We start from the raw sequence: 72,089 nt of genomic DNA, 5'->3' as shown, positions 1-72,089 counted from the left end.
CTAGGTAGGCAGGGCAGGTAGCACAATCAGCTCAGTGACCAGCGCTTAGTAGATATCGCCTAGGCCATCAACAGGTTGCCAGGCTACAGCGCCTGAGCAGTTTCTTTTAGAAGCGCTACACTAGTAACTCAGTTAGATGGAGGCCATTTCCAGTTTAAACAGGACAGACCACATGTCAGTGGTAGGTTGCCAAAGGGGTCCCAGGTGGCGTCAGGAAGTGCAGGGAGCGACACAACGCCAATACCTGGGTAGTTCCTCAAAAGTCCTGTGGTGGCTTAGTTTCTTCTTGGCGTGATGTTTCTTGCGCCCTTAGTTTTGTTGCTTGGTTTCTTGTTCCTTGAAGGGGGGATAGATTGGTGGCTGGTGTTCCAAGTTCCTCTCAGCCAATCCCTTCAAGTGGTCCCTGGGGGGTTCCCTTCCGCGGGGTTAGGTCAGTGGGGGGTATAGGATACCTCAATACTTGTAAGGCAGCACTCAAAGCCCTGTCTCTTCCAGTATCATAAGACCCTGCCCTGACCCTCACTGCCTATCCTCCTGCGTAGGTCCTTCCCCAGGTCTCCCCTCAGTCCCTCTGACAGGAAAGTTTCCCTCCCTTTCCTTATATACTGCCAGTTGACAGTTGGTAGTGGCAGTTGGTGTCACCTCACCTCTTCCAGAAGGTTCCAGAGGCTTCCAGGAGGTTCCACCATTCTACCTGTGGACAGGCTGGCAGGCTAAGTTGATACATTGTATGAAGGGTTCCAGCCAGGCCCTGGCCACTAGAATGCGCCCAGTAAATCACGCTGTAGCAGCAGTGGTCAGTGGCAGCCATGTTAGGGGTATTAGACACCTGCATTTAACACTAGTTTTAAACTACACAGGGCATTCACCACCACACAAGGCCTATACATTGTTGTTACCATGAGGGCATTATGATTCAAAAAGGAAATAAAAGGCGAAACATTTTGGGGAAAGGGCCAAGTCTCACACCAAGGTTTATCGCAAATGCGATAAAAATCGGCCATAATGCATGAATATCGCTGAAAAGTCCGCGATATTCATGCATTACCGAGCTAATGCTCTTAGCCATGTTATCCACCTCCCATTGGATAACATAGCTAAGAACTGCTCAGGGCAGGTGTTAGCTTTTGGAGATATTCGCGCTCAGTGTGAATATCTCCAAAAGTTGGTAATAGGAGATAACGATGTTAGCGACTGTTTCCAGTCGCTAACATCTTGGCACGCCCACTTTGCATGTCATTAGTGATAAATATCACTGACATGCAAAGCGGGGCCCAAGATGGTCACTATCTCCTACTAGCTGTCGCTAACTGGTGTTAGCGACAGCTAGGTAATAGGGAGACAATTTTATCTCCGCTTTCTTGGCTTTTAAAGCCAAAAAAGCGGAGATAAACCCCCTTGATAATATGCCCCTGTATGCCTTGTCTACAACACCCAACACCCCCAGAAATCTCTCATGAATTACCCATACCTAGTGTAGTTCCTATATTCCAATAGGCTCTGCGCATTGGAATAACATATACTATAGTTATATATTAGGACTGAGGTTCACTAGGTCTCTATCGTATATATTAAACTTAATTGTGAGTGCCAGCTAGCTCAGAGGTCACTAGAAACTTTCTCGAATTCACAAGAAGGGATTAGTTTCTGACAACCGCATAAACATGACAACTTTGTTTCCCAAGAATAAGAAATCAATCTCTAGAGTCGCGGAAACAATAGATAATTATTTTACTCAGTCAATCGTGCATGCTTCGTTTCACCAGAGGTGCTGAGAAAATAGAGAGATGGGAGTTTTTAATAAAAAGTATTTATTAAAAAGTCTTCTTTCTCAAGCATAAGAAATGTACTACTACAATCGTAATACTGGTTATAAAGTACAAGGTATATAATACGAAAAGTATAATAAAGTAGTACTGTAAAAGCATGATATGGTTTCTAAGCCATAAATTGCCTAAAACGTATAAAATACATACAGTAAAAAAATAATGACTAAAATTACTCAACTGGTGCTTCTAAAATACGCCTACCCCGGTGTACCTAACGTAGATCTAGTACAAGGGAAGAAGTAAGTGAGGAGTAGCCTAAGTTTCGTATTTCTCTGCCAAGGATCTATCCAAGAATTCTCTACGGGTCTCATCAGCTCCGTACCTTGGTTTTAGAATGAAGGAGGTCTTGTATCTCTCTCTCAGGCCTCGATTTCCCAGCAACCCGCAAGGGTAGCCTGGAAACACTGGAGCTGGATTTCTCGGCTGGAGAAAAGACAGCGTCTCTCAGTGCGTCAGCTGGAGGGTCGGCTTCCTTCGGCGCTTGCTGCTGCAGGGCGTCGGGCAAGTAGTTAGTAGATCTGCTCCAAACCACCGTGTGTTTGTCTGGGCAAATGTAGGCATATTTATACTTTGAAGGTGCCGATTTTGACGTATGATTGGACTTAATAACGTCACTCAAAGACCCAGTTCTGTGAAAACTCCATGATTTTCTAGATAAATTAGTATTCAGGCGGGGGAAGTCCCTAGCTGCTGAAGGCGGGTTTTTCTTCGAAATTGTTGTTGATTCTCGGAACTTAGTGGAAGTAGCCATGCCGTATTTGGGCTGCATAGGCTCAGTCTAAATATGGTAATGATTTCTATGCCTATATAAGGGTCGGGTAATTTATACCTATATAAGGGCATGAATCGGGAACATTACACTATGGTCCTAGATTCATTTACAACAGAGTCACAAAACGTGTGATTCCAAAAAGTTCTCTCTTTACCCCGCAGTTCAAGAGGTGTGCCTTGCACAGAACCTCCCTTTTCAGGCAAATTTCCAAAAGTGCTGACTTAACCTTACAGACATCAAGGCCTCGCGCCCCTGCCCTTGGGTGCTTTTAGCCTATTAGCTCCCGTGACCAGAACTTATTGTTTCTGTTACTCACTGCAACACAAGTGCGCTCCTACCTGTTTGCACAGCATGAAAATGAAAATGTTGTCTTTCTCATTATTTTCTCAACAGTACGCAACCATTTTCTAAGTGTTTTTTTTTATTGAGCTAGTTTGCACAGAACAACATGCCCGCAGAATAAAGACAGTAAGAAGATTATGTGCTGGAAAACAAAGATTTCATGGTTGAAGAAGTGCGTGGGCAAAAGATGTTAATTTGCAGGTTTTGCAGAGTGACTGTCCCAATAGTAACTGGGAAGACTACAAGCCGAATTGCGGAACATCTGGTCACCAAGACCCACTTGAAATTGAAAGAGCCACCTAATAGCAACAGCCTATGCCAGATGTCTTTTACTGAGACAATGACACGCTTCAAAAAATGTGAGGAAGAAAAAGATGTAGCACATTAATCTGTACGTGCCCTATTGCAATCTGGAACCAGTTTACACCAAGCCGATGGACAGATTGGGAATCTGTTCCGCAAGCGTGCACCAGCATGCAAAACATTACCAAAAGCAACACAAATCTATGAGAAATACCTACCAGAGGTGTTCCTTGCAGATATTGAACATATTTCAGAGTTACTCCAAGATGATGTAAAGATCTCTGTTACAATTGATGAAACTCCAGAGATGCGTGGTGACCCAGCAGTGGCAGTGCTAATCACATTTTGTGATGCAAAAAATGGATGGTTCAGACGTACCATCATGGCAGGTCTAGATGTACCGGAAACATGCAATGCAGTGTCACTTGGAATGCTGCTGCAGAGAGTTCTTACCAAGTTTAACAAAGATTGGAGTGATATTGTTTGTATTTGCAGCGATTCAGCTACGTATATGAAAAGTTATGTGATGACCTGTCAAAAGCAATACCTGAGCTGAAGTGTTTCTCTGTAAGAGATGGTTGCCACTTGCTAGATGGTATGCTGAAAGTATCTTTCAAACCTTCTGAGCTAATGAAGAATGCTATTGATTTTGTAGTCCATTCAGGTGCACTGTTTCGTTAGGCGCGTAAACTAAAACGCACATATTTCTCATTTTGTGTTTTGTGTGGCAGCAAAGAATGTCATACCAACTGTGTCATTTAGTCGGTGGTTCTCAGTCCTAGAGGCAGTGAATGCAATATTATCTACGTTGCGACTGTTTACTGAATTTTAGCTTAGTGATGATGCAAAAGGCAAGAAATGTGAGGATCTTCGGGTGCATATTGATAGTGATGTCAAACAAAATACTCTGTACTGCATTCTTAGATTTTTACAGGAAAACATGACTGCTGTAGTGGACATAATCAGAAAACTAGAGTCAGAAAACACCCTTGTCTACCAAGTGTTCAGCATAATTAGTGTAGATTTCAAACATCTCCTCGAGAGTAGGCTAGGCAACACTTTTAGTGACTTTGGCACTGCAACGTGTTCCCTGCTAGAATGCTTGCCACTTGGTGAGCAGAGGAGTGTTGAGGACCAATTCAGGAAATTTTATTTTACAATGCATGAGAAATGGCTAGCTATGATGCATAGAAATGTCCCTTCACCAGCCATGGCGTTGGAAGTCAATGAAGCCTCTCTTTGGTACTCTGCACAAGTGTTAGATACCTTCCGTAAAGGGGAATTTTCTCCAGACTTTGAAAAGCACAGCTTCATTTTTTACCTCTTTAATACCTCTGAGGGCATATGCACCCAGTTAAACGCATATGTTGCAAAACCTGTCACAGAGAATGTCAACCTTGAGGTGCACCAGTATTGGCATGGAAAGCTATGTCAGTGGCCAGAGTTGGCAAATTGTGTACTGGATGTTTTGGCGGTGCCTGTCTCAAGTGCCAATGTCGAGAGGGCCCTTTCACAAATAGAAGTGTACATGGGAAGGAAAGAGATAGCACGAATGACCAAAGAATCACTGAAGAAATATTGTATGGTGTACTACAATAAGTAAAAATGTATTTGGACCACATGTACACTGTACATACACTGTCTATATACCATGCATCAATGAAGAACGCAAGCAATAATAAAAGAAAAGCATTCCATAAACACCGGTAAAACATGGTTCAGTTGTTTTTTATAGCGCGAAAATGAGTAACCACTGAAAAGCACAGGGGTATAATTACAAGGACAGCGTTAAAATTATTGCTGCTTTAGCAGCAGGAAACTGCCGCTAAAACGTTGATATTGGGCTTGATAACAGGCTCTTGAGAATTCCAATAGAAGCCGAGGTTTACACTAGAACATGGGCTTCTAATGGAATTCTCTGGAATTCTCAAGAGCCTCTTTTCAAGCCCATTGTCGCTGATTTAGCGGCAGTTTCCTGTCGCTAAAGCAGCAACAATTTTAACGCCATCCTTGTAAATATGCGCCACAGTTTTTTGAGGTATTGAAATCACTGGAAAACACTGAAAAAACACCACCCGAAAAGTTACCAAAAATAGAAACTGAAAACAGGAAAGCCTATACATGTGATACACCACACACTTTACATTGCAATCACTTGGTATGGCTGCACGATACTGAGCATCATGACATGAAGTTGAGGTACATACATTACTTGTCCATGGTGTGACCAGGGCTTAATTTGTGCCGGTGCTTTCTGGTGCTTAGCACCAGCACTTATCTATCAGGGCCGGATCTATACCAGATTGCCCCTGCCAACTCTCATCAACAGCATGCGTCAAAAAATGAACAAAATCGAATGTTCAGTGTTCATAAGATCCGCACTCTCATTCTGTCTCCCCGTGAAGAGCTAAGCCACTTATAAATCCATGCCTTCATTTTGTGCTGCTGTGGGTGGGGGCCCTCTGATTGGGATGGATTTGGTCATGTGTGGCTGCGACAGGCGGGGCGGCAGCGTGCGTAACCTTTTTTAAATTCCACCGCCACGCCACCAGCTCGCCTTATCATCAGGAAGCACACACGCAATGGCAACGGCAGTCTGGCACTATAATTTGAAGCAGGAGAGTGTCGTAAAGTGTGCAGCACCAGATTTTGGGTAGGTATTTCTGCAATAAATGACCAGTTTTACTGACAGACAAAACTTTTCTAAATAAAAAAGCAGGCATATTTCGTGTACTATAGATGCTATCTCCTCAGCAACGTTTACTTACGGCAATTCACTTAAAGGTTTAGTGCCATATTATCAAGACCGGCGCTAACATTATCGCTGCTGTAGGTGTGAACCTGGGCTTCTATGAGAATTCACAAGGGCAAATTATCAAGCCCCTTATCGCCGCTTTAGCGGCAGTTTCCTGTGTTATATCCTAATGTTATCGCCGGTCTTGATAATATGGCCCTTAGAGTGGCGTGGCACCGACTTTCATGGCTAGATTGTTGAGCTCTACCCGGAATCCCATCAGGCCCCACAGGCTGCAGACCTCGCTCTACAACTCCTCCACATTGCCTGTTGTGCCCCGGAAACTTGCTTGGTTCAGGACTTCTGTCTCTGTGCGTGCGTACTTAGCCACTTATCCCTCACATATATTGTCTCTGCTGCTGTCTCTCCCTTAATGCTAGAGGCCGCTTGACCAGATAAGATGTTTGGAGCTGTAAGGCATCCAGCGAGCAGCTTACAGATTTTCAGCCATTGCGATGGATTGCTGGCCAAGCCCTTTTTAATTTTGCATTGTACGTGTTTTATTCCTATAGCCCTTAGACATATTTAAATGTATTCTGTGTGCATGCTCCCTCTTCTCTCTCCTGCTTCTAAAATCAGGTACGGCTCAGTATGTAGCCTCCTGAATGGGAGCCATCAATCACGGTCTTGTCAGAATGAGAAGTTCTGCTCTGGCTCTGTTTCTAAAATCTTACTAAAATATTTCAGTTTGAAGTATTTTGCATACTGGAGCAGTTCACACCTGTTAAAGAAGCTAATGTGTGTTTTTTAATTACTATCCTTACTTTCCAATTAGAAATGTTCTCTTCCTTAGTTTACCAACGCTTGATTCAGGAAGTGTTTCTTTAAATTTGTGGGCTCAGAGCTCTAAGCATTAACCATAGTGTAGAGTATAGAACTGAGGCCCGCCTGGGGCGTTGGGGGTGGGGGGGGCTGGGGTTTTACAACCCTCCTGCGCTAGTCCCTGCAGAGGTAGCCGTTATGCCCCCAGTCCAACTCCTGCTCCTCACACAGGGTTATTATCCTTTTACACATTATTCCGCCCTCACGCGCCCCTTCTATGTTTAACACAGAGTGCTCCCTCCATGTCTCTCTGCCCGCCTCCCTGCATTGACGTGGTTATTAGCATCGAGGGCACAAATTATAGGGTGCCTGAGCATGGCACTAGCAAAGCAGATGTGAAGCGACGACAGCACAGTCAACACAACAATAAGTAGCCAGCATAGCAGGGAGCAACCATTACAGGGGCCAGAGCTGGGAGCTTTGCTGAGTAACAGCAGTACACAGAGACATTGTGTGACATGTAAAAAGAAACCATGTGCCCTGTACAGATTGTGTGATTACAAGGACATGTTGTCATCTAACGACTTGCGGCACATCAACTTTATGTGATGCTTCTTTTTGGTTTGCTCTGCATGGAATCACTTTCAGCTAAGTAAGAACTAGCCATTGTAAAGCCATTGTAATGTTATACATACCTTTTTCATATCATGTACTTTACTTTGTTTGTCTGATTGACCATGCATGTTTTGTGTTCATATCGGCCTTCATGCTCTGACACCATGGCACTTACACATTGCATTCAGTGCTGTGCATGATTGGGCCCTGAATTTCTTCCACATGTGACTTGGTGAGTCAAAGTTTAATTTCTGTGACAGTTACGTACACTTAGCTTTCTGCACAATGGATGTGGCTTTTGGTTCTCTTCCCAGTTTGATAACATGTGAGGGTTGTTGTGGTCATATAGCTCCATGCATTTTTTTTTATTAACTGTACAATTAATTAAAATCATTACAGTAATTACAGCTAGAACAATAATTAAAAACTATTATTTGTAACAGGGGTTTAAAATACGTTTTGATTTTAAAAAAAATATAGCTCCATGCATTTTGAGAAGGATGGCTGGGTGCATGCACTGTCTACCTACCTGTTCGGTGACACAGTGGAGAGAAATAGCTGCCACATGATGATGAGTGGGAGGAGTGTACCATCCCGGTCAGCTGAGTGACGAGGGGGCCTGGTGGACGGTGTAGTGCTGGATTCCTACCCACAAACACCCCTCCCTGTTAAGATGGCTACCTACCAGTGAGTTTGAGGTGAGCAATGCAATGGCTACCACATGGTTGTGGGTGGGGAAAGTGCTCCATCCTGCTCAGTTGTGGGACAAGTAGGCCTGGTGGGAGTTGTAGTGCTGGCTTCCCACCCACAAACACCCCTCCCTGTTAAGATGGCTACCTACCAGTGAGTTTGAGGTGAGTAATGCAATGGCTGCCACATGGTTGTGGGTGGGGAAAGTGCTCCATCCAGCTCAGCTGTGGGAGAAGGGGGCCTGCTGGGAGTTGTAGTGATGGATGTCTGTCCACATGCCTCCATGGAAATATTGCTAGCTACCTTTGAGGTGAATCAGAGGAAGGAAATGTTAGATCTGTGAGACGTGTTGGGAAGAGTGTGTTGTACATAAGTGCATTTGGGTCTAGAAAGAGTAGCTTTCTAGTTGTGCAAGACAGTACATGGCAGTCTAATGGGAGACATTTGTTGGTACTTACCAGCCTCCACTCCACCAGGTATTCCTGTGCGACTCTCTGGATGCAGTGTGGCAAGCACCTTCTCCTCCCATTCAGTGAATGTTAGTGGTAGAATGGGAGGGCCACCACCAGTCCTCTAACACCATTCCTCTAAACCAGCTCATGGTTCTGAAGAAATAGAAATCTTCTAAGGGGTTCACTGATCCTTAAACCAACAAAGAAGAGATTGGCATGGAAGCTGTAATATGAAAGGAACATTCTTAATAACCTCACATGAGGGAGACTGCGTCATACAGTACCCTCAGGCCGCTGTAAGAGGCAGTCTAAGGAGTACAGAGAACATGGGCCTTTTATGGCCAGTTTATTGCTGAGTTAGCATGAAGACTCAAAAGGAGGCAGTACAAGTGTGCACACAGATACATATATGGATGCATAAGAACTGCTTAGTCAACAGAGTAGGAGGAGGGACTAAACTGCTTATCTCAGTAGGAGTAGCCTGGCAGTTCTACACTAGGAACAGGTGCATTCTACCAGCTAGGCCTTTCTGAGCATGTTCAAGGCTCTGGAAGAGGGAGAAAGCACATGGCGAGCACATGGCTAACTATAATGGCTGCCACAAAACAAATGGCTTCAGCTGAGGCTAACAGCCATTGCAGCTAGGTTCCAAAGACGGCCGTTTTAGCCTTAGCTGAAGACATCCGCTATGATCTAGAAGGAACATAGAAAAAATTCTGCACATTTATTCTCATAAATTCATCAATACCCTATCCATTGCTAGGTGGACATTTACATTCTAAACATTGTTAAGCGGCCATATATAAGGTATAGACAGAAGTACAAAGGGAACAGAGCATTGGGTCATACAGATAGCAGGAGAGAGTAATCACTATTATTACAAACAGAACTATCAATATTTTTCAACCCCAAGCAGAAAGCAAATCCTAGAACCATCCAGTCCAATTCTATGTTTTGGGGCTCTGATGTATTTCAGTGAATATCTATTTCAGTTTCAGAATAGTCAACAGCTCATATCTAATAAAAACATTTTCAATGGACTTTTCCAGTGTTCCTTTTATGAGTGCTAGAGTATCAATCAATATACTCAAGGAAAGGGCAAAGTAACATTTGTCAACTGCTCAGAAGAACGTTTATCTTGCGGAATAAACATTATTCCAAATGCAAATATTAAAGCAGTCAGACATATTATTACAAAAACAATCTTGGCTGCAGGGGACCAGGAGGACCACACAGGGCCATGAGAATTAGGATGAGGAGGCGCAAAGGGCGGCTCCTCCTCAAAAATGGGACGACTAAAAGGGTACATTACTAACAAAAAGAAGTCCTTGGTAAATTGAAGCCGCTTTACAAACAGCCAGAGGGGAGTCTTCTCCCTGTGTCCATTTAAGACTCACAGGCAGGCTCTTGTTGTTCCCACGGTGGAGCTGCACAACTCGCAACTCAGGAAAATAAAATCACGTCCCAGTTTGATAAGAAAAAGTATTTCTTTCAGGATAGGGCAATCACCCCCCAGGTCTAATGCCCTCAACTATCCTGTCCAGTGTCTCAGTGTCTCAGGCAGTGCACCAGTGTTCTTCACTTTAATCTAACATGCACCTGAGACACAGCACCTGTACCCTGAACTCAAGTCCTTCCCTTACTCCTGTATTGCTCCGCTGGCAAACTGCTCTTTTGTTGGGGCCACAGATTGTACCCAGTATGCCCAGGCGCCTCTTGATCAACAAACAAAGGTGCAAACTTTCATTCACTTTGGGACCAGGATTCAGGGGCCTGATGCTTGAATCTCTGAAGCAACCCTAATTTCAAAAGGTGTCACCTCAAGCAAAGCTTCCTTGCCGTCCTTTTCGGTCTTTGACTCTCTCAGCTGGGCCTCAAAAACTGGATCCACAACTTCTCCTTTCTGATTTGTCACCCTGTCTTTCGCCCAAGACAGTGGCAGGGGTACACACTTCACGTCCCAATGCTTCTGGCCTTCTACCTTCACTGAGGCCCTAGTTGCCAGCAACGCCTGTGCTGGTTCCCTTCACCTTGGCTTCAAGTCAGACTGGTGCTGACTCCCCATGCTGGATCTGATGTCCGGGCCCCTCTGGCAATGGTTGTAAGGCAGCAAATATCTATTGGTAGACAGAACAAAAGGTCTTTAGACAAGGCACAGAAATCATTTATCAACATGATAGTCTCAGAATACTTCCTTAGTCTTGGGGTGCCCCATATATTAGCAAGGCACCCAAGAACCACTTCCATCTATCTGAGAGTAAAAAAAAAAAAACAACAGTCTGGACCTATTGGCAAGTGTAAAAGGAATTCTTCGGTGAACTGACAAGAGTAATACGTCAACTAATCTCAAACAGTCAAGGAAGTCTGTGTTCATTTACTAAATTCTGAGGAAAAAAGAAAAACAATACAGACATACTCCAAATCCTTACATTTGTGTATTCCTATATTATTCATCTGAAGAACCCCAAGAAAAAAAAGAAATGTTCTAGACTTTTACTCATAAACCTTCCATTACTTGTACAGGACTGCAGACACTTTTAAAATTATTTCTCTTAATAAAAGGACCTACATTTTACACTTAGGGTCATGCTCTCATGGTATAGGCACAGCAGGAAAATCTAAAACTGCTAATTTAACAGGGATTCTTATTACATAAAGAACTAACAGCCTGATTCATCATGGTCCCGTTTTGCGAGTCTGTAATAGCGATTCATAAGGAATCGCTAATAAGGACTTGCAAAACGGGATTCATGTAGGAATTGCAAATAATATTGCGATTCCTACATGTTCCTTATTTGCGATTAGCAAATTGCTAATCGCAAATAAGGATGCGATTTCAAGGGGGCAGGGGTGTCCAAAGGACACCCTGTAGCACCCCTGAAATGTGAATTTGCACTGATGTTGTGCACACACATGTCCAAAGGACATGTGTGTGTGTAACATGCAACTTAGAAAAATGCATTTAAATGCATTTTTCTAAGTTTTCGCTATTTACCACGAGGTTTGACTTTGTGGTAAATAGCGGTCCTAAATTGCGAATTCGCAATTTTTAAATGTTTCATGAATAGCATTTAAGGAATCTCTAATAGAGATTCCTTAAATGCTAATCCTCGCAAATTTGCGAATTCTTTATTAGCGATTTTTGCATTTGGGATGATGAATCCCAAATGCAAAAATTGCACTCGCAAAGGGCCAGGGGGCATATTACCAACCAATAGAGATAATTTTTGTCTCTAACTTGTTTAGAGACAAAAATTATCGCCGCAAATCGGCGATTTTTATCGCAGATAAACCTTGCTATTAGCAAGGTTTATCGCAAATGCGATAAAAAACGGCCGCAATGCATGAATATCGCTGAAAAGTCAGCGATATTCATGCATTATCGAGCAAATGCTCTTAGCCATGTTATCCACCTCCCATTGGATAACATGGCTAAGAACTGCTCCTGGGCAAGTGTTAGCTTTTGGAGATATTCGCGCTTAGCGCGAATATCTCCAAAAGTTGGTAATAGGAGATAGCGATGTTAGCGACTGTTTTCAGTCGCTAACATCTTGGCACGCCCACTTTGCATGTCATTAGTGATAAATATCACTGACATGCAAAGCGGGGCCCAAGATGGTCACTATCTCCTATTAGCTGTCACTAACTGGTGTTAGCGACAGCTTGGTAATAGGGAGATACTTTTATCTCCGCTTTCTTGGTTTTAAAGCCAAAAAAGTGGAGATAAAGCCCCTTGATAATATGCCCCCAGATTCTCAGAATCTGGCCCTTTTGCGAGCGCATTTGCCTTGATGAATCAGGCTGTAAAAAACGTCAACATAGTGGGTACATAAATTTTTCCAGCAGAACATGTTGGAACAAACAAACTCCTATAGAACAATGGGGCATATTATCAAGGGGGTTTATCTCCGCTTTTTTGGCTTTAAAAGCCAAGAAAGCAGAGATAAAATTATCTCCCTATTACCTAGCTGTCGCTAACACCAGTTAGCGACAGCTAGTAGGAGATAGCGACCATCTTGGGCCCCACTTTGCATGTCAGTGATATTTATCACTAATGACATGCAAAGTGGGCGTGCCAAGATGTTAGCGACTGGAAACAGTCGCTAACATCGCTATCTCCTATTACCAACTTATGGAGATATTGGCGCTAAGCGCGAATATCTCCAAAAGCTAACACCTGCCCTGAGCAGTTCTTAGCCATGTTATCCAATGGGAGGTGGATAACATGGCTAAGAGCATTAGCTCGATAATGCATGAATATCGCTGACTTTTCAGCGATATTCATGCTTTGCGGCAATTTTTATCGCATTTGCGATAAACCTTGGTAATACCAAGGTTTATTTGCGATAAAAATCGCCGCAGCTTTACGGTAAATTTCTATCTCTAACCAAGCAATAGCGATAATTATCGCTATTGCTTGGTAATATGCCCCAATATTTTTCTTCAAAAATGTTTGCTGAGGATCACATGGGCGTCTTTCCTGACATTATGAACCTTTTGCATTCTACTTTTCATGATCTAGACTATGCAACATCATTAAAAAAACTATTCACCTGCTCTAATAAGGGTTGTCAGCTTATTTACGCAGACTAGCTAATAATAGACCTGCAATGCACTTGCAAAACTTTATGTAGCATGAGAAAAACATATAGGGGCATATTACCAAGCAAAAGCGATAATTATCGCTATTGCTTAGTTAGAGACAAAAATGTATCGCCGACCTGCGGCGATTTTTATCGCAGATAAACCTTGGTATTACCAAGGTTTATCCCAAATGCGATAAAAATCGGCCGCAATGCATGAATATCGCTGAAAAGTCCGCGATATTCAGGCATTACCGAGCTAATGCTCTTAGCCATGTTATCCACCTCCCATTGGATAACATGGCTAAGAACTGCTCAGGGAAGGTGTTAGCTTTTGGAGATATTTGCGCTTAGCGCGAATATCTCCAAAAGTTGGTAATAGGAGTTAGCGATGTTAGCGACTGCTTTCAGTCGCTAACATCTTGGCACGCCCACTTTGCCTGTCATTAGTGATAAATTTCTCTGACATGCAAAGTGGGGCCCAAGATGGTCGCTATCTCCTACTAGCTGTCGCTAACTGGTGTTAGCGACAGATAGGTAATAGGGAGATAATTTTATCTCCGCTTTCTTGGCTTTCAACATGCAGTAAAGACAAAATTAGCCGGGACATTAAAACTGCAATGACACAGAAACGGCTTTCTGCAGCTCACACTGCGTTGTTCATAAGGGATCACGTATTTTTAAAAAATATGGAACATTTTTAAGAGGGTTGTATATTTGTATGTATTGCATTTAAGTAACTATGCAAATAAAGTTTTACTTACTTACTTACTATCTTTCCAATGCTGCGTCAATCCTTACGCCGGCTTCAAGCAGGCGCAGGGTTTTGACGCCGCATGGGCTCAAAAGTGACTTAGTGAAATCTTGTAGATTTCACTCAGCCACTTTTAGGAGGCATCCTGCGCCAGAATGCCCCCGTGCATGAACGCCTACTTCGGGCTCAGGGCTTTACAACGTGACGCATCTACCAGATGCGTCACGTTGTCACTAATCACACAACTCTAAACACCTGTAGATCACCTGACTAGGAGCAGCCCCACTAGTGTTTCATAAATGTTCCCACGCAAAACCTATGTATTCTGCTACATTTCCAGATTTACAAAAATCTGTAAACCTGGAAATTCGTCAGAATACTACTCCACCGACGTAGCGAGGCGCAATAAGAAGAAATGGTAACATTTTTACTTTTTTTCCTTATTCTGCAGCACAGAGGTAGAGGAAATCGCCTCTTTTAATTTTTTTATTGTTTTCGTGCAGGAAAAGTACTCCTTCAAGCACATAAACAATATCCCTGCGACACAGTCATGCTTGCACCATGGGGCAAGGGTGACTGTGTGGCCAATGGCAGCCAATTGTGCCCCAGCATAGGAGAGGCATGCGTCATATTTTTGCAAATGTGACGCAGTCCTGAGCTTTGAAAGTGCTGCAGCGTGGCACAGCCAAAGGGCTTGCGGTGCTGCGCTGCAGCACTTTCTTGTAAATAAGGCCCTTTATACTAAAAAGTTGCTCAAAACTAACTCAAGTCAGTGCAATGCCAATTAATTTTGAAGTAGAGCCCTTTCAACCAGCATTTGTAGATAAGGCTTTGAGTCAAAAATAAAACCTTTTTGCAGCAGGTTTTAACTTGGAGAAATGTTTTTATTTTCCCAAAATTCACAAATGTTTCATGTGTGCTGCACAGTACAGCACACATGTAATGTTGACAAGTTCAAAAGTATGTCATAGCATAGTTTTTTGGACTGAAGGGATACACTTCCGGGGAAAAAACCTATGCTAGACATCATGCACACGCACTATGCGTGGCTCTAGGCGACCTGTTTGACAACCAGCGCAAGGAGAGCAGCAGCAGCCCTATTTCTTTGTAGACAGGGCTCTGTGCTGTTTCCCCATGGAATAAAGTTGCTGCACTTCATTGCGCAGCTTGTTAATAAATCTGTCCATATCTGTCTGATGAAGACACCACACTGCTTTTCAGTACGCTGTCTTGATACATTGAATTTATATAGTCCTTACTACCTATTATGAAGCTTTGACAAATACAGAACACTGCAATTACATTTATATAGTGCTTACTACCCCAGGTGAGGCATTGATGCGCTTTACGGCGAGTAGCACGCTACTCCAGAACCCAAAAAGGATACGTGGGGAATTAGTATAGGGAAATATCAAGGGGCAGATTTACAATAACTGGCGCATCCCTGCATATCAGCAGGGATGCGCCAGTTATTGTGCGCCACAGCTCCGCCACCCTGGATGCGCCACATTTACAATGCGGTGCACCATTTGGCAAAAACGGACAAATGCGTGACGCATCTGTGCCGTAAAAGCGGCGCATTGATGGAGTTGCATCGGAAGCGCGACGCAGCTCCAGCAGTGCTCTGGGGGGCCCTATCTCCACAATGCTGCATCAATCCTTACGCCTGATTCATGCAGGCGCAGGGTTTTGACGCAGCATGGGCCCAAAAGTGACTGACTGAAATCTTGTAGATTTCACTCAGCCACTTTTGGGAGGCGTTCCTGCGCCGGAAGGCCCCCCCTGCGCAGGAACACCTCCTTCTGGCGTATGGCTTTACAACGTGACGCATCTGGGAGATGCGTCATGTTGTAAATACCCCGCACCATGGCGCATCTGTTGAGGTGCGGGGGCTTGTAAATATGCCCCTAAATTTATTTGAACTGAGAACATGCGAGTGTTTTTTGGATTGAAAAAGGATAATTGAGAGATAGAAGAGGGAAGTGTTTGCAATTTTATAGCGCTTGTTACGGCTGATGAGGCATCAGATCATCTTTCGGTGAGTAGCACTATACTCCGGACCCAAAAACACAAGCATACAGAACTTGATACTACAGGATGGCGTTCCCTATGTTAAGCAGCTTATAACATTTTACTACAAAAATGGGAAGAGGGAAGGGACCGTTTCCTCAAGTCTCCGGGGCAAATTTACAAGCCCCTTGCGACACTTTTACGCCGCCGGTGCATCACTTTTGTGATGCAGCGGCGGCATTCTAATCTAAGCAGGAAGTACTGAAACTGGTGGTATGTCAACAGATTGTTTTGCCAGGTTTACCAGATCCTTCAGTTTTACATCAAACTGTGGACTGATTACACCACACTTGTTTAGTCTGCTGTGTAGTCGGTGTACAGTCATAATATCGAGTCTTTTATTTCGACTGGACAGAATATCGAGTAAAAAATATAGAATGGACATAATATCGACTAGACATAATATAGACAACAAAAATATCGACTAGAGAAAATTAATATCGAATAGAATGGACATAATATCGAATCAAAAATATAGAATGGACATAATATCGACTAGACATAATATAGACAACAAAAATATCAAATTTAAGGTAAGTTAATAATAATTTTTATTTTTTGTGTAATATAAGTCTGTAGCGGGTTGTGGGTTTATAGGGGAATAGGGTGGGAAGTAATTTAATTATAATTAATTAAATATGTTAATTTATTTATTGATATTTATTTAGAATTAATTGTTAATTAATTATTAATTGGTAATTAATTAAAATATAATTGGTAATTAATTATAATTGATTAATTGATAAATATTTTAATTTTAGTAATTTATTTTCTGTAGCGGGTTGTGGGTTTATAGGGGAATAGGGTGGGAAGTAATTTAATTATAATTAATTAAATATGTTAATTTATTTATTGATATTTATTTAGAATTAATTGTTAATTAATTATTAATTGTTAATTAATTAAAATATAATTGGTAATTAATTATAATTGATTAATTGATAAATATTTTATTTTTAGTAATTTATTTTCTGTAGCGGGTTGTGGGTTTATAGGGGAATAGGGTGGGAAGTAATTTAATTATAATTAATTAAATATGTTAATTTATTTATTGATATTTATTTAGAATTAATTGTTAATTAATTATTAATTGGTAATTAATTAACATATAATTGGTAATTAATTATAATTGATTAATTGATAAATATTTTAATTTTAGGGTTCAGGGTCAGTTTTCAGTTTTTGGGTAAACGGGTATTTTTAGGGTTCAGGGTCAGTTTTCAGTTTTTGGGTAAAGGGGTATTTTTAGGGTTCAGGGTCAGTTTTCAGTTTTTGGGGTAAAGGGGTATTTTTAGGGTTCAGGGTCAGTTTTCAGTTTTTGGGGTAAAGGGGTATTTTTAGGGATCAGGGTCAGTTTTCAGTTTTTAGGTAAAGGGGTATTTTTAGGGTTCAGGGTCAGTTTTCAGTTTTTGGGTAAAGGGGTATTTTTAGGGTTCAGAGTCAGTTTTCAGTTTTTGGGTAAAGGGGTATTTTTAGGGTTCAGGGTCAGTTTTCAGTTTTTGGGTAAAGGGGTATTTTTAGGGTTCAGGGTCAGTTTTCAATTTTTGGGGTAAAGGGGTATTTTTAGGGTTCAGGGTCAGTTTTCAGTTTTTGGGGTAAAGGGGTATTTTTAGGGTTCAGGGTCAGTTTTCAGTTTTTGGGGTAAAGGGGTATTTTTAGGGTTCAGGGTCAGTTTTCAGTTTTTGGGTAAAGGGGTATTTTTAGGGTTCAGGGTCAGTTTTCAGTTTTTGGGGTAAAGGGGTATTTTTAGGGTTCAGGGTCAGTTTTCGGGTAAAGGGGTATTTTTAGGGTTCAGGGTCAGTTTTCAGTTTATGGGTAAAGGGGTATTTTTAGGGTTCAGGGTCAGTTTTGGGTTTTTGGGGTACAGGGGTACTTTGTAAAAATAAAGTAAAATTACATTTAAATTAAATGTATTTAATAAAATTAAATTATATTAAATTATATTATAATATTTTTTATTAATTTATATTCAAAAAATTATTATATACTTACCAATACTTACGTTGTAATGGTATGCGTTGTAAAGGTATATGCGTTGTAAAATCTTGCGTTGTAAATGTATGCGTTGTAAAAGTTTTTGCGTTGTAAAAGTTTTGTTGTAATGGTAGGCGTTGTAAAAGTATGCGTTGTAACGTCATACATCCCTGGAGTGGGAATAGTAATTTTAACCTCTACGCTATCCAGCGCTTTCCCTACTGTTGCACCCACTGGAGTGGGAGTAGTAAATTTTACCTCTACGCTATCCAACACTTTTGCTAATGTTGAACTCACTATAGTTGTAACAATAAATTTTAAACATTTTCTATCTATATATATGTGTAATTTTTGGTGATATAATTTTTTTAATTATATAAATTATTTATTAAAATTACATTTTTTTATTAATTATTTCGAAGTTTATATTAAATATATTTATTACTATATTAGTTTTAACTTAATTTTAAGACATTTAAAAAAATCGATATTTTGACAGTCTATATTTTTGTAAGTCGATATTTTGGAGTCGATATTTTGGTACTTACCTGTTTGAAGATAGGGAGTCGATATTTTGTCAATCGATATTTTTGACTCGATATTTGTGTATCTCGATATTTGTGTCGTCGATATTATGTCAGTGATCCGAGTAGTCAGCATTAGACTAGCAAGTGGACAACGTGTAATATTTTGATATTTCACACTCAATGTGGTCATTAAATAGAGATCATTTACAGGATAAACATAAACTGAATGCCCAATGGCGGTTCGGTGCTTGCAATGCATTATGTGTAAGCTGGATTTACCAGTGCTTGTTGTCAAAGTCCCTACTCGAGATCAAAGGAAACTAAAGACTGTAATGTCACTGACGGCCAACAGAGGTCCTCAGAGGATTTATATGGTCAAGTTAGCGCTGCGGCTCCGCCTGCTCCAGTGAGAATAAGACTTTGGTGAACAATTACATATATTTTGCATACTGAATCTTCAGATCTCCGTTATTTAAATGAAGGGGCATATTTACTTCTTCTGGCGCATCTCTGCAAATCAGCAGGGATGCGCCAGAACAGATGCGTCACGTAATACCCCATTGCGCCACCACAGATGCGTTGCATTTACAATGCGGCGCACCATGGTGCAAGGAGGGGCAGATGCGTGACGCATAATTGAGGCGCACGGGCGGTGCATTGCTGGAGTTGCGTCACAAGCGCAACGCAACTCCTGCAATGCACAGGGGCCGCCCATGCTCAACATGGTGCCTCACTCCTTACGCCTGCTCAAGCAGGCGTAAGGATTTGACACAGCAGCGTCGTAAAACTGACTAAGTGAAATCCTGTAGATTTCACTGCGTCGGTTTTACGTGGCTTTCCTGCGAGGGAACGCCCACCCTGCGACAGAACGCCCACATGAAACCTGACGTAGGATTCATGTGGCGCAGGGCTTTACAACGTGACGCATCTGCCTAGATGCGTCACGTTATAAATAAGTCGCAACGTGGTGCATGGTTTACGCCGCCACTGCGTCACAAAAGTGACGCAGCGGCGGCGTAAAAGTGTCACAAGGGGCTTGTAAATCTGCCCCTTAGTCTTTTAAAAAATTTGCTGATTACCTACATCAACTCCACTCACAGTGCAACTGACACACGGTAAGCGAATTAATATTTCAAAGCATTTACACAGATCATATATATTTGTTTACATGACATAGGGCGGGATCACTCTAAGTCCTTTAGTATAAGCAAAAGAACCAGCTCCTATGTTACAAAACAGTTTCAAAATCAATGTCCAATATTATCGATAATGGTCCTTCGCTGCTGTGACAGTTCTATGCTTACACAGATGCATTATGGGTATGCCGGGTTTACCATCTCTTCTATACCAATCTGCCCCTTAGTCCTTCTGTTAGTACCAGAAGCGACTGCGAGTAGAGCCCGGGAAATCATGGGAAATGTAAGCATATTTAGTGACGCCAGAGAAACACGGGGGCAGATTCACAATAACTGGCGCATCCCTGCATAACAGCAGGGATGCGCCACTTGGATGCGCTGCATTTACAATGCGGCACACCATGGGACACAAAAAGGCATCTGTGCCGTAAAACCAGCGCATTGCTGGAGTTGCGTCGCAAGCGTGATACAGCTCCAGCAATGCTCTGGGGGCCCTATCTCCACAATGCTGCGTCAATCCTTACTCTTGCTTCAAGCAGGCGCAGGGTTTTGACGCAGCATGGGCCCAATAGTGACTGATCTCAGCCACTTTTGGGAGGTGTTCCTGCGCTGGAACACCTTCCCCTGCGATGGAACACCTCCTTCTGGCGCAGGGCTTTACAACGTGAAGCATCTGGGAGATGCGTCACGTTGTAAATAACCTGCACCCTGGGAGATGAGTTACGTTCTATGGGGCAGATTTATGTTAACTGGCGCATCCCCAGGGATACGCCAGTTAACATGCGCCACAGTGCGCCACTGCTCCGCCACCCATGGTGCGCCGCATTTATGATGCGGCGCACCATGGTGCAAGGCAGTGAGGATGCGTGACGCATCTCTCGGCGTACGGGCGGCGCATTGCAGGAGTCATGTCGCAAGTGCGACATGACTCCTGCAATGCACAGGAGCCACCTATCCAATGCCTGCTGCGTCACCCTTATGCCTGCTTCAAGCAGGCGTAAGGAATTGACATAGAAAGTGACTGAGTGAAATCTCATAGATTTCACTCAGCCACTTTTAGGAGGAGTTCCTGCGCAGGAACGCCCCCCCCTGCGCAGGAACGCCTCCTTATGGCGCAGGGGTTTCCAACGTGACGCATCTCCTAGATGCGTCACGTTGTAAATAGGGCGCATTGTTTGCGCCGCCGTTGCGTCACGCGGCGCAAGGAGGCGCAGAAGGCTCATAAGTCTGCCCCTAAATCCCCCCACCAAGGCGCATCTTTAGCGCCACCGCTGCGTCACAAAAGTAATGCAATGGTGGCGTAAAAGAGGTGCACGGGACTTGTAAATCTGCCCCATAATGTTCAGAATCACAGGAAACCTAAAAACGAACAAGCATAACTTATCATTTTGGAGCCTGTGAAACTGATAACGTCACTTCTTAAATACATGGACAATTAATTTTCTTTTTACTACATCATTAGATCTCAATTCAGAGATCTTTCAAAAATTCTCTAGTCCAAATCCGCTATCAGCGCCACACGCAGTGCAACTGAACCTGGAGTTGCTTAGCCATAAATGCGACACATATGTGTTTCTTACACTTATAATATATATTCTTTAGATCATACAATTAGGGCAGCTCCACCCTAGGCCCTTCAGTATAACCAAAAAAACCTGCTCCTATGTTAACAGTTTCAAAGTTAATTTCCAATAATTACCGATAATGGTCCTTCGCTGCGGCGCCAGTTCTATGCTTACACAAATGCATTATGGGTATGCCGGATTTACCATCTCTTCTATGCCATGGCCTCAGTGGAGCTTTCTATCGGACTAAAGACTGCAATTCTACTGACTGCCGACAGAGGGCCACGCTCGGGTTTACATTGTCAACCCTGCTCCAAGGCTGTCTTCGAACTTTAGAATAAAAATGAAGGAGGACCCCTCACAGAATTTTTTAGGGACTGGGGGGAAAGACAGTGGTTTAGGAACAAAAGGTGTCCCGAGTTGATGGACAGTATCGTCCTATTTATGTGTCAATATTGAGAGACAGCATACCATACTCTCGGTGGGAAAGGCAAAAATATGTATTCTAATTCTCAAAAACAGTCACATCCAGGGACAGTTGCATATTATTAACACATTCTAAGTAATTCCACAGGCGAAAGAAATTAATAAAACTTGTCAAAACATGTATTGGTAAACAATTTGAGTTAGATTTATTACACAATTCAGTTACAATTCATATAAAAAAATAGTTTAAAAACATTTCACATTGGTTAAAAAAATTTACTTCAAGCACATAGTAAAACAAGAAGAATCAACAAGGTCGACGCGGCGTTTCGGCTTTCTTTTAGTACGCCTTCATCAGGACTGATTCTAAACAAGTAAAACATTAAAAACACAAAGTTACCAGCCATTTTTTAGATTTGAACAAGTTCTGCCTCTCTTTTTATAAAACAAGAAAACTGTTACTTTTCCCCATGGTTGTACTATTTTTACAAAGCATTGTAGAGCTGTTTTTTTGGGCTTTCTGTTCATCTCAAAATACATATTCAAATGTTCAAGTACTATTTTTCTTTAAGTCAACTTGATATCACAATATATATTATAGGAAACGATGTTATTTGCCTCTCCCTTGGACCTAGATCCAATGCTATACCCTTACAATATTGACACTGTCGTAGTGCATTCTTGTTTTGCACTAACAAACCTTATTCCAGGTTGTGCCTAGCTGGAAACCGTTAGGTGGATCGGAAAGTCTTATGGACTCTTGAGTTATTCTCAGGTCACAGGATGCTTTTCTCAATTCGCAATGCCTGCTGTTTCTAAATAAGAAATTAAGGCATTATCAATACCATCTTAATTTCTCGCTGCTAGGGCTGTAAGATTTTCTAGGGCTGGCAGTGTGCTCTTTACATACCTCTTCAGAGATGAGTGCCTACCAGCTTTCTTTAATATCGTCTATATCTGAAGGTACGGATTTTCTTATTTCTGCAAATATAAGAGTGGGATTTACCACACTTGCTTGGTTTATTGGGGAACCACCACACCAGATATTGGGCAATGTAATATGATAAACCTATTACCTGTTTGCAGGATATATTCTGTTTATATATCTGCCAGGAGGAGCCACCGTTTTTACATGGGTTGTATGGACTCTTCTTCCTACAAGGTTGAAATTGATGTTCAAAAAATAGGTACTCGCATTTTGCCCTCAAGTTATAATGGTAGGATTATATTCCCATCTTTAACTCACCATGGGAGCTGTATGATCAATCGTTGCAGTCTGGGGCCTCTTTTCACTTGGGACAGCCTTGCGCCGAGGATCGATCGTAAATTCGGGGTTGACCTCACGAATTTTTCTCTGTGGAGGTATTCGATAAAAGTGGTTTGTTTTATTTATTATTCTACAGAATACCCTATAAACTCAATTTTATTTTTAGTATTAATACTTAATTCCCTGACTCGTTATTTTTATCAAGCTCCATTCACTGGGGTCTCTGTCTCCCCGATGTCGTTATTAGAAATAATCTTAGCCTGTAGGGGCCTTGCCGTGCTCTGTAGCCCAAATCTCTGATTTAGCCCTTTATTACCGCTGCCATCAGCATGTATCCTTAATGTCAAAACCTATCAGGTGGCATGCAATCTTTCACCTCTTGCATTATAATGTTGCATTCATAATGTCTAACCCTTAATAATGAAGTGACATCGGTAATCTAAATCATATTGCGTTAATCGGATACTCTCTGGCAATCTCTATTACAAACCCGTTTCTCTGTCTATATTGCTGTTTATAAGGGCCCATACCGTCTATCTAGGGTTTTGTTTTTATGGCTTACCTTGAGTGGTAGATCCGGCCTCCCTGCTCCTATATCCTGGCAGAACTTCCGCGTGTTGTTCCCTCAATCTTCCACGTTAGGAAATAGTCACACTCGGTTTGTTCCGGGTTTATATACAAACCATTGATCTGATTGGGCGCCTTTATCCTATTCGCTGATTGGTCCGAATACGTCCAATCAGGATGAGGCCGCTAAGGTTAACGCCGCCTTTATTCGCACTTTCCCATTGGGTCATTCTGTTCAGAAGGGATACTCTCATTGGCTGCTATTTGTAATGCGTTACTAAGGGGATGTCAACCCGCATCGTGATTCCCTTCCAATTATTCAAAGAAGTCACCTACTTCTTTCACCCTCGTGTTTTTCCCTCGTTTGTGTAGAGGGGAAATATATAGAAACATTACCGTTGGTTACTGAATGTTAAGTATTACCCTTTTTAACACATTATTTACTATCGGGCTTAGTTCAGTTTCTTTTCTTTTCTTTTCAGCGTGCTTTCAGGGATATTCTAATTGGCTGCTATTTGTAAAGCGTTACCATGGGGATATCAACCCGCATCGCGGGCGATTCCCTTCCAATTTATACAAGGAAAACCCTTGCCTCTTATTCGCTCGATTTACTCCCTCATTTGCGGCAAGGGGGAAATACATAGAGCCATTATCATTCATTATTAAATATTAAGTATTGTCTTTTTGACCCCTTCCTCAATAGCAGGCTTCGCTCAGTATCTTTTTCTTTTCTTTTCAGCGTGATTCTGCTGCCGTCTTTATACATATCTATTCTTGAGATGTTTCCATTACTTAATAATTTTTTCCCAGTCCTCTCTTGAGTTTAGACCAACTCTTACACTGTTAAAGGTGGACATGTAGAATTGCTCCCTTCTTTTCCTCTTATTTTCTAAATTGCCACCACTCTTGCTGCCTGTAATTTTCTCAAGTCCGCAACACTTCAATTCCTCTATTCAATGGCCAGCAGTCCGCCAGTGGTCGGTTAATGGAGCTCCTACTTTGTTAGTTCTTATTGCTGATCGGTGCTCATTGAGCCTTAACCTAATCTCCCTAGATGTCTCACCTACATATGATTTGTGACAGGGACATTGGATCAAGTAGATTAAGTTCTTAGTCCTACAATTAATAAAGCTTTTGATGAATTAGAATACATATTTTTGCCTTTCCCACCGAGAGTATGGTATGCTGTCTCTCAATATTGACACATAAATAGGACGATACTGTCCATCAACTCGGGACACCTTTTGTTCCTAAACCACTGTCTTCGAACTTTGCCTCATTAGACAGCTGTGACGTCTCCTCTAGAGCCCCGCACACTCTAGGGGAGGCTGAACCTCCAGCCCAGGGAGCCAGCTGCTAAGATCCCCTCCCCCATCCATGCACAGGGTGCCAGGAAAGGAGGCTGGCTGCATTAATGGTCAAAATGGGCGTTGCCCTCCCACCTTTTTGTGAGTAAAAAGAAGAGGATGAAAAATAATACTCATAGCTGCCAAGGTTTCAGATTGCCATGTGTGCCATTTTTATAATTTCAGTGAAATTATGAGTGACATCTCAACGACTATGAGTGACACTTTCTCGTGAGCAAAAATCATGCAATGAAGACAAGGAAAACTTCTAAATCTCAGAAATTACAGCCTTCCCCTATCTTCTCATGGCTGTTCAACATTATTTCCACAGTCAGATACCCTCAAGTCATGACCGACTGGAGAGTTTTGAGATGGCAGCAAAGACGTTTACAAAGCTCTTAGCTAGCCAATCATATGTTTTAAAAAAATCACAATCTGACCGTAATCATGAGTGATAAATCTCAAATTAAAATGACAGCAATATACAAAAGTGTTAACTGTTCTAAGCCTGCTTTTTTATACTAATATCTCAAACAACTGACCTGAATTACACCAAACCAACACATAAACACCTAGGGGCGTTATAATTACCGCCGCTTTAGCGGCAGAAAACTGCAGCTAAAGCGGCGATAATGGGCTTGATAATATGCGCTAAAGAATTCCAATAGAAGCCCAGGTTAGATGTGCAGGACATCTAACCTGGGCTTCTATTGGAATTCTATAACGCATATTAGCAAGCCCATTAACGCTGTTTTAGCAGCAGTTTCCTGCCGCTAAAACAGCGATAATTTTAGCGAGGTTCTTGCTAATATGCCCCTAAGTCCCTTTATAGATCAAATGTGTACAGTTATTCTTTCTATGCCCTTGTTTTTTTCAGATCAAAAGGGAAAAGCCAAAGGCATAAAAACGTTCAGGAACTGATTCCGAGTAAAAGAAAACAGACCTAACATTTACAATCCATCATGAATATAACGGGAGAGGGAAAGATTCGGGTCCAGGGCGATTCCAGAATAGATCTAGAAGGAGCAAAACAAGCAGAAAATCAGGGACCAAAATCAATTGCATCATATGTGATGAACACGCAGAATAAAGTTAACCGATGTGTTTGCAATTTATGGCATAGGAAGCTCCTTAAATGGGAAGTTAAGGACGAGGAAGAGACAAGGTGTAAACAGTGTCCATGATGGTTTTGGATAAAATGATTACAAAGAATGGATAGCCAGCCCACTAATAGGATAACCATCAATTCCTGGCCCTAGACCAGAGGAAAAATGGCTGGACGAGTAAGAAAGCATGAAAGCCCTGGACTTCTATAGACAAAACAAAAAGGTTACCAGCAAAGCTCAAGTAGATGTGAGAAACCATTTAATATTAGTGGAAAATTGTGACAATGCTCACAAACCTGTTCAGAAAATGCAGCACTGTCAATGTTCAGAAGGCACCTTCCACTCGACTCCCGACATGCCGCCAAACCGTTACTTGCCTTCCAAATATTACCAATAGAATCGATTGTATTCCAAGAGTGGGTAAGGAAAGAGGAAAGCGGCACCTGCAAGTTCTCTGAGGACACCACCTTGAAGACCCGTGCTATAAAAGAGAGACGGGATTTCTGGTACAGGGTACCAGCAGCACCTGCCTGGCGAAACTAGTACTTACTTGAACTTACTTCTGTCATACAGTCTGAGCCAGGAAGACTGACTTTCTCACATGGTCGGGTCCGGCGGCCGCGGCAGTGTGAGCCGTGGGGTCACAGCATGATTCAGTGTCTGCAGGGCCGGACTGACTACCGGGCAGGTTAGAATGCTGCCGAGCTGCGGGCTGATTTCACTGAGGTGGGGGCTGATTTTGTTCATGGAGACCTGCGTGTGCTTCGAAATAATTACAACAAAACAAATTTTGTTTAGTACATGCAGGTCCCCATCAACGAAATAAGCCCCCCGCTCAACAGCCTTCCAAACTGCCCGGTAGCCAGTCCGGCCCTGAGTGTCTGGCAGACTCCCCGCAGCGCCACCCGTGATGATGCCTCTCATGATGCGCGGCCTGGGCCATCATGCTCCAGAGTCAGAGTGAGTCTGCAGTCCATTCTGCCATCCGGACCGGTCCGAACACCGTTTGGTCTATTTTATGCGCAGGCTGAGAGGCAGCAGCGCACTTGAAACTCGGACAGACTCACTCGCGACGAGTCCCGGGCCACGCCGCTTCTAGTTCTGGCAACCTCACTTCCTGTGAGGTCACGTCCGGATTACCAGTAGTAGCAGAACTGTACTGCCAAGGGCAGGCCCCACCCGGGTTTCTGGTGTTACAGACAGCTGCACGGCGCCGTCGGCGCCAGTAAAAATTTAATCCAGATATGTTGAGGCCTCAGTCAGATTGTAACATTTGTAGCATGCACTCAGCCAGACTTGAGGAGTAAACTAAGAATCAACATCCTTAACTGTTTGTTAACTGAGCTAGCTGCTGGTGGCAAGTCTGCAAGGGATCTGCAGAGCCGGCGCGCACACACTACGTAGTCAGTTTCAGTGGTATTAAAAATGCGTGACAATGCATTTCAGTGCGGTGATGCGGAACACCACACTGAAATGCGTTAGAGTCACACATGATGCGTGATACTTGGCAGGCCTGAACACTGGACAGCAGAAATTAAAATGTACCCTTGAAAACGGTTTGATTTTTGGGGGCATATTCTCAAGGACTATCACCGAGTTATCAGCACTTTATCGCCGCCAAAATGGCGATAAATATATCGCACCATTCACAAGCTGGTGCTACCAACCAATATCACCAGTTCTCCTGCGATAGCAGGAAGCAAAAATATTGCCACAGAGGACAGCAACGAATAACTCTAATGATATGCAGAGCAGGAGTCCCCGCATAAAAAGCCGCGACAACACCACTTTGCAACATTCACATTGACCAGCCAGATCGGCGATAAGATCCCAAAACAGGCAATAAGGCGCGTTTCCAGCAGGGATTTTACACCTGCTCTGACCTGGTGTTAAGTCGGACGACAGCCTGCACCAACAATGGGAGCCTAGCCCACAGACACACCAGAAGAACAGCAGATGCCATGGAGCCACTGATCATGCAGCTTGCAGCTCGGACACCCAAGAGGTCCACAACACCCCCCTCCCCCCCCGGCCAGCCACCCTCCCCCTCCCGTGCCCTACCCCGGTCACCACCCCTGACAAAGACAATTCACATCAACCTTATGGAATCCTGTACCAAACAATTGGCATGATATCGCACATTGACCAAAAAGAACATTCCAGCGTGGACAGACAATGGAGAAGCATACATTCAAATTGTAATTAAAAACAAATCGTTTTATTCTAAATAAACTCAAAAGCAATATTTGGCACAGTCATGGCGGGTCTTCAATGGACAATCTGTAAGTCACAGCCTGCAAGATAAAAACTAAGATAAGAAAGTGTGTCATGCGCACATCAAAGGACACAGAGAGAGAGAGAAAACGAGAGAAAGAAAGAAAGCGAGAGAGAGAGGGAGAGAGAGAGAAAGAGGGAGAGAGAGAGAAAGCTGGAGAGAGAAAGAGGGCGAGAGAAAGAGGGAGAGAGGAAGAGGGAGAGAGAAAGAGGGAGAGAGGAGGAGGGAGCGAGAAAGAGGGAGAGCGGGAGAGAGAGTGCCGACACTGCGGAACTAGGCCTCACTGTTCACCCTCTGCCACAGGTGTGTCTCCAACCACGTGCCGGCATACACTGCAGTCCACCGTGTCTCTCATCTGAAACAGAGTCCAGAGTCAATGATGGCAGAGCTCACATCATTTCACACGTCAACATCGCTTGCCTGCCCCTGCGCACACAGGCTGCTGCACCCCAGCCCCTCCTGTCGCCTAGTGGTGCCTGCCTGCCCATGCGAACCCAGGCCCCACTGTTCACCTTCCTCCACCTGAGTGTCTACAAGAAGGCCCTTCACGTTCTTGGGAAAGCTATAAGCCCGGGGCCCACGACCTTGGCAGCCTCCACAGCCTGCAGCCCTGCACTGCGGGCCACAAGGTCACACACGTGAGTCTGGGTCTTGATTTAGCAAGGGCAGAGAACATATCAGTGCACACGGCATCATCGCAGGCTGCACACCCGCTCATCCCTTTAGTTGCTACCAACTCTGTGAACCGCGAGGCCACGCCCCGTGGCACTCGGCGCAAGTAACCCACTGGCTCAGGCCTACCCTGCGGTCAAGCAGGGCACACACAGATCCTCACCAGTCCGGACCGCCAGGACGGCGCATCATCGCAGGCTGCACACCCGCTCACCATTCAAGGTGCCACTATCTCAGTGCCCCGAATGTCACCCTCTCGTGGGGGTAGGCCCAATCCGGCATAAGAGCCTTCGATGCCACCAACTAGGTGCACCTCAACTCATGGTCCCTTTCTGATTGAGTTCTATGGTACAGATGCCATGATGTCACCTCCGGCAGTGGGGAATGTGATGTGGTAGTGCCCTAGGCCCACATGCCTAATTAACACCAACACGCATACACCCCTAAAGAGAGTGGAAATGGAATCCAGCACATGCGTCCGGCCCTTTTTATTGGCAGGGTCACATGTGCTGTGACGCGTGTGCTGGATGGGTGTGGCATGGGTGTAAACCAGCCGTGAGGAAGTGGCTGTGCCATGCTGACAACTAGATCTGTGATCACCAGATCACGACTGGGAGGACCTGGGACATTTAGCGTTGCGTCCCCCCCGTGAGCGGAGTGGGCTGGCCTGGCATATGCCAGTCCATCATAGAACATTGACCCGGGGCACTGGGCATGGTTCTGTCCTGGTCTGGACGAGGAAGTAACTCTGCATGTGACTCTGTTGTGGCGTTGGAGCCACCAGGACCGCATTCGGCAATGTAGCACCCTGTGACTCAAGTCCCACAACATGAGCAACATGGACGTAAGGGGACCCACTGACCCTACATCCATCCGTACTTCAACACTTGAATGATCATGGACATGACACATCTGTGTGTAAATAAATGTTTAATGCACATTCAGTGGAGTGTTGTAGCTGGAGCAGTACAGGGCAACGCATACCCCACTTCACAATGTTTGCACGTGGAGGGCCAGCCATAGTCCTACAGGGAATGACAAGTTCATCGGAAGAGGAAGAGTCCAGTCTGCAGCCTGACTGCTGTGTCATTGGTAACGGAACCGAATATGGCAGTCCATGTCGAGGTCCAAGATGAGTGTCTCTGAGTGTATGGGGGGACACTGGAAGGTGATGATGCAAAGGGCAGAACCAAGCAGGAATAGGCCATATGGCGGAGATGAATGCTAACACTTCCTTCTTACCAGCAAGGCAGATTCATCCGCATCTTCGTCCTCTGCTGTTTCACGTGCCACATTTGGGTGGGGGTGTCCTGTCCCCAGCACTGTGTGGCAGTGATGCCTCAGGGGGCTGAGGGGGAATGTCTGCTGCACTGTGTGGCACTGACACATCAGGGTGGGGGGGGTGATGTGGATGGAGTGGTAGCAGCAGCAGTTATCAGTGCCAGGCCTTGTGGCAGCAATGCCATGAGGATGGGCTTCAGTGCATTGAGGAATCCAGCTACCTCCCGCTGGTGTGCAGCCGTGGCAGCCGCACTTTCCACCTGCGTTCGTTCCATGTTCTCCATGAGCCTCCACTCGCACTGGACAGTTGTTCTTGTCTCTGAGTCAGAACTCCAGCAATGTCAAGCATGGATCATGGCATGGCGTGGACTGTGGGTGACCATTAGGGACTGTGAGTGGTCGCTGATGGGACTTAGATACCCAAGTATGGCATCTAGTTCGGCTGCCATGAGGTCGAACCCCACCGCATCTGTTCAGCCATCTTCTCCTGGCACCCCAACACACAGCGTTGGAAGCCCATGTGTTGTTTGTGGGGGTCCTGGGAGACAGCTGTGGTGGTGGGTGCTGGCTGCTGTATGGTGAGTGCAGGGGGTGGGGTCTCATTGATGCAGCTGGGCTGCCCTGCTCCTGGAGGTGACTTGAAGTAGCTGACGATGAACTCTTGGAGGGGTCGGTGTCGAATGCGTGGTGTTCCTCTTCGTCATCAGAGAATAGGGTTTTGGTCTACTCAGCAGGAGGTGTTGGTATCACCACTGCAATGTGAAGGAGAGATGCAGTTTGACATTGGGTTCACATGTATGTTGACGCATTGTACTGCTTACATAAAGACTGAGGGCCCGATTCACAGAATTAATTTAAGACTACATCCTAAACTTACTACTATTTGGTATTCACAGTAGGCACTTACTACTTTCGGGACTCACAGAGTGAACTTACTACTATCGGTATTCACAGAATAGATTTAAGACTACTAACTTTACGTCCGGACTCGGGCCGTAAATTCCGGAGCTTCCGGCTTGGGGGTGGAGCTTGCGGCTCAGAGGCGGACCTTGTGGCCCGGAGGCGGAGCTTCCGGCCCAGAGGTAGAGATTTCAGCCACGGCTAAATCCCCACCTCTGAGCCGGAAGCTCCGCCTCCAGGCCTGTCAGTGTTTTTTGTTGATTTGGGCCATCGCTGCTTTTTTGGCATTGGTGTTTTGCATTTTTCGGCCTCGCGTTAATTATAACATGGTAATTTTTCGCGTTATTGTGAGACTATCGCATGGTGCCGCCGTTTTGAGAATCCCATGTTAACATGGTGTTATTTTCCTGCAATGGACTGAAGGCAGGGGGCCTGAGCAGAAGTGGCCTCACCTGTTTTCAGGTGTGTTTCATCAGTGTGAACGAATCCGTTCATTTTTTAGGTCGAGCTGGTAATGCATCCGAAGGATGCATGTGTCCAGCTGGAGACATAATGTTGCCTGTCTCGGGGGAAGGAGGACAAGAGGGTGTTACGAGCTTTTTTCCGGGATTTGGGTGCGCGAACGCGCACGTTCGTCCCGCGCCGTGCACATGCGCACACATATACAAAGACAGACACTCACTCACACCCCCCCCCCACAGTCACACACACATGCACTCCAAGACACATACACACACACGCACGCACGCTCACACACATACACAGCCCCCCGCCGCCGCACGCGCGCGCACACAAATGCCCCCCCCTTCCGCCCTCGCAGCTCAGCAACAAGGCGATGCCCCACTCACCGGCTTCCTTGGTGCGGCGGCTGGCTCTCCTCATCGGCAGCTGCAGGGTCCGGCAGCAGGACTCTTCCTCCCTCCTTCGGCACCGGGGCGCAGGGTAGGCTCCTGCCTGCTCCGGTGCTCCAAACAATTGCGGCTCTTCCGTGGGAGGCGGGGTAGGCTCCCGCCCTCCTACTTCCTGTTTCCGGTTGTCGCGCCGGCCTGCCTGACTTCCTGGTCGTAGGCCGGCGGTGCGAGCTCTGGACGGACTGCAGCACGCGCTCTCGCGAAGATTTCCCTGCCCTCGCAGTTGTTGCTTTGTGTTGCTGCATTTAGTTACATTTTTAAATCAAATATACACGAACTGGGGTTTGCCCTGACACCTTTATCGTAATGCGCAGATGAGCAAAAATCTTAGTAGATCGTGCTACTAGAATTCAGCACCTGGCATCGGCTGGGGCTAATTTTTAAACAGATGTGACGTAGTATAACGTATTGTTTTCGCAGTTACCTGTTCTTCTATAGTTTGAAGTGTAATTTGCACATATCAGAACGTTTGAGAATGTCCCTATTTTTATCACATCATTAAGCGTTACGTACTGATCGTCCAGATATGTTCTCTTTGTGTACATAATACTCCCATGTGCACCTGCGTGAGAGCCAGCCAGTGCCAAGTTTGGAGCTAGCAGCGATTAGCTACGTCCTCCCCTTTGAAAGTAAACCTCCTGTCGGCGCCACGCCTTGTGTGCGTACAGCTGCGAGAAATATTTCTGAAATGGTCTTAACATGCTCGCTCAGCCAAATTTAGACGGCTCCCGAGTGTGGTTCACATCTCCGAGGACGGGGCGGGCGAGTGGTGTGGGTGTTTGTTTTAGGGAAGTGCAGAGGGGGTGTCAAAGGAGGTTTTGTTTATCCCTTATCAAGCTGTGCTTTTATCTGTTGAGGAGAAGCTGGCTTTCCTTTGCCAGGATGTGCGGGCGCTGCTGCTTTTGGTTCAGATACCTGCCACTGAATGACTTTAGTGCTTTCTGGCCCTTGGCACTTCAGTATCTATGTGAAGCTTTCGCATTAGTGCATTGTTTCGAGGCATCTAATTTAATAGAGTTTGTCCTCACTCCCTTGCCTCTCACTCGGTGAGGGGGGGGGGGGTGATGGGTGATGGGGGAGAGGTGTAGGGCAGTGTAGGTGAGATGGAGCGAGCACCCCTGCAACGTAACATGTCAAAGGGTCACTGGACCCTCCTCTTCCCAGCATGTCTGCCCTCTGCCTTTCTCATGAGGTCTCTCCCGATGCTGCTTTCCAGTTTGATTAACCCTTTCTGCGTGTGTTTAGGTTGGGTTTGACTGTCCTTGGTAATTCTTTCCTTCACCCCCATTCTTGGAAGGCTCTGCCTCTGTGAGACAGTGGTCGTGCTCGAAGCCAGCGCCCCTGCACCTATTGGTAAAAAACACCCACACAATAATATTTTCTATGGCGTAGTTTGCTGTACAGCAATACGACAAAAGCTAGAACAGAACCAACGCTAATTTATTTTTTCCACCCGGCATATGTAAAACGAACTCCAAGCATAGCTAGTTTATCAGCACTTCCAGTCTAATTGATTTGATGGCTCTTGAGGACTTGTGCTTAAAATCTCAGTGAACCACATCCAAATTAAGAGTGTTTGCTCATCATTGTTTCCTAACAAATGTGCTTCATTAATACATTCTGCCCTCTTAGTGTCTCTGTCAAGATACTCTGACAGTTTTGGGTAACATTTGCTACAACAAATGCAAACATATTTTTAGTTTGTATTTCTACGCAGGTTGTTGTTCATGTTTTATCCTGCTTACCCAGCAAATTCAATGCGTAAGGTTATCATGCAATTTGGAGGAAGTCCAAGATACGGTATTAGTTCAGTGGCAAAAGCAGAGATCTCGATTGGCTCTTAGAGCAGAGTATGTGCCGAGCCATATGCAAATACGGCAGTAAATGTTTTGAAAACAAGTGATAAAGACTTTACAATGGAAACCTTTATTTTTCAACATATTTCGGTGTTTTGATTAAGTATGTACGAATGTATCCCCGAATTCAGTATCATTTATTGAAAAATATATATTTTAATCCACCAACACATCCCCCACCACCACATCCACCACCACATCCACTACATCCACCACCACCACATCCACCACCACCACATCCACATCCACCACCACCACATCCACCACCACATCATCCACCACCGCCACCACATCCACCACATCCACCTCCACATCCACCACCACATCCAACACCACATCCACCACCACCACATCATCCACCACCGCCACCACATCCACCACATCCACCTCCACATCCACCACCACATCCACCACCACATCCACATCCACCACTACCAGATCCACCACCACCACCGCACCCAGCACCACCACATCCACACCCACCTCATCCACACCCACCACATCCACAACCACCACATCCACAACCACCACATCCACCACCACATCCATCACCACATCCACCACCACCACATCCACCACCACCACCACATCCACCACCACCACATCCACCACTACCTCATCCACCACCTCATCCACCACCACATCCACCACAACCACATTCACCACCACCACATCCACCACCACGTCATCCACCACCACCACATCCACCACCACCACATCCACCACCACATCTGTGTGTTTGTGACTGTGTGTGTGGCTGTGTGTGTGTCTGTGTGTATGTAGCTCTGTGTGTGTGTGTGATTCTGTGTGTGTGGCTCTGTGTGTGTGTGGCTCTCTGTCAGTGTGGGTGCAAATGCAATAGGTCTCGCATTTGCGGGAGATTAAGCTATTGGCATTGTAAACGACAATGCCATTTATTTATCTGTTTTCAAAACCAACACATAAATACAAAATTTGTCATTTACAATGCCAATAGCTCTAACTTTTGCAAAGGCAAGACCATTGCATCACTCAGTGCCACCACAGAATCAATCTGTGCAACCATTCAACAACAACTGGTTCAAATATACGCTATCAATGTTTCAAGCTTTATTGCAAATGTCACAAAAAGATGTTAATATTTTACTTCTGTTCTTGGATTTTCGTCACAATAAAATACACTGAACATAATTTCACAAAAGTTCTTTAGAAAAGTTTAAGCTATTGCCATTATAAATTACAATAACTTTTATTTAAGTATTAGTTATTTAAAACAATTAAACGGCATTATTATTTGTAATAGCAATACATCTAAGTCATGTAAATACAAAACATATTGCATTACAAATGCTATAGGTATCACATTTGCGAAAGTTATAACTATTGGCACTATAAATGACAAAGCTATTAATTTCGCTATTTTCAAAAACAACACATAAATAAAAACTTTGCCATTTACAATACCAATAGCTCAAACTTTCCTAATGCGAGACCTATTGCATTGCAAATGCTTGTTAAATCTAAGTAAAGTAAAGAAAACATTGCTCTGTCAGAGACCGCCCCCCCTTACTTTTATAAAACTGCACTGAAGCAGTGTTTTGTGAAAAGGCAATATGCAAATGAGGGCCACTTTTTTTAGTGTGCCCGGCCGATTTTTAAGCCCAATCCAACCAGTAGCGGCTCCTGGAGGGAGTGCTGCTTGGCAGTGACGCGTTGCAGGGGAGGGGCAGGGTGGGGGGCAGTACGCTTTGGAATGCGGCCGAACGGAGGTAAGTAAACAAATAAATTAATAAAACAAATTTTGTTGTGTGTGTTGGATCGCATTTGGCGATGCAGCGCCCGCAACGTGGCACAGCGTGTCCTGGGTCACGCAGGGGCCTAGCGCTGTGCTCAATAAGGGACATCACACACTGTTACTGGATCTGTGGTGGAAGACTTAGAGCGGTGTTCCGTCCTTTATTTTACACTTCAGGCTGCACCTACCCTGAGGGGTCCATGCACTGCTACAATGTTGGGGAGAGCCCGGGTGGCTCTCTACAGGTGTGTCAGGAGCAGTGCCAATACAGACAAGCATTTGCAATGCAATAGGTCTTGCATTAAGGAAAGTTTGACCTATTGGCCAGAGAAGAGGAATTTTAAAAAGCATGCCAACTAACCAACCGAAACTGGTGGGCATGTCCAAAGTCGCTGAAAGCCCATATACCTATATACTGAATACAGCATGCCTCGCAGAGTAGCGCATGCGCTGCCCAGGCTCGACCTAAAAATGGCTAGGCGTGGGGTAGGTGTATGGAGATAATGAAAGACTGGGCATGTCAATGATCTCTGCATCTGCTGTTGGTTATTGTGATTTGACGGCTGGGGCCTACTGAAGGAGCAACCATGTCGCAGCAGTGTGTAGTGTGGTTTAACTTGTGTGCTTGGAATCGAAGAAAAGAACCCAGCATCAGGATGTTACTGATGGCCCAGAACAGCAAGCAAGTCGCCTCCCCTTTAATCAAGCATTTTGCACTGCTGTCTGGGCCTACCATGCTCTCTGTCCTGCCAGTCCCCAACTGAAGAGCCGGCCTGAGCCACACTACCATTGCAGCTACCACAGATTACAGTGTAATGGGCCCTTTGAGTTCAAACAAGACAAGCTACTGAGGCTAAAATGCACATCTGGCCGACCCCTCCTGCTCATCCTGCAAATAAAAGTTACTTTTATTATGCTACATAATTTGTTTGAAAGGAAGGAGTGTGCGGAGCTTGACTAAATGAGGTTTTGAATGTGCATGTTACTTGTAGAACTGTCCGAGCTCGACTAGAACAGTCACAGGGCCCGATTCACAGAACTAACTTAAGACAAAATCCTAAACTTACTACTTTTGGTATTCACAGAAGTTAGGATTTTGTCTTAAGTTTGTCTTAAGTTTGTCTTAAGACAGACTTAAGACAGACTTAAGACAGAATCCTAACTTAAGTCTGTCTTAAGTCTGTCTTAAGACAAAATCCTAACTTCTGTGAATACCAAAAGTAGTAAGTTTAGGATTTTGTCTTAAGTTAGTTCTGTGAATCGGGCCCACAGTTCTGAAAATAACATGCACATAGCTTTATGCTCAGGTCTATCTATTCTCAAAATGGCATTTCCCCCCGGTAATGTCTCCAGAATGTCCGACGCAGACTGGTAATGCAACCAGGTTTCAACTAAAAACAGCCCTACAGGCTTCTGATCCGCTAACAGCTCCCAAATTTCCTGACTATGTGCCACATGTAGGTAATCTCATTTTACCGAATCGTTAATAGGGGGAACCCTTTCAAGGGTGGCAGGGTGTCACATTGACATCCTGTTGCACCCCTGAATAGTGCATGGTAATTTACCGAATCCTGAAATGTGGTCTCCTACAGCTGGCCCTTTGTTTGCTTAAAAACCTACAGTTTAAAAGCAGGCAAAATAAGGAATCATTTGCGGGCTCTAGGACCCTCGCACACTTCCCTCACTTTGCTTCAGTATTAAAAGAGAAATTGCGCGGGCGGGCGCAGACGGGCTTGCCTTTTGCGTGCCAGCGGTGCCACCTTGCAGCTGCCATGTTTTGAAGCCCGCCTCTAGGGCCGTGGCTAAACTCTGGTTAAAAATGTAAAGTAATTGATTTGTTAATACCATAGTTGTGAATAAAGAATCTTATTACAGGATTATTATTGGGTTTCCAGATAGATTCCCTTCGGTTCCAACTAATCCTGCCTCTCCAGAAAGTCCAAAACATCAAGAAAGAATTGAGGTCAACGCTGAACAAACAATCTGTATCCTTGAGGTCGATAGCCCACATTGTGGGCCTGTTAGCCTAATTGATCCAGGCCATATTCCCCAGTCCTCTTCATTATCTGGCTCTTCAGAGATAAACACAATTAAACATCTCTGAAAGGGCCTCAGTTACTCAGAGCAGATTCCTCTTACAGAGGAGGCGAGGATGGAAATGTCTTGGTTAGATCACATGGAGCACTGGAATGGCATTGTGATATCTGGGTAAACCTCAGACATAATAATAGAGTCCGATGCCAACCATTGGGGTTGGGGAGCCTGTCTTGGTCCAATATCAATGTGGAGGCCGTTGGTGCAAAGCAGACACTGGACATCCACATACATTTTTGGGAACTCCTACTTAGTTGATTTTTCATTTGAGGTCTCTCCCCTGCGAAGTCCAATTGTGCATGCTTGTTCGTATAATACAACATCTTGGCGCCCGGTACCTTATATGAACAAGTTGGGTGGGACAAAATACTGTCTTTTGGGGAGATAGCCAAGGACTTTTGGGAATTTTATCTCCTGCATCGGATATCTGTGGTGGCAGGATATCTCCCAGGACCAAGTAATTTTGTTGCTGACTGGCAGTCTTGTCATCTTTGGGACTTCAGCGTTTGGAGACTTCATCCCAAAGTATTCCTTGCACTTCAAAGTCAGTGGGGCCCTCATTTGGTAGACCTTTTTGCATCTTGCCTCAACCAGCAGCACCCAAACTTTTTCAGTTAGTGTCTGGATCCGGAAGCCCAGGACACAAATGCATTTCTTCAGGATTGGTCACCCTTCCTGGGTTACATCTTTCCCCATCCATGATGATTCTCAGGTTGTTGACGTAGTTGAAATGACAGAGGACAGAGTTGATCTTGGTAAATCTGCTTTGGGGAGCGCAATCGTGGTTTCTGGTAATTTTGGGACTGACTTGTGCCTGTCCGATTCTGATTCCATTCGGTTGGAACCTCCTTCTGGAACAAGTGGTCCTTCCACATCCATTGATCCAAATCATCTCACTCTCGTGGCTTGGAGGGCTTCTAGAAAACAAAGTTTTCTCTTGGAAGCAACTCTCAGCCATATTGACCATGCTTTTGTGCCTGATCTCATGTAATCGTGTGTCTGACGTACTTTTAGATCTGGTGGGGAAAGTTTTCTCTCCTTAGGGTGTTACTTTTTCAATTTCACGACAGACCAAATGTATTTGAAGATCAGTATCTTATCTAGCTTTCTGGAATTATTCTAAACTTTGCCTGGTGCATTGTTTGAAAGTGTTGAGGTGAGTACCACTACATTTTGTTCAGATATGGGGGGTCAATTGTTGATGGCTTTGGTGTCTTCTTTTTTTCTTCTTTTTTTCTTTTTCCTCATATGACCTCCGTAGCTACTGCCACCTCTCGACCTGTCCCGCCACTGGTGCAAATAGCTTTTGGTGGATACTTAGGGCCGGCCCATTAGGATGGCAGGCGGATTGCCCCGCCAGGCTGGCGATAGCCACCGCCGGCCTGGCGGGGGCAATGCGCCCGCCATCCTCACCTAAATGACCCCCCGCCATATTAGGATGGCGGGGGGTGGGGCTGCGGCTGACGGAAAGACCGTCTGCCGCTTTTCCGCCCCGGTCGCATTGCGACCGGGGCGGAAGAGGTCCAATATGGTGGCGGTGTCTAATAGACACCGCCAGCCATATTAACATGGGCTTTGTCAGATGCCTTCCGTGGCAAAGTCATACGGTCTTCACTTTGGGGGCCCCCTGTGGGCCCCCAGAGTGAAGGAGAGGTGGGGGGTGCACATGGGGGGTACCTGTGGTATCCCCCCTGCATTTGCATAAACAAAGTGGCAGGCACCGCGCGGTGTCTGACGCTTTGTTTATGCAAATGCATACGTGCATTTTTAGCATTGTGGCGGGCGGTGCTGAGCGCACCGCCTGCCGCAATGCTAAATATGCAGGATGCGCCTGCCACAGTGGCGGGCGCATCCTAATATCCCCCCCCCAGGATCCCCGCCCTTATGGCGGGCAGTTCCAATCACCGATAGGATGGCGGGCGGACTAAGTCCGCCCGCCATCTTAATGACCCCCTTAGTCTCAGCTGAATTATTTTAAATGGGGATTACCCGTTTATACTCAACTTGAGCTGACCCAGAGGTGTTAATCCTTGGAAGTGTGTTAAGTCTAGGTCTTATCAATTTAAGCCATGATCCATGATCTAGTCTCCACTCAGGGGGTCGTCCAGCCAATTCCAGAATAACCCAGACTCAGGCCTACCCCTTGAGATAGTGCCCTCTGGTCTATAGCTCGATAATATTCAACAGACTTCCACCAATCATTCCAACTTCCTTGCTAACAATATCAAATAGAACACCAATTTACATTGAGACCCAGACTGAATTCGTGTCCCAGGCATCATGTCTACCACACCGAAAAAAATAAGAATTGGGCGTATCTCTATTTCTAGACCCATAACCCTGGAGATGGTCTTACCGACATCCAACCAAAATGTATGTATTCTGGGGCAGGAAGTGAATATATGGACGTCATCCGCGCTCTGAAAACCACACCTCCAGCAACTTGCTGCACCACCACCCTTCAGTTTAGAGATCTTTAGCGGGGTCCAGTATATCCTATGTATTGTGAAAAAATGATTTCTTCTGAGAGCAGCAGATTTAATCACGGAATAAAGCATGTCAATAGATACTTGCCATAACTCCTTCCAGTCTTTGCCTGGCAAGTAACTCTCCCAGACCCGGTACGGCTTATCCATTCTTTTTTCTGCGGCAGCCAGAAAATAGGAGTACCAAAGACCAACTTCTTTCTTCCTTGACAGTCGATTTTGCAGCTCATTTTCCATATCATCTTCCAGACTACCGGGCCATCTTTGAGACTTACACCATGACAAGAGCTGGTAATGCTTTAATCCTGAGAGAGTTCCAGCAGTGGTTTGGTTCCAGAATTCCCAAGAAAGACATTTACTGTCCTGTACCAGGGCCCCCTAAAACAGGACTCCTGCAGCTTTTAATGAATAAGATAGGGCATATAAAAGGCAATCCGGCATTCCAGGAGAGCCCCACACAGGGGCCCACTTACTATAATAGGAAAGGCCCAGACAGAGACGACAGTCTGACCACAGTTTCGCCGCCATTCCCAGTGTTTTCAGCCACACCTTTTTGTAGAATTTGGGGGACCCACATTAATAGATAAAACCAGATTCCCCCACCCCCTCCAACATGGCTTTAAACATGCTACCAATCAGGGACTCATCCGGGGAGTGCAATAACATCCGAGCGTTTTTTAGTTGATAGGCCCAGCAATAAAATTGAAAGTCAGGTAAACCCAAACCACCCTGTGAAAGTTTGTGTCTAAGTTTTTTCCACGATAGTCTAATCCCCCTTCCTGCCCAAATAAAGGAAGAAATCCTACCCTGGATTTTCAGAATCTCGGTTTTTGGAAACTCCAAAGGTATGTTATTAAAAAGATAGGTGTATTTTGGGAGAACACACATCTTAATTAAAATAACACAACCATAATGTGATAATGGTATGTTCTGCCATCTCTTTAAAAGAATCTCCACTTCCCTTGAGATTCTTGCTAAATTCACCGTTGGTATTTTCCTAATATCTTGGGTTATTGTGACCCCAAGGTATCTTAATTCTGTCTCATAGACTTCCCCCTGATTAGCTATATTCCAAGCCATTACCTTCGTTTTTATCTTTATTGATCTCATAACCTGAGAACTTCCCGAAGGTATCAGATTCATTTATAAGCTCATGCAGGGTAATATCCACACACGAGGAAAACAGAACTAGATCATCTGCATAAATTGCGAGTTTCATAACAAGCCCACCCACTTTAAATGGGGTAATCTTTTAATTTAACCGTAAACTCTGAGCAAAAGGTTCCAAGTAGATATCAAATAGGATGGGGGACAGTGGGCAACCCTGCCTCGTTCCGCGTTCTATGTTCACAATCGTGGATAGACTACCGTCAACTAAAATGCGTGCATGGGGTGAGCTATAGATTTTTTTGATTACCTCTCTAAAGGCTACAGTAAAAACCCATAACATTCGAGGTTCTGTCTCGAAAATGCCAGTTGACGCGGTCAAAAGCTTTGGCCGCATCAACCGTAATATTTGACAAAGGGCAACCTGAAGCTAAGGCCAGGTCCACAGAACCAATCAGGGTATACACCAGCTCTGACATTTGCCTACCCGGAAGAAAACACTTCTGATCTTCATGGATTATCAGGGGTGTCATTTTGCAGAGTTGTTTGTTCAAAATCCCTGCAATACTTTATAGTCCACATTTAATAAAGATATCGTCCGATACGATTGACACTCCAGAGGGTCATTATCCGACTTCAGGAGCAGGGTGATAACTGCATCAGACCATGACTTAGGTAAAGGAGAGGTGCCCTTTAATATTTCATTAACAAGATCCAGCCAGACCGGAATGATTTCATCTTGAAGCACATTATAAACCTCGATCGGAATTGAGCCTGGGCCCGCAGCTTTCCCCTTTTTGGCCAGGTTTAACACATCCAGTATCTCATTCCCTGATATGTCTCGAGAGAGAGAGAAATTCTTGACTTGCCTCTGTTAACCGCGGAAGTTGTTCCGCCTTAAGCCAGGCGTCTGTAAACTCATCAACCCCTTGGAGATCTTCATGATGTAGATCTTGAAAGAACCCTGTGAAAACATGGGCTATTTCGTCTTTTTCCTCTATTATTTGGGTGCCCCTCTTGATCTTACTTATATACGTGTTAGCTCTATGAAACCTAGACTTCAAAGCAAGAAGCTTGCCGCAGTTTTCCCCTTGACCAAACCCCCTCATTTTGCTTAACTTCCATTTGTGGCGCAAAATTTCTTCAGTTTTTACTTTAAATTTTAATTGACAGTCCTCCACCTTCTTTACCCATTGCTCATTCCCCGGATCTTCGCGAGGTTTCGCCCTAAGCTCGGCTTCGGCCCTTGCTATCTGCAGTTCTAAATCGGCCCATTCTTCCCTCTCTGACCTGGCCCAGCCTGAAACCGCCCCTTTTAGTGTCCCTCTAAGCCACGCCTTAAAGGTATCCCAAACGATATAAAGTGGGCCAGATCCAAGATTATTCCGAAAGAACATATCGGTTTCTAGTTACAAGAAGCCAGGCGTGGTGGTTAATAAGAGAAACCGCCTATTCAGTGTCCACCTCCTGATTGAGAAATCTGGAGGAAAGTCTAGATTAAGGGCCAATGCACTATGATCCAATAGATGAATGGGCATGTGTTTAATTAAGAGGACCCTATGGATATCAGCCTGCTCCATAAATACATAGTCTAGTCTAGAATAATGGGAGTTCTTCTTACTATAAAAGGATTACTCCTTAACCTCACCATGTTTTTTCCTCCATACATCACATAAGTTAAAAGTTTTCAAGATGTTCAGAAGATGCGCTTTTACCCGGGGAACAGCTATCTGAATACGAGGGGAGGACCTATCTAACCTAATATTTAGCAGAAAGTTAAAATCTCCAGCCAAGATGAGCGGAGCCTCGAAGTCTGCGAGGGCCAAACAGAGAGTATTCAGAGGGGAGGTATCATCTTCGTTAGGCCCGTAAAAGCTCACAAAGGCCTGTTTTACCCCCCCTAAACTTAATCTCTGCGATGACCCAACGTCCTCTACAATCTACCTGGGACTTAGTTACCTCCAGACCAGAATTCCTTTTTAGTATTATCGCAGTCCCCTTTGAACAACATTGCTGATCCGATGCAACAATTGTGTCCACCAATTTATATTTGCCAAATAAAGCCTTACACTCTGCTTGCATGAGATGAGTCTCCTGAAGCAAAAGGATTTTTGCTGGACTATTCCTTAGATACTGAAAAATAAGACGTTGTCTTCTTGATACCCTCAAACCATTGACGTTCCAGCTGAGACATTCAAGTTGTTGAGTCCCTACCTGGCTAATCCTATCCCCCAACATTAAACTGGATCCACCTTCTATCGTAGCTACTAGAGGTTGTAATGTCACATGACTTTGTTAAATATTTTTTTTATTTTTTTCCCAATGCTCCCCACCAACCAACGTGAAAACTCCCCAACCCCCCGACTACCTCCCCCCATCCTTTGGGAACCCTCCCATACTACCTACTGGCAATAAATATTGCTTATTTGAGCCTAGAGCCTATCGCCTCGGTATATATACATAACATTAAAGAAAGCAAATAATAGATGCCCGATCCCTGACTCCCTCCTTTTCATAGGACATAGTCCTGCGATTTTCAGATTCTTTTCCAGAAAACAAATTTCTCTCTTGGAAGCAACTCTCATCCATATTGACCATGCTATAGTGCCTGATCTCATGTAAGCGTGTGTCTGACGTACGTTTAGATCTGGTGGGGAAAGTTTTCTCTCCTTAGGGTGTTACTATTTCACGACAGACCAAATATATTTGAAGATCAGTATCTTATCTAGCTTTCTGGAATGATTCTAAACTTTGCCTGGTGCATTGTTTGAAAGTGTATGAGGTGAGTACCACTAACATTTGTTCGGATATGGGGGGTCAATTGTTTATGGCTTTGCAAAAGTCTTTTCATCTGGTGGTGTCTTCTGATTTAAGTTGTTAGCTATAAATCTGTGTTTGACGTCCACTCATCTAGAGGGGCAATGGCTTCAAAATCATTTGCTTTGCTTCTCGTTTAAAGGATATTCTCAAGTGGCTGATTGGACATCAGAATCTATATTTAAATCAGTTTATTATAAGCCTATTGTGGATGTTGCTTCTGTTATGGTGTCTCAGCTTTAAACAAGCATAATCCTCGCCTCCGTGTCCTTAATAAAATTGAAAATTCTTGTCCGGGATGCTGGAAAACTTGTTACTACCCAGCTGACGACTTTCAAAATGGACCTGAAAGCCTTTCTCTTCCAAAAGTATTTTAACTGAAACTCAGTAAAAAAAACTCTTGCCACAGACCTCTATCCCATCTCAGCCTTTTTTTGGCTGTACACTACCTCAAGCTTTTTTAGAATCAAACATTTTTATTGAGCAGCAACACATCATTTGACACAGCTGGGCTGCCTACATCCACCGGCCGGCAGAGCATAATCAGACAACGTATTAACATATTAACACATTAACACAGCCAAAGGGTCTACATCCCTGAGGGCGACCCGGCGAGGATAAACTAGCGGCCATATGGGGCGGCCAAATCTCTTGTTGAAACTGCATTTTATAGAAGAGAAAACAAACAGTGACATGGAAACAAAAGCCTACCCACCCCCTCCAACCCCTCCCTCCACAACTCCCCCCCCCCGCCTCCCCACTTCACGCCAGCCTTAACTGCGTCTCTGCCTCTGCCCACTTCCGCTTCCCAGCCCGCACAAAACCCTCCCATTCTTCCTAGGTGCCCGCCCTCACCGGGTCCAGTGGAATGAGCGGCAGGATTTGCAGAAACTTGGGGCATGTTACCTCTCGCAAATCTCGCGAGAGCAAGTGTATGAATGGTTCCCACAGTTCCGCACAGGTCTCTCCCTTACCATCCACACAGAGTGAAAGCCTCTCCATACTCAACAGTAGCCACAGCCGTCTAATCCAATCTCTCGGGTCAGGGGCATCAGGGGCACGCCACTGCGCAAGGATGATTAGGCGTGCGGCCAATAAAGCTAGGGCGATCTGCCTACCCCGCAAGGAGCGCAAGGGGAACGCTTTAGGGTGTGGTAAGCCTAGTAGCACATGCTCCGGGGCCCTGGGGAATGTTATGCCAAATGCGTTGTCCACGTCAGCTAGGACCGTCTGCCAATACCGTACCAGTTTGAGGCAGTGCCAGAGCAAATGCGTAAGGGTGCCCATCGCACCGCAGCCCCGCCAACAGAGACTCGAGCATTTTGGATCCCATGCGTGGATCCTGGCCGGGGTATGATACCAGTAAGATACCATTTTATAGGCAGATTCGGCCCCCAACACATTAGTAGCAGTGTGGTGAGCGCGATAATGCACCTTATCCCATTCTTGGTGAGTCAGCAGGCGGCCCAACTCCGTCTCCCACCGAATCTGCGCCTTAGTGCGCTGTGTATGTGGGCGCGCAAGAATCAGAGCGTAAAGTTCAGAAATGAGTCTGCGGTCGTCCTTCTTACAGACCACCCAGCGCTCAAGCTTCGTCATGAGGCGGGACATGTTAGCCACGTTAGAGGGTAGCGTGACCCAATGAGCAACTTGCGAGTAAGGGAAGGCATCCGATTAGAGCAGATCAAAGTATTCTCGACGGAGAGAGGAGAACGGAATCAGTCCCTCCAGATTGAAGAGGTAGCCCACCCTCTTACAGCCCTGTTCTCTCCAGCGTTGAAATACTGGCGAGGCGCATCCCGGGGGGAACTCCGGGTTTTCCACAATAGGCGTCAAGGGAGACGGGAATGTAGTCCAGCCTCGCCTGCGCGCCAGCCGATCCCAGGCGTCCAGCGCAGGGAGGTGACCGGCGATGAATATAGGCCCCAAGCCCTGTGTTTACGCGGGAGCCACAGTTCGCGCCAAATATTGCAGCCAGCTACCGTCTGGTCCATAAATAGCCAATGTTTGCTGGATAGCGGTCTGTTCCACTCAAGGATGTAACGCAGACATGACGCTTGATAGTAAGCCTCTGTGCAAGGTAAGCCCAGGCCTCCCTCGGCTCGGGGAGCCGTAACCTGCGCGAATGCCACCCGTGGGCGCTTGTGATTCCACAAAAATGTGATAAGCAGCCTTTGTAATTTCTTCAGTGTCCCTGGCGGGGGGCGCAGGGGCAACATCTGAAAGAGGTAGAGGATGCGCGGGAGGATTGTCATTTTTATCGCTGCAAGTCGACCGAACCAAGCCAACTGCAAACGGGACCAGTCCGAGACAGATTTGGACGTCTGTTCGATCAGGAGCCTGTAGTTTAGGGCAACAGTCTGTGTAATTGTGGGCGCTAAACGAATCCCGAGATACGGGATGTCCGTATGGACCCACTGGAAGTCAAAGTCCCCCTGAAGATCCCGGACATCCTCTGCCGGCACTGAGACGTTGAGGATTTGAGATTTAAGGAAGTTGACCTTGAAGCCAGCCACCGACCCGAACTCCCGAAGCTCGTGGGAGAGGTGCCGCAGTGAAGAGTGGGGTTGGGTAAGCGAAAGGATCACATCGTCGGCGTAAAGACTCACTTTGTGATCCTCTGCGCCAAAGCGGATCCCGTGTATGGCCGCATTATGTCGGAGGCGTTGAGCGAATGGCTCCATGTAGAACGCGAAGAGCAAGGGCGACAGGGGGCAACCCTGTCGCGTCCCGCGTGTGATGGGAAAATGCTCAGAACGACATCCGTTGACTCTCACCGCCGCTCTTGGGGAGGCATAGAGGCAGCGCACCCAGTTGACATAGGTGTCACCCAGCCCAAAGGTCTTCAGGACCGCGAACAGGTAAGACCAGTCAACCCGGTCGAACGCCTTCTCGGCATAAATAGAGAGGAATAGGAAAGATGCACCGAATCCAACAGGTGGAGGAGCCTCTTAGTGTTCTCGCCCCCTTGCCGCATAGGTACGAACCCCACCTGGTCAGGTTCAATAACTCCGTCCATGTACGGGCTGAGTCGCGCCGCCAAAATTCCTGAGAAGAGTTTCATGTCAACATTGAGGAGCGAGATGGTGCCTTGGGGATCACCGTTATGACTGCCTCGGCCATGGACGGAGTCACCCCCCGTCTCCCTGAAGGAGTTCAAGAGGCGCGTTAGGAAGGGGGCCAACTCCCTACAGAACTTCTTGTAAAAGGTGGCCGAGAAGCCATCCGGCCCCGGGGACTTGGCAGTCTTCAGGCGCGCAATTGCGGAGATTACCTCTTCAATGCGTATCTCCGTGTCGAGAGCAGCCGCCGAACTAGAGGAGAGGGGCATAATCCCGCAGGTCACCAGATAGGCCCGGACCCGATCGGGCTCGGGTGGCTCACCAGTGTACAGCGTGTGATAGAAGCGCTGAAAGGCCGCAGCAATGCGGTCGTCTGCCGTCTGCTCCACGGTGGTCGCGTCACAAATGGACTGAATCGCCGCCTGGTGCGTGCGTGCCCGCAAGCAGTGAGCAAGCATCCTGCCCCCTTTATCGCCACTAAGATAGAACTTGTGCCGTAAGCGCGAAAGGGCATACTGGGCGCGGTCAAGGTCTAGGTGCTTAAGCATGCGCCTCTTCGTCTCCAGTTCTCTCCAAACCCGCTGCGCCCCGGTTCGTTTATGGATCGCCTCTAGCCCCCGCACATCACTCTCGAGCTCCTCCCGTTTCTCCCTAAGCAACTTAGCCAGCGACGTCGAGACCGCTATGCAGTCGCCTCTAACCACCAATTTAAGCGCTTCCCACACCGAGCTCAGCGGCATGTCGTCCACGTCATTGGCCGCAACGTAGTGCTTGATCGAATCTCGCAGGCGCTCCACCACTGAAGCCGAATTGAGGAGAGAGTCGCGCAGGCGCCAGCCCCCGGACGATCGCGTTCACCCGCCCCCGGCTACCTGCACTGAGATGAGGACATGGTCGGATAGGGAGCGCGGGGCAATCTCCGCCGAGGAGAGCTGGGGAATGAGGGAGGTAGAAGCAAGGAAGTGGTCTAGGCGTGCGTAAGTTTTGTGAGCCGCTGAGTAATAGGTGTAATCGCGCTCTAGTGGGTGTAGTGTACGCCAAACATCGTGAAGTCCCCCTTCTTGTAGCCACAATAGCCCCCCTTTGGATAAGGCCCCAGTGTGGTGCAAGCACGCTTCTGACCTATCAAGGGACGGATCCATAACCACATTCAGATCACCCCCCACCAGTGCCCAGGGGTCAGGAGACGCCAGAGCGTCCGCAAGCGCGGAGGTCAGGAAGGGTTCCTGCTGAGCATTAGGAGCGTAGAGAGAGCCTACCGTGAGGCGGGTGTCACCCCATTGGATCCTGACAGCTAGAAAACGGCCTTTGATGTCAACCACTTGAGACAGTATTTTGCAATGCGCCTTAGCACTGATCAGGATCACTACCCCTTGCTTCTTCGTTGCGCAAGAGGACCACATTTGTATTGGGAAGCGCCTATCTCTTAGTCTCCTAGTGTCCTTGGAGAGGAGGTGTGTTTCTTGCAGCAAGCAGATATCGCCCCCCGCCCCCTCTAGCAAAGACAAAATCGCTGCGCGCTTTACCGGGCTGTTAAGGCCCGTACATTCAGACTAACAACTTTCAAATATTTCCCCATCCTAAAGGCAAAACACTGACAGCGCTACAAAGGCAAGGCACACCACCCATCGGCAGTGGGCCTTTCAGCATTGAAATGGGAACTCTAAGCGGCTGATGCGAAGTCCCCCCTTCCACCCCGACCCCCCTCACCCAATTCCCCTCCATCCCCCCCAAAGGAACCTCCCAAAAAACAAAACCCCCAACAACCTGACAGAACCCCCCCGCAAAATATGTAAAAGGGGGGAACGATAGTCCGTCACAAAAGTCCAAAGGGCTGGAGGCATGGACTTGACCCCACCAACCACCGAAGCCCTGATGCAGGACATCACCCCTGGCGGGCACGGCCGTACATTCCTCATCGTAGTCCAGATGACAGGCCCCTCCGACACCAGCTACCATCCTGCAGAGGTCAAGCGTACGAAGGCGGGAATCAAGATCCCTCCAGAGTCTCCGTCACCCTCGCCACAGACGCCACAGCCGCTCCCCTCTCTCTCAGGCTAATGGATAAGTCCGGCCCGCAGGTTTCGCTGGTTTGCCCACTGTGTGCCACTCCGTGGAGCGACGACGTCGTCTCGAGGGGGAGGACGGGGCGTCCGACGGGGCGTCCGGGCCATCCAGCCCCAGCAGGTCACGCGCCGCCTCCAAAGACCGCACCTGGATTAACTTGCCTTTCCACCTGAAGACCAGTCTAAAGGGATGCCCCCAGGAATATGGGACCTCTTGCTCACGCAGGAAAGTTGTGATCGGCCGAAAGTCTCTCCATTTGGCCAGAGTGGAGGCCGCCAAATCCTGGTACAGCACCGGGCGATGATCACGAAACATGAGGGAATTGAGCTCGCGCGCCTTCCTCAGAATCCGTTCCTTAAGCTAAAAATCGTGGACGCATACCAGGATATCAGGAGGGGGTGCATTGGCTCCCCGCGGGAGGCCGACCCTATGAACTCTGTCCAACTGAATCTCTCGGAGGTCTTCCTCTTGCAGGACGTGGCTAAAGAGGCCGTCGACGTATTCCCGTAGGTCTGCCCCCTCTCCTTTCCATGGGACCGCTCTGATCCGAAAATTGTTGCGCCGGGATCTATTCTCCAGATCTTCCGAATTAGCCTGCAGGTCGAGGTTCTGTTCCGTGAGACGTAGGACATCTTGCTGAAGCTAATGTATGTCCTCGGCTGTCCCCAAGTCATGCTCCTCCAGGGTTGCCACCCTGTCTCCGATGGCGTCGACATCCCTTCTCACCTCCCTCAAATCCGTGGCTAGCTGAGTCCGCAGCTCCTGGATGTCCTCCTTTATGGCTGTGAAGTGCTCTCTCATGAATGCTTTGGTGGCAGGGGCATCACTGTCGTCCAAACTGGGGGGCTTGTCGACCACCGGCGGGGGGCGCATCGGTGAGCTTTTCGGAACCCCGTCCTTCGGGGGCTTGTCCTTCTTTGGCCTGTTCGACGCCATGCTGCTTCCTCCCCCCCGGGGGACCAAGGCAATGGCCGACACTCCGGTGTCTCCTCCTCCTCGTCGCACCGGGGCCGCAGTTGACGCCTGTTCCTCACGAGGGCAGTCCTGTCTGCCGGGGCACCACTCTCACCAGCAAGCTCACGGGGGTGGGGGGGCAGGGCAGCCACCCGGCCCCAGTGCTTCACTGCTCACCACGATCCAGGAGTGACGTCAGTCGCCCTCCGCACCTCAAAAGCCCCCAGATGCTGCTGGCCCAGCCCCCAGCTGTGGCAGCCCGCAATCCACAGGCACAATTTTCGCGTCGGTGGCTCCTTATCTTAAGAGGCCCTCAATGTCCAGGGGCACCACCACCGCGTCGCTGGAAGAGCGCACCGCTTACTAATGTCCCGGTGTGTTGACAGCCTCACACCCTCCCCCGTGGGCCCCCAGATGCCGCAGGTACGGTCCCTAGCTGCTGCAGGCCCTCGATCCACGGGCTTGATTTTCGCGCCGGCGGCCTCTCAACCCAGTAGTCCCACGAGGCTCAGGGGCACCAACGCCACCGCGCCGGAGGAAAGCACTCGCCGCTGTTGTCCAGGTGGGCTGGCGGCCCTGCTTCACCCCTCGCAGGCCCCCAGATGCCACAGGCTCGGTCCCCAGCTGCTGTAGGCCCGGGGAAAGCACCGCCTCACTGGTCTCACAGGCCGCTCCTCTCCGATCACCAGCGGGGAAGCGAGGGTCATCCCAGGAGGGCCGTCCGGGCCGCCAACGGTCAGCGATGTGGGCCGGAGATCCCCGGGCTGGATTTTCACGCCTCCGGCTGCTGCACGTCTCCTCTGTCTCCTGCCGCCCAGCGCGTGCTCACCTCCAGCAGTGGCTCCGCGGCTCAGTCATCGGGAGGTGGTGGAGAGTTGACGGCTCCCGGTGTTTGTGCCAAACTGGCACGGGGCAGGAAGCAGGGCACAGGCTCCGTCAGACCTCGCACCGGGCGGCCCAGCCTCTATCATCGGGCGCGGGCCGCGTCAGCTCCGGGCTCGCTTCCCGCCCGACTCTCACTACTGTCGGCTCTCCGGGAGGTCTCGTTTGCAGCACCGGCCCCCGGGGGGGACAGGGCGACAGACGGTCTCGGGTCAGGACCGTGCAGGAGGGTACTAAACAAGGCTTAGATGAATCGGCGCCGGAGGGACCTAGAAGCACGTCCTACTCCGCCGCCATCTTGGCCACGCCCCTCTACCTCAAGCTTTTTATGGTCATATGTACTTTTTTTACACTCTGTATATTGTCTAAAATTTTACGGCTTTTGCAAATTTTGTTTTAAGTAATGATGTATCTTACGGTACTTTTAACCTTTATAATTATGTCTAACTGTATTGTCTATATTAATCCAGCTGTAACTTGCATTTAACAAAATATTTTTTGTGTAAAGCAAGCTACACCTTTGGGTAATGTCTGTGCTATATAAATAGGCATAAATAAATGGGAAAAGGGCCAGCCTATAAGCAGGGAGGGTGGGGGGAGGTCCACTGAGGAAGACCCCTAACACTTCAGTGTTAGCAAGTTGAGGCCGGGCAGACCAAGTTAAGGAACAACAGTGCCAGCCAGGAGGGCGTGTTACCCTCAGGCACAGGACAGTTTCTCACCTACTCCCCACAATGTCTAGCCACTTCAAAGGCTGTTTGCCGCACCCCTGGCAGGATGGAGGGGAAGGGAGTGGGCATGTATACCTTTCTTGCCTTGCTGGAACTCAATACTAGGGGCCATATTTACAATAACTGGCGCATCCCTGCAAATCAGCAGGGATGCGCCAGTTATTGTGCTCCACAGCTCCGCCATCATGGATGTGCCGCATTTACAATGCGGCGCACCATGGTGCAAAAACGGCACCGATGCTCTGGGGGCCCTATCTAGTTAATGCTGCATCAATCCTTACGCCTGCTTCAAGCAGGCGCAGGGTTTTGACGCAGCATGGGCCTAAAAGTGACTGAGTGAAATCTTGTAGATTTCACTCAGCCACTTTTAGGAGGCGTTCCTGCCCCGGAACGCTCCCCCTGCAGAGGAACGCCTACATGTGGCACAGGGCATTACAACGTGACGCATCTCCCAGATGCGTCACGTTGTAAGTACCCCCGCACCATGGAGCAGGATTTGCGCCACCGCTGCGTCACAAAAGTGACGCAACGGCGGCGTAAATGAGGTGCGTGGTGTTCCGGAAAGGCAGCGCAAATGAAAGAGGATAACAGGGCTCACTGTATGAGAAAGACAGAGAGCCCCTCTCAACTACCAAGGAGAAGGCTGGAGGAGTGTCTATGTTGGGACAAAGTGTCTGGCAAGCTCTCCAAGTGGCACTAGGGAGGTGTTGTGTCCTGCTAGACAAAGTCTAGTGTTTCTGCCAACCACTCCCCCAAGGGCTGGCCCACACGCACACCCCCTGACCCATCCAACACAAGTGTCACCAGTCAGGTGACCCAGCAAACAAAATATCCAGAGTGCACGTGCTCGAGGCGAGTTCAAAGTACCATATTCACTGTGTCCGTGTTGTCATTTCTACATCATGCAGGCCTAGGGCCCAGAACAGAACAGGAGGCACCCTGCACTGACATGTTATACTCCAGGGGCGTGAGATGGAAGAGGTCTCCCTCACTGGCACAGTTCCATGCCATATAGGGAAGGAAGCTGATTGGGGTTGAAGTGTTAGTGGTTTTAGGTTTCGAGCGGGCGCTCCGTCTTGCCGCACTTGTAAGGTGGTGGGGCCTCTCTGGAACTGCATTCAGGAGCAGGGGACAGGTCGGGTCGATCATTCAGGCAGCTCAGTTCTCTCTCCTAGGAGAACTCCAGCGTCACTGTGGCTCATTCAGGACAGAGACCTGTTTGGAGAGCAGTGCATTGTTATTGAAAGGAAGAGGCAGCTCTAATCCCCCAGGCACTGAAATAGACCTGAGTTGACTTTAAGCATTTAGGCTATTTTCTTCCGGTGACTGGTTGCTGAGGTGTGTTTGGGGGATGTGCCTCTCGGCGTGCAATTGGCAACGAGGCCTGGATCCACCAGTTTCGGACCACCAACCCCGGGGGGGGTGAAAACCACCCACAAACAGAGCGTGGCAGACGGAGCCCAGAGGACTCCACGAACAAAGCAGGCCAGAAGGCGGGGAAAAGAGGTTACAGTCACCACAGTGCTGGCAGCACAGGAAGAAAACAAGGGAAGAGTGCAGCATCCACGCAGAGGACGCAAGGCACAAGACGACAGTACGAGGCACAGCAGGTCCGCACAGTGGAGTTCCCGAGGTTAGAACACTCAAACAGAGGGGGCTTACAGGTAGTGGACCTACACCCAGTGCCACCAGTTACAAGCAACAGGGAGGTGGCACGCAGCCAGACCCACGACCCCAAGGAGGCGGCACAGCCCGACGTGAAGGAACCGACGCAATCCTGGACCTTTCCAGTGCTTCGGGCAGTGACAATGATAGCCAGAGTTCCAAGCGAGAACAGGAGGGAAGGCAAGCACTGGGAAGCCCACCCAGCAGTAACGAACCGTCCAACCCGAACCAACGCGACGCAAGGAAGATGTGAGCTCAATCCTCCTCCCTCACCAACCTTGTCCCTTTCCTACCGAAAAGAGGCGAACCAACAATGCCGTGGAAGGACTGGAAAAGGTATTTTCTGATCTACTTATCAGCTTCGGAAGAGGAAAGTGAGGCGGAATATTCGAGCTCCAGGAGGAAGAAAATACTTCTACATAATCTGGGACCAGAAGGCATTAGGGTATGTAAATGTAAATGTAAATGTATTTCGATTTATATAGCGCACATTTCACCCAGGGGTCTCAAGGCGCTTGCTTAGAGAACCCGTCCTGGTATTCCCCTGTGAGAGATACCCGGTAGGGTATTCACAAGGTGAAAGCCAGGCATCCCGCCGCGAGGGGCCGTAGTGGAGATTAAGCAAGCTATTGCCCAGAGTCGCAGAGTGTGACCCCGTGAGTTGAGTAGGCACCGGAGCGAGAATTGTCGAGTCCGTGGAATTTTTGAGCCCGAGACCCACTGAGGCGGGGAATCGAACCCTGGTCCACGGCTGATCTCAGCTTCCGGGTCTGCCGCCTCTAACCACTGAGCCACACTTCTCTATGTGATAACCTAGTGAAGAAGACCAGACCAGCAGCGGACACAGACGAGTTTCAACATGCCATAAAGGATCTGGACACGCATTACCGCCCAGTAGTGTGCATGGCCATAGATCACTGTAACTTCTTGCAAAGAAAACAAGGAAGCGGTGAGACAATCGATGAGTATGTGGCAGCCTTACAGAAACTGGCCTTGACGTGCAAGTTTGGGACATTGAATGACGAACTGGTGCGAAACCAGATTATCATGCACACATCCAACACTGCCGTACAGGAGAAACTGTGGGTGAACGGAGATGCGCCACTCAAAGAAGTGTGGGCGTTGGTGAAAAAGGCCAAGCTATTAAAAAGGTGCGCGAAAGCCTCAAGGAAAGACACCATCAGTAAGACAACAGTATGCAAGGTCACGGAAGGGAACAGATCGGACAAGAACAAACAAGCAGGACCACCCAGAACCCAATACCAGAAGAAATACCCGCAGAAGGCGGGAGGAGCGCAAAAGACCAAAGGGGAGAAAAAGGAAAACTGCTACCGATGTGGGAGCTTCTCACATGCCGGAACCGATAAAGTATGCCCAGCCTTCAGGGCCAAATGCTCATATTGCGGAATCTTAGGCCATTATGAAAAGGTATGCAGACGCAGACCCAGAAGATCGGAGGTTAAATATGTAAAACATGGAAGTGATGAGGAAGAAGAGGCAACGGCAGAAGAGGACGACGGAGAGGAAGTATTATGCATAGATGACCAAGTCCTGGGGATAGACTGCAACGGATCCAACAAACCAGTACTGAAGATGAACATTGGCGAAGTAGCGATTGACATTGTTGTAGACTCAGGGTCCCCCTACACAATAGTGCAAAGAAAGGTGTGGGAGAAGGAGTTCCAAGATGCGATAAAAGTAGACTTGATTCCTCCAGACATACGCCCAGTCACATACACAGGAGAAAGGATACCGATGGTGGGGTATTGCCCTCTATTATTCGAGTTCAAGGGACGCTGTACGTCACAGAAAAGGGGCCGTCGGTACTAGGATGGAAAGACCAAGGAGTGCTGGGCATAAAGCTTAACCCGGGAGGTGTGGAAAAAGTGTTGCTTACAGACACTGAACAAGGGTACGATAGTGAAGCATGGAGGAGAGATTACCCAGAAGTCTTCAAAGGGACGATAGGCAGATTGACCAAGTTCACGTACAAAATATGTTTGAAGGAAGGAGCGCGCCCGGTGAGCCACAAAGCCCGGAACATCCCATTCCGTAGCCGAGAAACGGTGCAGGAGGAATTGGAACGCCTAGAAAGAAGTGGTATATAGAAGCCATAGAGAGTGCTGAATGGTTGTCCCCTCTGGTGGTAGCACAGAAACCCAACGGGAAGGTGCGCCTGTGCGTGGACTTCAGGGAACTGAATAAGAACATATAGGTAGACAAATTCCCCTTACCCTGAGTCAATGAAATGCTGGCAAAAACCAAAGGGATAAAGTGGTTCCCCACAGTGGATTTATCATCGGCGTACCATCAAATAGCGCTGCACCCAGCGTGCAGCCACCTCACGTCGTTCATCACCCCGTTTGGGTGCTACAAGTTTGTGAGAATTCCATTTAGACTAGCGTCAGCCGCGGCAGTGTTCCAAAAATTGATGCACAAGTTGTTTCAAAAGGAGGAGGGAGTGCAATACTTCCAAGACGACATTCTCATAATGGGGAAGTTAAAGACGGACCATAACGAAAACCTGCACACATTTCTGTCAATATTGGAGAGGAATGGGCTCACAGCAGAGTGGGAAAAGTGTAGATTTGGAGTACGATCAGTAACTTATCTGGGGCATGAAATCAGCGAAAGAGGGATAGAGCCCAAAAGAGCCAAAGTCTCAGCAATAAGAGATGCCCCGACGCCCACCAAGAAGGAAGACATCAGGTCATTCTTGGGAATGGCCGAATTCTACAGCAAGTTCATCTCACATTTTGCATCCAAGACCCACCATCTCAGACAACTCCTCAAGGAAAAGAATGGATTCAAGTGGGAAGCGGAAGAACAAGAAGAATTTGACGCCTTAAAGAGGGAAATCAGTGAAGCCATGCCCCTCAAGGGGGTTGACCAAACAGCCAAGTCGATACTGACCACAGATGCCAGCGACAAAGGCCTAGGAGCGGTATTGATGCAGAGGTTGTGAAAAACAGCCACTTGAGTTAACCTATTCAACCTCTGCTCTGACGTTAGACGCCTTTCAAAAGCAGCCACTTTGGTTAACCCTTTCAACCGCTGTTTTGGCGTTAGTCGCCTCTAAACCACTTCGACGATTTATCATACAAAGAGGCAGGCGCTGGAAACTGGAAAGCAGGAAACAGAGTTTAATTTGCTCCGGAGCAGAACACGTCAGATCAGACAAGGGGTATCTTCTCGAGGTGCTCTAACAACATCTCTGAGGCCTGGCCTCTTATACGCAGGTTTATGGCCTTATTGCATTCAACATGTCTTTGACAATGCTTTGAAGCACGGAAAGGCATCCCCGGAATCTCCGCTCCAGGCTCGTTTCCACACATATCTACAGTAGAGTTTCCCACCCCAATCTCTGCATGTGATGGTTATCGCGCAGCTGGACATTCCGCTGGGAACGGGAATATGTGTGATCGGTCGGATCTTGGATTGTGAAAGCATTGATCAACCTCCGCTCCTTTGAAGAGGGGCGAGTTCCTACTGTAAGGGGGGTAATAAACCACATCTGCAGGGCTAGGTGATGGCCTGGGATCGGCTCGGACAATCGGGCACAGGGGAAGGGGTTATCAAAGGACTCGCCTGCGTGAATGAGATGAAAAGGGTATGCGGATTCCGCACGAGATGTGGCTCCGGGGTTGGGTCGCGCTGAAGCTGCTTTATGGCTCCGACAGATGCTTGGGGGTTGCCAGCGTGCGGGGGATGATCGCAAGGCCGGGGAGACGTGCAAGCGATCGGCAATGTTACGAGAGTGGCCATAGTTTCTAAAATGGCTGCTGCTTATGCTTTGGTTATGGTCTAAAGCGGGACAAGATGGCGCTGGTAATGTTCACTCTATGATCCAATATTCAACAGTGCACCCTTTGAACATACCCCGACATCTTGTTAATTTATGTCAATGTTCATAATGTGGTGAATTTCTGTTTCATACAAAGCTTTCATGTGCTCAGATTGATTGTCCAAAGTCTTAGGGCATAATGAATTCGCAAACAGAGAACACAAGGGTGGTAGGCATTGTATCCCCAGGCAACACCCACACAAAACAAGAATTGGCACCAATGCAATTATCAACAATTTCCAGCCCCAGTCTTTCAGAGTGGTCCAAACCCAGCCTCCGAGTGTCCAGCCGTCTAGTTCCTGATGGATTTCCGAGGACAGTCTGTGGAGGTGTTCTATTGCCTTGTAGACGGAAGGTGAATAATCTGGGACAAAGGTGCAACAGCTGGCACCGATGATGCGACATGCTCCTCCGCGGTCCGCCAGCACCAAGTCGAGCACAAGACGGTTCTGCAAAGCCACGAGGCGGACCGCCTGCAGCTCAGCTGTGTTGTTAGCAAGGATGCCGGCTGTGACGTTCAATGCTGTTTCGACTGCTTGGGTCAAATGACGGATGGCCCGACTGTTTGACATCGGACCCCAGAAAGGAATGAGTCCCTTCGCAGCATCAAGGAACTGCGAAGAGGTGTAATCTGCTCGTTCTGTGTCCAGAGAGCGTTTCTGCCTGTGGTATGCTGCCGGTGCCACATAGGTGGGAGGAAGGACAAAGGAGATGTAGCATGTGCCTCCCCAGCCTTTAGGGAGCCAGGTATAGGCTTTGGTGCCGCAGACAAAGTACATGTTTGGGGATGTTACAAAGGAAGGGGGATCAGCAGTATTCAAAGTTCTTCGAAAAGGACAGGAGATGTGGCCCACAATTTTGGTCCCCAGACCCTCGATGCAGATAAGGCCGGAGACATTCACCACAGATAGGGCCACAGTCAGAGTTGCAGCAGTCCGTTTGCGTAGATATGAAAAGGTGGGTCTGGCCGGGTTGTTGAAAACCTGCATCTCGAGACGTTCTTTCTCCGGAATGTTCAGCTGAAGTGTTGCATTTGAGGTTTGAGGACAAAAGGGAGTGGAGGCTTTTCCGGTTTTTCCCAGCCAGAACCCATCGTAGAAGTGCGAGATGGTTTCGCCAGAAGTTGCATTGTCCTTGTAGCTCTCCCGCAGGAGCATCAGCCAGGCAAGGCAGGACCCATGAACAGAGAAAGGCGAAGGGATGAAAGGGATAGAATGTTCAGTTGCATGTGGCAGCAGCCCACAGATCCAGCAGTTGGTGGCATTAGCAGCGAGGTTGTGTTGGTGTAGTAATTGCACAAAGGAATTGTTCCAGAACTCCTTACGTCTTTCTCGGAGTTGGGGCGGAAGTGCAATGAGATAGTGTTCTTGTTTGGTGGTGGGCTGCACAGTAGGTATCAGAGTCTCATGGGCCGGCACGTTTTCTTCCACGACCCAGAGGGTGACCATGAGAAGGAGGCAGAAAAGGAAAGAAATGAAGAGGGCAATTGTCTTTGTTCGATGCAGTTTGTCAGTCTTTGGGTTCCTATAGTCGATTTTCGGATGTCCAGTTGCTTCCATCACCTTCATGTTGAGGGCTTCCATCACCTTCAGGCGGGCCTGGTAGCGGGCAGAACCACACACTTTGTCGGTGTCTCTCCTGGCAGCCTTTGTAGTGTTAGCTGCTGCTCTGAGACTGGTGACTTAATTAGTGGCCTGCTTTGCCGGAACCCTCCCCTTTTGTCGTAAGTTGTGCCCTTCCCTGGTTGGTACAGTGGGATCGGGAGACTCAGTCAGTTCAAGTGTCTCTGGGTCAGGGTAACAACTCAAGGCTGGTCGGTCTTTCTTCAGGAGTTCTTCTTGAGTGTCCACGTTTTCGTCCGCTGTTAGGGTTGGTGAGATCCGCCGGCAGTGGTGCGCAAGCAGCCAGTGCTTTTTGCCCTCCACCCGGAGTGCTGTTCGAGTGGAGATCAGGACTTGCCAGGGGCCCGTCCACCTGCGTTCCAGACTCTTCGTCCTCTGGAAGTTCCGGATGAGAAAGATCTCGCCGGGTCGGATATCATGCCCGGGGCCCCTGGATGTGTCCGGAATGGCTTGCTGCACCTGTTGGTGGATAACAGTTAGCGTTTTTGTCAGGTTATACAAGTAATCAGACATTAGGATGTTCGGGACATCATGGATGGATGTATGCTTCGGCGCAGCCCATATGTTCATAGGTCGGCCAAAGACAACTTCATACGGGGTCAAGTGGTGTTTGGTGGGAGTGGAGCGCATATACAATAGCGCCAGTGGGAGAGCGTCTGGCCATTTCAGTCCTGTGGTGGCGACTATTTTGGATAGCTTCAGTTTCAGTGTGGCGTTATGTCGTTCCACTAGGCCTGCTGATTGGGGGTGGAAGACTGCGTGAAATTTTTGTTTTACACCCAACCCTTTCAGTATGAGTTGGATAACTTCAGCTATGAAGTGGGAGCCATTGTCGCTCCATAAAATTCGACAAAGGCCTTAGCGGGGGGAGAATTCTTTTAACAGCACCTTAGCAGTGGTGATGGCGGTGTTGTCTCGAGTGGGGTAGGCTTACACCCATTTGCTGAACGCACATACAATAACCAATACGTATTTTAGACCATGGCACCTTTCTAGCTGAATGTAGTCCATTTGGAGGACCTCGAAGGGGTGGTCGGGAACCCCAAACCCCTTCCCGGGGTACTACAGTTCCTTTCCTCGGGTTGTGTTGCAGGCATATCAGGCATTGTTGAACCAGGAGTTTTGCTGCGTCAGCTATTTTGTCATTGTGCCAAACTTTAGAGATGAGTTCAATCATGGGGGCAGATCCTATGTGTGCAGGGGAATGGGCCATGGTCAGTATGGGGATCAGATAGGAATTGGGTAACAACCATTTGTCAGTGTCTCTCGTTCGCCAGCAGCCTTCATCGTCCTTCAGCCCCACCCGTGCCCATTCAGTCAGTTTGTGTGGTGTGCTAGTCGTTTGAATGTCTCTTATGGTCTCTCTAGTGTCTCTCCATTTTTCTCCTTGAGACCGGGTTACATACATGTGGGTAGTCGTCCTATTCTCAGCTGTCGTTCATGCAGTGATGTCAGCTAGAGCATTCCCTTGTCCTACGATGTCAGTGACTTTCTTGTGGACCTGGCATTTGATTACCGCCAGCTGTTTGGGGAGGAGGACTGCTTCAGTCAGGGCAGAGACTAGGTCTCCATGCAAGATCGGTGTGCCATGCGAGGTCAGGAATCCCCTCTCCTTCCAAAGGAGTCCAAAGTGATGAACTACCCCGAAGGCATACTGGCTGTCTGTGTATATGTTAGCAGTTGTCCCTGCTGCTATGATGCAACCTCGTGTACGGGCAATCAGTTCTGCTGCTTGTACGGATCGTTGTGTGATGCGAGCTGTCACAACAACAGTTCGGGCTGTGGTTACAGCGTATGCAGCGGAGGTGGTACCGTCAGGGAGTCTAATGCACGAACCATCCACCCATAGTTCGCCTTCAGGTTCTGGGAAAGCAGTATCTCGGAGGTCTACCCTGCTCCTGGTCTGTTCGTCAGTGAGGGTCACACAGTCATGGAGAGGAGCGACATTGGGCTCATTCTCGGGCAAGGGCAACAGGGTTGCTGGGTTCAGAGTGGTGCATCTTTTCAGAGTTATGTGGGGTGCCAGTAAAGTCAGTTCTCACCCAGTCAGTCGTGCGCTAGTCAGATGTTGGGTTTTGGTCTGATTCAGGAGGGTGTCAACAGAATGGGGTACCAGCACGGTGAGGGAATTAGAGAGTACAATTCCTTCACTCTGTCGGATGGAGACCGCAGCGGCGGCTACGGCTCGATGGCAGGCAGGCAGGCCTCTGGCTACAGGGACAAGAGTGGCAGAGAAGTAGGCGCAGGGGCGTTGCTTGAAGCTGATGGATTGTGTCAGGACAGACAAAGCACATCCCTCTCTTTCGTGTGTGTAAAGGGAAAAAGGCTTGGAGTAGTCAGGGGTTCCTAAGACAGGGGCTGAACAGAGGGCGTCTCGCAATTCTTTGAATGAAGATTGGCATTCGGGGGTCCAAGGGAGTGGGAAGGGGACATTTTTGGCAAGGAGGGAAAGTAGTGGTTTGACAATGAGGCTGAAGTTTGGTAACCACTGTCGACAGAAGGAGGTGAGACCTACCAGGGAGCGGACTTGCTTCTCGGTTTTAGGGACAGGGGTGTATAAAATGGTCTGGATTATGTCGGGCGTACGTTTCCTCCCTTCTTTGGACAAAAGGTGGCCTAGGTAAGTCACTTGGGGTTGACAAAACTATAATTTCTTTTTGGAAACCTTGTGACCATTCTCTGCAAGGAAGTGTAGGCGCTGGATGGTGGCCGTGACTGCAAGGGGAGTGGTGTCGGCTGCTAAGAGGATGTCATCTACATATTGTATCAACACCACCCCACCCGGCAACTGGACTGCGTCTAGCTGTCTCTTGAGGGCTTGGCTGTAAATGCTGGGACTTTCGGTGTAGTCCTGGGGTGCTCGACTAAATCTATACAAGCGGGATTTCAGGGTAAATCCGAAAAGGTAGCGGCTGTCAGGGTGGATGGGAATGGAGAAGAAGGCGTTCTCAAGGTCAATAACAGTGAATGTGGTGGCAGTGGACGGGATCAGAGTCAGGATGGTGGTGATGTCGGAGACCACAGGGTATTGTGGCACGACTACCTTGTTAACCTCTCGGAGGTCGATGATGAAGCGGTACGCTTTCTCATCTCCCTCTCCTTGTTTCTTGATGATCGGCAGGATAGGGCTGTTACAAACATTGCTGACCACCTCCTCTACCACTCCTGCATCTACTAAGGATTGAATAATCTCTACCAGTGCCTTCTCGCCTTCGGGAGATATCCTATATTGTGGGAGTGTCGGGAGTGTTGCGTCCTGTCGTACAGTTATGTGCACGGGGTCAATCATCATTCGTCCTACGTGTGAGTCGGTCCTTGCCCATAAGTACAGGGGAAGGGTGTCAAGCAATGATATGTCGGTATCAGTCACAGAGAACATGTGTCATGTTGGACAAAGTCTGAGCTGGTTGGGGTTGTCGTACAAAATGATTCAGACTCCGTCCGGTGAACATCTAATGGTGGCTCGGAAATGTTTCAATAAGTCAAGACCCATAATAGCGTCGGTGGTGTTGGAGGACAGCAGGAATGTTGTGTCAGTAGCGTGGTCTTCCAAAGAAAAAGGGATTGGTGTGGACAAGGGATTAGTGGAGGGCGTTCCATCGAAACCTATCGATGTTACGTGTGAGCCAGACAAGGGTGCCCTTGGAATCAGTCGTTTAGATAAAGCACTACGTGTTGCTCCTGTGTCTACCAAAAATGGAGACTTCGTGCCTAGGACCTTAGCGGTGACATAAGGGCCTTGCTGGTCAACATAGAGCTCGACTGGATCCCTCCCTTGTCTTTGGCAGTCCTATGCAAAGTCGTGCGTGTTGTCGTGGTCCGACTGTTGGCATTGATTCTGTAGGGGTTGGTCAAACGTGTTAGTTTTACTGGGCCTCTCGCCGTTATTGCTATTCGGGTGTCCTCGCCCACGTCCTTTATCTCTTGGATCGTTCGTTAAGTCTCTAGCCTCTTTATTCTTAAGTACTTCTAAAAGAATCAGACACTGGTATTTCCAATGTCCGATCCCTTTACAAAACGCACATTGGTTTTCGGTCAAATCTCTACGTCCAGCATAGGATGTGGGTGCATTATCTCTAGGAGGAGGGTTTCTAGGGGCAGTCGGTTGGTAGTTTCCTTTGTAGGATTCCCTTCCTATCGTCACTCCCTGCAACTGCGCAATCATAACTCTTTCCTTTAGGTCTTTCTTTTTCTTTTCCGATGCCCTGTCATTTTCATTCTTTTGATGCTCGTAGTACTGGGCCATCCGAAGGATAGCCGCGGGTTTGGAGGCCGCCCAGCTACTCTCGCTAGTCTGCAGTTTCTGCGAGACTTCTTGCAACAGACCTTTAACGTAATTTTGGACAAACAGGTGATGTCCAGTCGCAGTGGTCATGTCCTGACCACTATAGTCAGAAAACACTGTCTCGAATCGAGAAAAGTATTCGGAGACATCTTCTTGGGGTTTCTGACGGCAAGCCGTTACAATTGACCAATCTACCTTTTTCTCGGGGATCAGTGTCTTTAGTTTTTGAACAATTTTGTCGGGGAGTTCCAAAATGGCTTTTAAGGGTTTCTGTCCGGGATCTCGTTGCCTATCTATATCATCAAGTTGTTTCCAGGTATGTCCAAACAGCTCAAGGTGGTCGACTTTCCGGATTTGCTTCCACACATCAGCTGGTAGACATAACCCGAAAAACAAGTCGATGTCTGCTAAGGTCATGATTGTGGAACCTAGGGCCGTACCTAGTTCTGTATAAAAGGCTGTGGGGTTCTTTCGTAAGTCCGGTAAGGTTTTTCGGAATGTCAGGATGTCCTATCGGTCCCAAGGTTGGTACACCCAGTTATAAACCACCCTTCCGTTTGCGTCCTGATGGTTAATGTCATCATGAGTTCCCTGACCTCGTGGGGGGACCCAATAGGGAGCGGCTTCCTTTATCGGCATCATGGTATCAACTTTCCCTATCGAGGGTTCGGTCACTACAGGAGTCGTGTTTTTAGCTATCGGTCCTTGTTCAGTGAGGTGGCGGAAGACTTCCATCGTACGCGAGAAGAGTTCCGTCACGTCACACTAGCTCTCATCTCCTACATCTATCTTTCGATACAAGTTCGCAAGGCGCTCAGGCCTCGTTTCCTGATATCTCTCCTCATAGGCTGCGAGGGTATGGTAGCAAAATCGTACAACAAAGTGTCGTTTATGGCTGCTAGCATACGTGTCACATATGTCTGAAGTATGTTCTTCCGTCTCTTTTCGGTGTATTAATGTTTTTACAATTTTGTCAATACCCACTCGTTCATGGCTGTTCAAGCGGCTTGCTCTCATGATTTCCTTTCCTGCAGCTTCTGGCTGGTTCGAAGCTTCGATTGATATGGGATTTAGTACGAGAGGCTCAGTCGGTGCAGAGGCAGTGGGTACCGAAGCCCTGGCACTACCTTCATTAGGGTCGGAGGTTGCTGGTGTTGAGCTATAGGATGGGAGGGAGCATATGGAGGGGGCATATAGATGATCGGCGGACCTAGGAGTAAATCATCGTTCGCCTTTTGCTTTGATGGTAGCTCAGGGTAAAGTGCAGAGGGTGTTCTAACAGGACATTGGGCCGAAGTGTCGGACTCCCGTTCTCTCTTTATTCTCTCTCTCTCCTTAATCTCTTCTTCTAATTTTTGACCGGCCAGATGGGCTGCTTTTCGCATCTCTTTGTCTATCTTTGCTTCGTCTCTCTTTTTGCGTTGCATTGCTTCCTTCCGCCACATGCCGAGACTATCGAGCATCGTCGGCATGGTTTTCCGTTTAAGAAGGGCTGTCTCTAGTGCTTTTATTCTATTTATGTCAAAAGATCCCATCAGTGGCCACTGACTTTCTTGATCTTTCCTGGTATTTTTATGCCATAGCTTGTTGTAGGCTACGGCGACTAATCCATACTTCGTGAACATGTCCTTATTAGGGGTTCCCTCCAGTGGAGCTGGATGATCTACCTCTAATAAACGGTCCGGGCTGAACCAACTACCAATCAGTGGGGAGAAGATAGGCATGACGTACAACGAATAAAAAGTATTTCAAACAATGGTGGACAAAGGTCCGCACTACCTATCCTTCACTACTTGCAAAGACTAGACAGAATATTCCTATTCTTCGTTATTTGCAAACAGGGAATATCTCAGAAGAACCAATGTCATTTAACAACCGAGGTTAAGCGATTCAATCAAATAAATATTAACTAGTATTTTCAAACCAAACAATCAAACAAACAAAGAGAGTCGTGCTGTACGACCTTACCCGGACCGTATGGACAGTTTCCTCGTCTTCCACTTCCAGCGCCCGGTCGTCCTCTATTCTCTGTTAGTGCTCCGGCGCTCCTGAGGGTTCCCAGTCAGGACCGTAGATCACTCGAGAGAGGTCTGTTCGGAATCAGCGAAGTTCGGATGATCGGCCGCCAGACGAGGGTCTATCAGGCGGGAGCTCTTCCCGATCGTTGCAGTCGTTCACTCTGTCGTCAGGACCTCTCCCACTGGATCCACGTGTCGCTGATGGGCCCCACGTTTGGGCCACCAATTTGTGGAAAACAGCCACTTGAGTTAACCTATTCAACCTCTGCTCTGACGTTAGACGCCTTTCAAAAGCAGCCACTTTGGTTAGCCCTTTCAACCGCTGTTTTGGCGTTAGTCGCCTCTAAACCACTTTGACGATTTATCAAACAAAGAGGCAGGAGCTGGAAACTGGAAAGCAGGAAACAGAGTTTAATTTGCTCCGGAGCAGAACACGTCAGATCAGACAAGGGGTATCTTCTCGAGGTGCTTTAACAACATCTCTGAGGCCTGGCCTCTTATATGCAGGTTTATGGCTTTATTGCATACAACATATCTATGACAATGCTTTGAAGCACGGAAAGGCATCCCCGGAATCCCCGCTCCAGGCTCGTTCCCACACATATCTACAGTAGAGGTTCCCACCCCAATCTCTGCATGTGATGGCTATCGCGCAGCTGGACATTCCGCTGGGAACGGGAATATGTGTGATCGGTCGGATCTAGGGGTGTGAAAGCATTGATCAACCTCCACTCCTTTGAAGAGGGTAGAGTTCCTACTGTAAGGGGGGTAATAAACCACATCTGCAGGGCTAGGTGATGGCCTGGGATTGGCTCAGACAATCGGGTACAGTGGAAGGGGTTATCAAAGGACTCGTCTGCGTGAATGAGATGAAAAGGGTATGCGGATTCCGCACGGGATGTGGCTCCGGGGTTGGGTCGCGCTGAAGCTGCTTTATGGCTCCGACAGATGCTTGGGGGTTGCCAGCGTGCGGGGGATGATCGCAAGGCCGGGGAGACGTGCAAGCGATCGGCAATGTTACGAGAGTGGCCATAGTTTCTAAAATGGCTGCTGCTTACGCTTTGGTTATGGTCTAAAGCGGGACAAGATGGCGCTGGTGATGTTCACTCTATGATCCAATATTCAACAAGGTCCAAAGAAGGAGAGATTTCCACCGTCTGTTTCGCATCAAGATCGCTGGCCCCCAATGAGGAGAAGTTTAGTGTGATAGAGAAAGAAATGCTAGCAGCGGTGTGGGCCATGGAACGTTTCAGGCAGTTCCTGTGGGGTTCGTGCTTCCTGCTGCGCACGGATCACAAGCCTCTGGTGAAGGTCCTCACCTCCAGTGGACATGCGCATGCCACGCCGCGCATTGCAAAAAAGACTTTGAGATAACTGGACTATGTGTACGTAGTGGAATACATTCCCGGGAACAAGAACAGGGTTGCCAATTTCTTAAGTAGAGCAGCCGCCATGGAAAGGGCGGGAGACCAGGAACCTTCAGGATGGGAAGGTTACATGGTAGCAGTGCCGCAAGACCACGAGCAGGTGATCAGCGGACAGGAGTGGGCACAGCGTACAACCAAGATGAAACTCTGGAAGCAGTGAAAGGATATGTGACACATGGCTGGCCAGATAAAAGACACCTAGACAGCCAGTTGAGGAAATACTGGGAAGTGCGAGAGGAACTGTCAATCGGAGAAAACCCTGTGTTCTTTTTGAGAGGAGACAAAGTGATTCCTCCCCAGAAGCTAGTGGAGCATCTCTTAACAATTCTTCATGAGGGACATCTCGGCATAACGAAAACAAAGGCCCTAGCGAAGCAAGCATACTGGTGGCCGGCTATAGACACCCAAGTCGAAAGACACGTGAGGATGTGTGAGTCATGCAGCAGAGCGGACAAGTCTCCAACGATGATACGTCCACCTCTTGGTAAATTTCCCATCCCAAACAGCCCGTGGGAAATTATCTCGATTGACATCATTGGGCCCATTCTCAACATCGAAGGAGTGCAGAAATATTCCATAGTGATGGTGGACAGGTATTCGAAATGGCCCGAAGTGGAAGTAAGGGAGACAGTGGACACAGAGGCAGTGTTGTCCTTCTTGATGTCAACGTTCGTGAAGGAAGGGATCCCCAAGGTCATCACCTGCGACAACGGACCACAATTTGTGTCAGCCAAATGGGAGGCATTCATGGCCCGTAATGGAATAGAGGTGAAGCACACCCCCATATACCACCCCGCGGGGAATGGCCTTGCAGAAAGATTCAACCGAGTAATAATGGGAACGGTCCAGGCTGCTATCAGTACAGGACAGGACTGGGAGAAAGAACTACCGAAGATGCTGCGGGCATATCGCATCACCCCGGCCAGTACGGGGTATAGCCCTTTCAAGGTACTGAGAGGAAGAGACCATTTCACGAAAGATAATCTAGCATGGAAACACCTGGTTATACGGAGTAAGTGGTCCCCGGCGGTGGTGAGGAGGAACATGGAAAGGGCGCAGACCCTGTACACAGAACACTACAACAAGAGGCGGAGTGTACACGACATGGCCTTGGAGAAAGGAGAATGGGTGAGAGTAAAGTTGGCTGTAGTGAAAAGGAAAATCCAGGAGAGAGTCCTGACTTCGACATTAAGGGCCCTTGCTTTATCTATTGGACTTGTTTTCACAACATAACATGGTTTTCAAAGTATTCTCTTTGTAAAGATTACAAGCTTCACTACTTCCTTGAATTGTGGTTTGTAGGTGTTTGGCTGGACACGTGGTTATTGTGCAGGTGTTTTTGATTTTTGTTTCGTCAAACATTGTTTTCAAGGTATTTCTATGGGCTCTTGACAGTTACTTATGATAGTTACATCATCATTGTTTCATTTTCTTCTACTTTCCACATCTTCTGTCCATGTACATTAATTACTCTGTGCCTAGATCTTCCTCTTTGGTCCTGGTTTTCCTGCTGTCTGAACTCATACCGGTCCAGAAGACAGGGATGAGCTTTGGTATAAATCAGGAAGAGGAGGGGCACTAGGGGATTATTTGACAGACAGCAATCAGGGCATCAATGTGCAATAATCCCAAACATGGCAGAGAAATGTTAGCACATGTTCTATCGGAGAAATACCAAATCATTTTCCAATAATTAGCGACAACTATCTTTCTTTGTGGCGACAGTTGCGTACTTGCAGCCAATGCTGTTGGGCCCAGATATATAAAGGTTTTGCATTGCGTTTGCATTACATTTTTAATGCAGACCTGATGCATAATCCTTTTTGGTATTTACAAAGTATTGCAAATGGCTAGTTGCATTGCTTTGAAAATAAAAGTAACTAAAAGTAGCGCATCGCGCTGCCTTGCATTATTTTGAATCAGGGAGGCGTTCCACGGGTGGTGCATGTGTATTCTTGTGCACCATCCATGTTTTGCGATGCAAGTCCATATATACAAAGACTTGTAGACACAGATTTGCACCAAAATTCTGTGCCCGTCTGAGGCTGGAGTAGCGAGGAGCAATGTCTTTATTTCTTCTTGTTATTTCCTGTTTGCACGTTTGCTGCATTTGAAACAAGCATTTACAATGCAACGGTTTCGCCTTTGGAAAAGTTTGAGCTATTGGCATTATGAATGACAAACGTTTTATTTATGTGTTAGTTTTGAAAACAGATAAATAAATGGCATTGTCATTTACAATGGCAATAGCTTAATCTCTCGCAAATGCGATTTGTATTGCAACTATTTCACTTATCATTTTGCACTACAATGAAAACTGGCTTGTGCATTTACTCCTGCAGAAGAGTATCAAGAGGAGAGGCCCTGTTGCAGACCCGTGGAGTTTCAAGTATCTGTTGTGCATCACCTCATAACAAACAGCATAATTGTAAACGGGACTGAGAAAACTTTTTTTTTTTTAAGAGGAGTGCCCCTCTAAAAGAAAGGCCCCGGTCTCTACTGCTTTCTTTTACAAGGACGCACTTGGTTGTTGTGAGGCGCAGGTTGAAAAGAGAAATTGCGTTGTCAGTCCTCGCCCTGGTCCAGTCAGCAGGGCCACATTGGTGCTGCCATACCCAACCTAGCGCTGCCAACTGCATGCCCAATGAACTCAGTGCAGCAACGTGTGCCCACCCTCATGCTAAAGCAAGCCACCCTGTCCTGAAGGCAGCAGCCCTGGTTCCGCCGCGGTGTCGCCGCCCTGGTCTCCCTGGTCCAGCGGGTGTCTTCCTGCTGCGCCCGCTCTCTTATCGACCAGTCAGTCACTTTCCCTCATCCGAAGCCCTGCTCCGTGCTGCACGTGTTCCTACGCATTGATGCTGCATCTTTGTTCTCACTCATAGGGTCCAAGAGAGCAGAGAAAGCTTCTGCAGGACCGGACCTGATAGTAGACATATCAAGGTTTGGGTCAGTTTACGCCTCTCCTCCCCCCATTTACTCCACAGGTTCAGATAAACAATAAAAGCTGCTCACAGCCCTGAAGCACAACCGCACACAGGGGCGAGAGCACACACCCACGATCACACCTTAAAGGGAAATAGTGAGGTAGCATAAGAGTATTACAACTAGTAATGTAAATAAAACATTCTTTGGCCCAAGGTATACATCTCTTCGTAGCAGCCATGACTGTACCAACTGTGCACAGAGTGCCTCAGGTGGAGGGTGTTGGGGCTGCCCTCTGAAAGCAGAGCCATGGAAGCTTCGGGAACAGTCAGCATGATATCAGGCTCTATCAGGGCAGACACTAAAACATCAAATCCAAGGTCGGAGTGTAGCTGCAGCGAAGCAACACTGTGGTGTCCTGGCCCTGGACTCCATTAGTCTGCTCCACTGACCCTGCAGGTGAAGGGAGAGTGCAGAGTTAGGACTCAGGGCAGGTGACCCTGTCTGCAGACCACCCGTGCTGGCTTTTCCCCTCCAGGGTGCAGGCTAGGAGCACACGACACCCCGACCTCCTCAGCAGGGAGTGTTTATAGTGCCCTCTCCGCCTGCCAGTCGCCCTGGCACCCACCTGCTGCTGAAGTCCATGAGCCCTGAGCACGGTGCCAGGCACGGACTGATGCCCGGCTGCTGCCACAGCGGAGAGCTGGTTGGCCGCTCCGCCATATCTTCCTGCAATCCAGAGGTGGCTGGTGGCCCCTCGGTTGGTGCTACTCTGCAATCATGGCAAATGAAGCGCCGCTTTGGGGCACCAGGCACCATCTCCATTGCTGGCACTGTTCACCCATTCAAAAATACCGACGGATACCGCAGCACTGTCGTGGATTGGGACCGGCATAGTGACGTGCGCCTTGCCATGTTGCATGACGTCATTGTAACTCTATTGCAGAATGGTGGCGATAAGAGTGACAGGTTTGACAGCCCAGGTAGAATCACGCTCGGCTGTGGGCTCCATTAAACTTAATAAATGTAACATCTGGCATCATGGCATTTATTTCCCCTTCATAACACACCTCTGGGCAGATGTGCCCCAGTGGAGCATTTACCGCCATCTTTACCCGAGTCCCAGCTTCTTGCCAGACGGCTGAGACCCACGGAGAAGGAGACCCGACACGAGGGAAGGAGGAGGCGCACGGGGATGCACGGGACAGAGGCGCAGGGGACATGGTGACTTCTACTACGGGGGGAGGGGCGGACACCGACAATGTGTCCCGACGCCCCTCTCCCCTTGCAGGCACTCACCGGGTCCGGCGGCTGCTGGACGAGAGCTCCCGCTCCTCGGGACTCTCCGGGGCCGCGGAGGGGCGTTCTCTTTCCCCGGGGCTCCTCCTGTGCAAGCAGATCGACTCACCTGCACCTTGCGACGGCGGCACTTCTCCGGTCTCCCTTTTCGGCATGGGAGACCGGCAACATCGACGGCGGCAATCTCGCTGGCACTTCTCCGGTCTCCCTCTTTGGCATGGGAGACCGGCAACGTCCTCCGCATCTCCCGGGGCTCCCTCCAGGCCACGGGAGCCCCGCGGGCGCCGCCATACTTCTTGCCGTCATCCTTCTTCCCCCGGGCTGCGGGGGGCGGGCACTTCCGGCCGGCCGCGCTAGGATTGGCCGGCCGGCCGGTCACTTCCGGGTCGCCGCGGGCAGCGCGGCGGCCCGTCACTAGCTCAGGCAGGCGGGCGGCGAAGTTTCCCGAGGAGTGGGCTCCCTCGTGGACCAGCAGTGACGTCCACGCAGCTTCACCAATCAGGAGCAGGATAGTCACTGGTGCCGGCAATGCCGGACCAGATTCGGGGGCGTTCCCGGCTTTCGGCTGACGTCGCGTGACGTCGGCAAAAGCCAAAGAATCTCGGGAACGCCTCCGAATCTGGTCCGGCATTGACGGACAGGCCCCTCGTCCAATGGCTAGGCTCCATTTATGGAGCCAGCCAATGAATGACGAGGGCCGACCCAAAGCCACACTACAGTTCTCATTAGATTTCTCCTGCGCAAAAGCTGCTTGCGCAGCTTTTTGCAGTCGAAACCTAAAAAGCAGAGGCTTTACATCTAGGAAGAAGGCTCAAAGTATAGCTTTTGTGCAGGAAGGCCTCACCAATTGTTACTGTATAATTGTAACATGCGGCTCGTGTATCTCTGTTATGAAAGTAGAGAGAAAAGTGTGGTGTTCTCGCATGTCAAAAGCACGGTGCGCATGGCTTGTTATCCTCTGCCTCTGCGTGTATTAAATACCGTGGCATGAGGCAATACTGTCGTCTAAATGATTGCCTCATACAATGTATTGAACTACTATGCTATGTTTCACGCGCTGTCGCTAGGCATTGTGGATGTTGTAGTTCCTACCTTTCTGTTGCAATGATACCAACTGTGTCATTCGTCAGCAGTAATTTGAAAAAAGAAAGAGAGTTTTAGTGATGTAAATGTAAATGTATGTAAATGTATTGCGATTTATATAGCGCACGTATCACCCGAAGGCATCAAGGCGCTTGCTTTGGGAACCCGTCCTGGC

This window comes from Lissotriton helveticus, chromosome 8 (genome assembly GCF_964261635.1).
Source record: "Lissotriton helveticus chromosome 8, aLisHel1.1, whole genome shotgun sequence".
Lineage (NCBI taxonomy): Eukaryota > Metazoa > Chordata > Amphibia > Caudata > Salamandridae > Lissotriton > Lissotriton helveticus.
The sequence above is the reverse complement of the archived record's forward strand: the minus strand, read 5'-3'. Positions refer to the sequence as shown.